Below are 70,532 nucleotides of genomic sequence, written 5' to 3' on the forward strand. Positions count from 1 at the left end.
TTATGCGAGTCATGCGTTGGAATGATAATGTGTTAACGAATGTATGCGATGACCATACGCCCTGCCACAAGTTTTCTTGCGCTCACGCCAAGTATAATGCGAACGCAAGTTTCTCTAATCCGAGGTCAAACACAGGGACTTGTAGCTATATGTTTACGGTGATGTGCATGCGGTAGTTTAAATAAAATAATGGAGGGGATGTTGCTAAAGTTAATCCTATTCCTACTCATATCTAACAGACAACGCAATGAGAATATGCATGAGAGGTAGAGATATGACAACACTTGATATGAAATAAATGTACAAGAGAATAGATAAAATGTCGAGATGTTTTCATTGCAACCCTTAAGAGTGGCTGCGAGGGCAACCCTAGTCAACGCAACACATATACAATAGTAAACCACCTCTCGGTGCGAATGCTACGGCTTCTAATCTAGAACGCATGCGATGTAATGTGCAGACCATCGACGCATGACTATCAATGCATATCTTAGGAACATGCATCGCATACCGCGTCCACGAGATTTTGGTTGTCGAGTAAAATTGACTTCTAATTTCCCGCCATCAATGACCATAGGTAACATGACCTTAATCTTGAGTGAGTTGGGAACTCCTGCTTTTGAGGGCGATCCTTTGATTTACATGGTTGCGAGTGGCCAGATTGCCGACTCAAACCTACCACTTTAAGGATTCGTCTAATATGGGAGCTGGAAATTCAGCTACATAAGATGGAATTCTTCTCATTGCCCACACATCTTCTCATGGCCCGAGAGGTGTCCACATATAGTAGTACTTTGTTGTATTGTTCATTAGAGAGATCAGTGGTACTTAAGGCGTTAGATGTAACTATAGGGGCAAAACAGTAAATTGGCCCAGCTGTACTTACGAGCATCTGTGAAGGGTTATCGTACTGTTGATTGGTTATATTCGATGGACACAGAAATATATCTGTGGTGAGAAGAGTGCAGTTGTCGATCTTTAGTGGAGTGCCTGGCAGTTAACAGATGGTGGATCTCATGGCTAAAGAGTTTAGTTAGTTATTCATGTACCGTTGGAGCTTTAAGCCACAGGTTTATAAGGTCCCCTTGGTAGCTCAATGGATTCAAGTTGAGAATCAGTTTTTTGGTCAATTTGAAGTGTTCAAATTGACAAGAGGGAGTTTGATTATATATGATATGATTAAACTGGTCGATTATATATGATATAGTTAACATGATATATGAGATACATTAATTAGAGGAAAAGGATATAAATATGATTTATATCTAATGGAGGAGAAAAGGACTATGGTTTCTATGTTGCATATGATGTGATATTAAAACTATAAGTTATAAATATAATATGATTAATTTATTTATAATTAAACAATTATGAGATAATTGTTGGTGGTTTTCTCTATAACCGTACGTGAAAGTGGGAGGTTACATTCAATTTTCATAACTAAAGGATAAAATGAAAATAGTATTCATTTTTGCAAATAGGTCGGACAATCGCTTCAAACTTGTACACTTCCCATTGTATAGTTAATGAGAGCCTACACGATAGCTTAAGTTTTCCTAAACGATCGTGTACACGTGCAGTCAACCTAAATGATTGTATACCTAAACAATCGTCTAAACAATTAAACCCGATTACCTAAACGATCGTGCACCTTTTTCTAAACAATCAAGCATTCGTCTATACGATAAGACACAAAATCTCTCCCACTTTCTTGGTCGTTGAATACGATCATGTTCCCTCCTTCCCTCTACCAAATTCAATAGAGCCCACACCTTTTGGATTCTCACTCCGAGAATACCAAGGTCACTGAGTGGTGGTGTCCTCTTTGCTGCTTGTTTGTGTAGAAGACCGTTCGGTGGTGAGCGAAAATGAGATTAGGTAGACAATTAACTTGGCGTTGCAGCGACAATGAGAGGTGCTGTTTCTTAACAAAACCGAAAGAAAGACAGAAGAAAGGTACTTCAAAGGTGAGTCTTTCGGTTCTTTGTATTTAAGTTTTCAAACCATGCCGTAATTTATTCTAAATTGCATAACTTGTATATTTGTGAATGCGGTATTTCTGTCACAATGAATTTGGAATGATCTTGCTTCCGCTCATAGGTACTCTTTGATAAGGGTTCCTTCCATTGGTATCAGAGTCAGGTTTCTGATATTCCAAATCCATTGTTGTATAGAATAGCATTTGCATTCTTGGTGGGTAAAGCATGTCTGCACTCTATTTAAATGTTAAATAATTTTGTGGATGTGGATTAATGAAGTTTTCATGGATGATGCCTCTGGTTATTTAATTCTTTTACATTCAAAGTTAATTGTAAGGGCCCCTGTGTTTTTGGGCATATTAACTTGCTATTGAGTCTGTAATTCAAAGAGTTTGAGTCACTTGAGTCGCTCGTGATGAGGCTTCAAGGCAAGGAGTTGTGCTGTACTTCAAGGATGAAGACGACCAAGCGTTGGTTACATCGTGTAAATGATGGGTTAAGTGATCGCTGAGTATATGATATTCGATAGCAAGGTTGACGCATAAGCATTAGACGATCGTGTAGCTTAGCAAGCTTCATTTCTTAGTTACTGACTATACGATCGTGGAGTAAATTGTTACTTAAGCGCTTGTTCTATAATCGTCTAAGATGGCAATTTTGCACGACTCTTTATCTGATCTCCTGTATAGGATAAGGTCACTTTAATCTCTTGTCCTAATCTGTTTTTTTTCCCTACGCGTTGGAGCGCATTAGGGCGGGACTCTAGGGCCGAAAATGAGGGGTTACACTTACGCGAAATTGTTAAAGGTTAATAGTTTTGGACCGAAAAATGGTGACTGTTAGGGTCAGTTACAAGAGTTTTGTTCTGCCTAATGGTTGAGAGTTCTCATCCCAGTGAAGGGGCATTTGATCACCCCACCAATGACGTTTGTCCTACCTTATTGGGACATCATTACAAAATAGAAGTCTTTTCACTTAGGGTACTTGGAAACTATTTTGCTAAAACTAAAATTGGTGGTTAAAATGTGGTATTGCATAGAATCATTAAGTTTGTTCTGTTTTTAGCAACATAATTATGGCTACAGCCACATTAACTCTATTAAACGCCGAAAAACTGACTGGCAAAAACTAGCTAATTGGAAACATATGATCACAACAATTTTAATCATCGATGATTTATAGTTCGTTCTTACGGAGGAGTGTCCTTCTATTCTAACTCAAAATGCCACTCGAAATGTTCAGGAGGCCTATGAGCGCTGGACACGGGCGAACAAGAAGGCCCGAGCTTATATCTTGGCTAGTTTTAGCGACGTTTTGGCCAAGAAGCATGAGCCTATGGTCTCAGCTCGTGAGATCATGGAGTCCCTGCGGGGAATGTTCGTGTTAGGATTGATGTCCTAATTCTCCTAGAGTCTCGTAGTATTTAAACTGCACACATTGTTATGAATAAAATAAGCATTATTTTATTTTACATTTACTCATATCCAATAAAAAAATCTCCATGGTTATTGTATGTAAACTTAAGCATGCATATGAGATATACAAGTAGATCATGCCTTAAGTGATAACCTAAAAGGGTCTGTAGTATAAGGATTAAGGAGGGATACCAGATCCTGGTGACATTATGGATATGACCTACTTTGTAGAGGTTTACAAGTGTTGTGAACTACTACAGATGGTAGAACCTGACCATTCATGTGGAGACATGCGAGCGGGGGTGTCCTATACAAAGAGTTTATATAAGACTGGACCACGAGATGACTAGTCTCTTTATGTAACGTCGTTGATACTTGAGACTTACATCTCACCTAAACGACCGTAGGTGACATGACCTCAATCCTGAGTGTTTTGGGAACTCCTGCCTTTGAGGGCGGTCCTTTGATTAGTATAGGTGAGAGTGGCTAGATTTCCAACTCAACATGCCTACCTTTTTGGGGCTTTGCTTGATTTGGGAGATGGAAACTGATAATGGGCAGAAATGCACGTTATTACAGTGCAAATTTATAAAATAATGAAGGATTGCGATGGTAAAAATATATGAAATTACGTCCAAAAGCGTTAAGTTTATAACATTGCGATCGCATGCATCCATCTCATTAAAAACAATTAACTTATGTATTTTGTGCAGAAAATGCGTTGGCGCAACGCGGAATTGCGATCCAAAGAAATTAACGTCCGAGCGCATTAAGAGATTGTGACCGCAAGGCTACTCGATCGTTTGCGCTTGCGAAAATCTGCTCAAGAAGGTGGCCGCATAAAGCCGATGCATCAAGGTGAAAGCATAATAAACCACGATGGGATAGAAAGCTGATGACGGTCGACTCCGAATTAAGTTGACAAGCCATTAACGACACTGTAGCAAGTACACTTAACTTTTTGGTGACAATTATTCGACACATTAGACAGAGAATTAATGCCATCCCATCAGTGCAATCATAAGAGAGAAAAAGCTTTTCACCTTGAAGCTCTATAAATACCGAAGGCCACCTTCATTAAAGGAGTTTGCCTAGTTTTAGAGAGTTCACCATATAGACGATAGTTAGCCTTGTTCTTAGTTTTCTTATACTTAGAAGGTGGAAGCGAGAGAAGGGAAAAGACGCCAGAAGATCGTCCTGGTTAACTCGAGAGAGTGCCAGGGAGCGTGGAAAATAAAGAGAGAGCCAACTCTTGCGAGAGCAAGAATATCTTTTGAGCAGAGTAGAGAAGAACAGTGTAAAAGCCTTAGGAAGCAGGAAATTGCTACCGGGCTCTTTATCCTTATTTCGCGTTTTCATTTTGTACTTCAATTTTATATATATAGAATGGAACTTGCATTTCTATATCTGTTCACTCTCTTTAAAATATGCATGAGTAGCTAAAAGCTACATCCTAGGAAGTGTTAGCTAAACCCTTCTCAACCCATTCGACAGTTTTAGCTACTCATGCGTATTTTAAAGAGAGTGAACAGATGTAGAAATGCAAGTTCCATTATATATATATATATAAAATCGAAGTACAGAATGACAATGCGAAATAAGGATAAAGAGCCTGGTAGCAATTTCTTGCTTCCCAAGGCTTTTACACCATTTTTCTCTACTCTGCTCAAAAGATATTCTTGCTCTCGCAAGAGTCGACCCTCTCTCTGTTTTCCACGCTCCCTGGCACTCTCTTGAAATGACTAGGACGATCTTCTGGCGTCTTTTCCCTTCTCTCGCTTTCGCCTTCTAAGTATAAGAAAACTAAGAACAAGGCTAACTATCGTCTATATGGTGAACTCTCTAAAATTGGGCGAACTCCTTCAATGAAGGTAGCCTTTAGTATTTATAGAGCTTCAGGGTGAAAATATTTTTCTCTCTTATGATTGCACTGATGGGATGGCATTAATTCTCTGTCTGATGTGTCGAATAATCGTCACCGAAAAGTTGAGTATACTTGCTACAGTGTCGTTAACTTCTTGTCAACTTTCTATCCCATCGCGGTTTATTATGTTTTCACCCTGATGCACGGGCTTTATGCGGCCACCTTCTTGAGCAAATTTTCGCAAGCGCAAACGCTCGCATAGCCTTGCGGTCACAATCTCTTAATGCGCTCGGACGTTAATTTCCTTGGATCGAAATTCCGCGTTGCGCCAATGCATTTTCTGCACAAAATACATAAGTTAACTTTTTTTAATACGATGGACGCATGCGATCGCAATGTTATAAACGTAACGCTTTTGGATGCAATTTCATATATTTTTACCATTGCAATCCTTCATTGTTTTATAACTTTGCGCTGTAATAACGTGCATTTCTACTTTTTATCAGGAACTTAGTTAAACAAGATGGAATTCACTCCTTCCCCGAAGCAGAGATAAGTAGATAGATTGCTCCCTTAAGGGCTGATTTCGGGTCTTGAACATAGTGGCCACAACTTCTCTTTGGAAGAGAGAACTCAATCATAGTAGGACTATGAATTATGTTCATTAGAGGGATCAGTGGTACTTAAGGAGTTAGATGTAACTATAGGGGCATAACGGTTAATTGGCCCAGCTGTACGTACGAGCGATCTGTGAAGGGTTATCCCACTGTTGATTGGTTGATATGGACAGAAAATATATCTGTAGTAAGGAGAGTATAGCTGTCGGTCTTTAGTGGAGGGCTTGACAGTTAACGAATGGTGGATCCCGTGATTAAAGAGTTTAGTTAGTTATTCATGTATCGTTGGAGCTTCAAGCTATAGGTCCATAAGGTCCCCTTGGTAGCTCAATGGATTCAAGTTGAGAATCAGTTCTTGGGGTTGATTTGAAATGTTCAAATTGACAAGAGGAAATTCGATTATGTATGATATGATTGGTGTGATGTATGAGTTACATCAATTGGAGGACTAATGTAAATGAGATTTACATTAAGTACCATAAAATAGAAAAAGAACTATGGTTTATATGTTTCATGAGATGAATATTAAAACTATAGGTTATAAATATAATATGGTAAGTTGGTTATCATATATATTTATAATAATATTAATTATTGGTTAATTATATCTTTTTCTCTAATAACCAATTGAGTGGGAGGTTATTGGTGGTTTTATGGTAACCGTGAGATAAAAAGAAAAAAGTTTTTCCTAAATTTAGAAGAGTTACTCAATTCCGAAAGTACTCACGGAATTGTTATCAAGTGAAATGGTTTCACTAAACAATAGCTCATAGAGAGACTAGACGATCGTGGAGTGTTACTATACAATAGTTCACTCAGGTGGTCGTAGCTAAACGATCGTAGGGCATTGTCTATATGATAGGCTGCCTTCTTCTACACGATTGATCATTCGTTTATGTGATAGACTCTTTTCATCTCCCACTTGCTCAATCGTCTACATGATTGTTATTCCTCCGGTCTCTTCCTATAACCAAGTCCACACAGAGCCCACACTTCTGGATTCTCACACCGAGAATATCAAGGTAACCATTGTGGTGGTGTCCTCACTCAACTCGATTGAGTTCAAGGTTTTGGAGGCCGTTCGTTGTGTGCTTGCATTGTTCGTGTGGTGGTTGTTGTTGATCGTGCTATGTTGCGGTCGTTTGTGTTTGAGTATTCATGTATTGCTGACTTGAACGCTTGGAGTTCATGATCGAGAGAGTTTGAAGAATGAGTCTTCAAAGGTATGTATACTTTATCCCTTGATCTCATGGTAAACCATGCTGTAATTTCGTATTGTGCATGACCTGTAAGTTTCTATTTCTTGACTGTAATTGTTAGTGTTCAATTTTGAATGGAATTTGGAATGATCATTCCACTGCGCATGGAAATCCTCATGTCTTATTTCCTTCAATTCGGACAATTGTCTAGACAGCTCAAGCACGAAGCTCTGAAATGCATCTCAACTCCAAAAGGGAGAAAGGCACCTCTGTTCGTGAACATGTGCTGAATATGATGGTCCACTTCAATGTGGCAGAGATGAATGGGTCACACATTGATGAAGGCAACCAGGTTAGCATCATCTTACATTCGTTGTCGGATAGCATCCTACACTTTGTTAGTAACACTATATTGAACAAAGTGGACTATACCCTTACAACTCTCCTCAATGAGTTGCAAACATTCCAATCCTTACTAAAAAGTAAAGAGAAGAAGGTTGGTGAGGAAAATGTTGTCTTGTCTTCAAAGACGTTCCATTGAGGTTCGACCTCAGGGACTAATTCTGCACTTTCTATTTCTATCACTACCAAGTGGAAGAAGAAGAAGGGTGGTAAGGGAAAGGGGAAGGCACCTGCTATCCCACAGCCTGTCACCCAGCAGAGAAGGCGACCAGTGCCCGTTGACAAAGGAAAATGTTTCCATTGCAACAAGGATGGGCGCTGGAAGAGGGATTGTCCTCGCTGGATCAAGGAGAAGAAGAAAGCTAAGGCCAAGGCAAAACAAGGTAAATATGATTTACTAGTTTTGGAAACCTGTTTAGTGGAGAATGATGATTTTGCCTGGATTATTGACTCTGGGGCCACTAATCATGTTTGTTCTTCTTCTCAGGGGGATTAGATCCTGGTGGTAGCTTGAGGCTGGAGAGAAGACGATGCGAGTAGGCATCAGGCATGTCGTCTCAACTATGGCAGTGGGAGGGCTCCAGTTGACTTTACAGAAGAAGTTTATCATTCTAATTGATGTTTATGTAGTTCTCGAGTTAAAGAAGAACTTAATTTCTAGAAAGTGTCTGATATAGTGTAATTATACTCTTAATTTTAATTTGAATAAAGTGTTTATTCATAAAGATGGAGTTGAAATCTGTTCAACAAATCTAGAAAATAACTTGTATGTGCTAAGGCCGTTAGCTACGAGTTCCCTCCATAACATAGAGATGTTCAAAACTTCAGTACTCAAAATAAACGACAAAAGGTTTCTCCAAAGGAAAATGTCCAACTTTGACACCTTCAATTAGGGCACATCAATCTCAATAGGATTGAGAGGTTGTGAAGAATGGACTTCTAAGCGAGTTAGAGGAAAATTCTTTACCGGTGTGCGAATCTTGCCTTGAGGGCAAGATGACTAAAAGATCTTTTACTGGAAAAGGTTATCGAGCAAAAGAGCCTCTAGAGTTAGTGCATTTTGACCTTTGTAGTCTGATGAATGTGTGAGCCCGGAGAGGCTATGAGTACCTCATCACTTTTACTGATGATTACTCTCGGTATAGATATGTTTATTTGATACAACGGAAGTCTGAAACCTTTGAAAAGTTCAGAGAGTTCAAGACTGAAGTTGAAAACGCATTGGATAGATGGATTAAAACACTTCGATCGGATCGGGGTGGAGAGTTTTTGGATTCGAGGTTTCAGAACATTTGATAGAACATGGAATCGTTTCCTAACTCTCAGCACTGGGTACACCCCAGTAGAATGGTGTAGCGGAGAGGAGAAACAGAACCTTGTTGGACGTGGTTCGGTCGATGATGAGTTACGCTTCCTTACCGGACTCGTTTTGGGGTTTTGCAGTGGAGACCGTAGTGTATATCCTCAATTGTGTTCCTTCCAGTGAGAACACCTTTGGAGTTGTGGAACGGGCGTAAAGCTAGTTTGCATCACTTTCGCATATGGGGTTGCCCAACACATGTGTTTGAGGCTAATCCAAAGAAATTGGAACCACGGTCAAGGTTGTGCCTCTTTATAGGCTACCTCAAAGGTATGGGTGTTAAAAAAAATCGATAACCCGACCAACCCGGACTACCCAACCCAAATCGTAAGGGTTGGATTGGGTTAGATTTTATTTTGGATTGGGTTGGGTTAAAAATTATTAAAAATTTAAAATCTGGGTTGGGTCTCGGGTTATTGTTACTCAATTTCAGGGTCGGGTTGACCCAACTCGACTCGAATATATATATATATTCTAAAAACAAAAATTGGTGGCGTTGTGCTAGTGTGTTGTCGGGCATATATATATATTTATTGAAAAAAAATAAAGATCCATCGCATCTGCCGTTCACCCGCTCGAATTCAAAACCCTCGCATCTGCCACACGCATCTTATTGTCCGACAAAGAAACTCTCAACGGCCAGCGCCGCTCCGCTCGTCCTGTTGTCTGACGAGACTCTGAACGAAAACTCCCCTCGTGCTCATCCCTCCAAACGAAAACCTCTTAGCCCCCTCGTTGATCCAGCCCACGCCTCACGCTCCTGGTCTGGCCTCCTCTTAGTCCCTTCGTAGATTTGTCCTCATGAGTCACGCCTGACGCTTCTGGCTTAGACGCAAACGTAAAATAATTTTTTTTTGGCTCAGACGCAAACATGAAATAAAAAATTTCTGGTTTCCGCTTGGTATGGAGTTTTTGCTTTTCATTTAGTTCTTCTCTTTTGGGTACTTTTGAAATAAAAAATTAACTTGTGCTGTGACAAAATTTGGAAAACTTTTGGCAATGTTAAACTTCTACTTTCTTAGACATTTGTATAGATTATTGTGTTGTGTTGTCCACAAAATGTTTAGAGTTTTGAATTCTAAATTATTAGAGGTTTCATTTGTTTTGCTGTCCAAGTTTTTTTTTATTGAGGTGTTATGGAGTTTATTGAATATGCTATTTCTAAGAGACTAACATTTCACACGTGTTAGCACTTTTTTTCAAACAAATCGAACAAATTGCTATTCCATTCAAATGTAGATTGATTAATAAATTAATTTTTGTTCAACTTCGCAGTATCTCGAGAACAATTAGGTTCTTCAAAGTCGTCACAACAGACATGGAATCAGACACGATTGAATCACCATTTTCAAACTTCATCGTGAATAAAATAATTTAATTTTTATTGTGCACATATACTGTTTATGTGTGATTAATGATTGATCTTTATACATGAGTTATTCTAAGTTAATTGAGAAGCTAGTGTTTATTTTTTTTTTTAATTGTATAGGTAGGTGTAATTAATTGCTTACTAGTTTCATTTATTTTATAGATGGAGAACAATAGTGGTAATGCAAGTGGAACTGGTAATAATGAAATGCCTCCTCCTCCTCCTCCTCCCTCTTCTAATGTTAGCGAAACTCCTAAAAATATACCACCCCTACCTCCCAAGTCCAATCGAAAGAGACTTGATAAACCAACTTCGTCTGTGTGGGATCATTTCACAAAAATGGAAGCGAGTGCTAATGATGGAGCTAGGTGTAAGTGTAACTATTGTGGTAAATATTACACATGTGATAGTAATACTTGTGGAACTATTACTTTATGTAAGCACTTAAGAAATCAATGTAAAAAGTACCCATATAAGAAGAAGAAAAAGGACAAACCACCCTAACTCTCGTACCTTCAAATGATGGAAAATGAGTCAATGCTAGTAATTTTGTGACGACATTGTTTAGCTGACAAGCATGTAGACTAACATGTGCTAAGATGATAATTATGAATGAGTTGTTATTCAAATTTGTTGAGACAGAGGGTTTTAGACACTTTTGTAGTGTTTCGTGTCCTAAGTTTGATGTTCCATCGAGAGACAATTGCTAGAGATGTATATCAACTTTATCTTGAGGACAAAAAAAAGTTGAAATCATTTCTAGTTAAAAGCTCTCAAAGAGTTTGTCTTACTACCGACACATGGACTTCGCTACAAAATGTGAACTACATTGGTCATCACTGCACATTTTATTGATTCTGAATGGGTTTTGCATAAGAAGATTTTACGTTTTTGTCGTGTTGCTAATCATAAGGAGGAGACTATTGGGAAGATGTTTGAGAGTTGTTTGTTAGAATGAGGGGATTGAAATTTTCTTTTCCATCACCATTGATAATGCAAGTTCTAATGATGTGGCTATTTCTTATGTTAAGAGAAGACTTAAAAGTTGGAAATCAATTGTTTTAGATGGAGAAATATTACACATGAGGTGTTGTGCCCACATTATTAATCTTATTGTAAATGATGGACTGAAAGATATGCATGATTTTATTGCCAATATTCGTAATGCTGTGAGATATGTTTGATCATCACCTAGGAGAATGGAAAACTTAAAGCTTGTGTGAAACAAGAAAAAATTCAGTGTAAGGCTCTTGTTTGTTTAGATGTGGCAACTAGGTGGAATTCTACTTATTTAATGCTTGAACATGCAATTAAATTTGAGAAAACTTTTAAAACTTTGGAGGAGGAGAAAGAGGACTCGGATTTTGTTGATTACTTCGAGGAAGATGACCGTGGAAATAAAAGATTGGGGCCCCTAAGTACATCTGATTGGCTGACTATAAGTGTATTTATTAAGTTTTTAAAAAGGTTTTATGAAACCACTACAACGATAAGTGGATCTTTATATGTGACTTCTAATGTTGGTTATAAGGAAATTAATAAAATTCAGTTTGCTTTAAACAAATGGAGTAATAATACCAACTTTGTTCTAAGTATGATGGCTATGAATATGAAGACAAAATTTGATAAGTATTGGAGTTTGCTTGAAAAAATGAATAAATTGATATTTGTGGATATAGTGATTGATCCTTGGTACAAGTTAAAGTACTTGAATTATTATCTCTCCAATATCTATGATAGTGATGTGGTTAAGGATATGGTTGAGAGTGTGAAATTATATTTATATCGTCTATATGACTTTTACAAATCACATAGCACTTCGCCACGAGGTAGTCATAGTACCAATGATTCTCAACAATCAAAGACTGTCACTATAAATGAAGATGATCATGGGGTGGACGACGAAATAGATGATCCGTGGATAAATTTTAAGAGATTGAGAGAAGAAGAAAGTTCATTGGAAGTGGAGAATGATTTGACTTCTTATTTGTCTGACAAGGTTATAGAAGATAAAGATGATTTTGAGATATTGTACTGGTGGAAAATGAATGGCTACAAATATCCCATCTGCGTTTAGTATAGGAGGGAGGATTCTTGATTCCTTTCGAAGTTCTTTGACTCCAAAAACAGTGGAGGCCTTGATATGTACACAAAATTGGATTCGTGGCTGCTCATTGTTACTAGATCTCCATCCACAACTTGAAGAGTTAGAGAATTTTGAAAATATTGAGACAGGTAATTAAATGAATTTTTTATTTTACATATCTAACCTATTTATTGTACATATCTAACATGTATTATGCTCAAATAATTAATATATTTAATTTTGCATGATTTGTTTTGTAGAGAGCCCATCATCCTCTATTGTTTTGAAATAAGGAAATGGATTTGGAGCATAATGATGATTTTAATGGTAAGTTTTACTACCATAAGATCAAATATTATTATTACTTATAAATGATCCTCTTGGTTTAATGCATTTGTAATTTTTTCAGGCATTAAGAAGTGAAAAGACCAAAGATGAAGAAAAAAACTCAGTCAAGTCATTCATCATGCCTCATGGTGCTTTTGAATGATTATTATTAAACTTGGAATTTTATGTAATAGGCCAATAGTTATAATTAAACTTGGACTTTTTGTTTCTATTTTGAATGATTTTGAATGTAGACTTTGAATATTTTGAGTAGAGACTTTGAACTTGAACATTTGAATTGAATTATTTGAGGAAGTTTCTTTTGAAGTTTATATTGAATTTATGGTGGTTGTATTTTAATGTAAATGCTAAAATTTCGCATAGATTACATTTTTTTATTGTTAAATTTTTATTAATTGATGTAATATATTTAGAATTAGTTCACTTTTGTAAATATGAATGTTTATTGACCCATAAAAATCAAATTGTTCAATAGAAAAGGAAGTAATGAAAAAAAAAAAACAATCAAAATTCAAAAAAAAAAAAAAAAAAAGAACCGGTGACCCAACCTAACTGATGCGTGGAAAATGGAGTAAATACATATGTGTTCATCGTTCATTCTTCATGCGTCGCTAGTCATCCGTTGGACTAAGGGATATGCAATATGCGTCTAAGAATCTATGAGATGACCATGCGTTCCTGCCACAAGTTTTCTTGCTCTCTCACCAAGTATAACGAGATCGCAAGTTTCTCGGGTGATTTGAGGTCGAACTCAGAGACTTGTAGCTAAATGTTATTAAGTAAAGTATTTGCGGCGAATAATAAAAGAATATTGAAGGTTATAGACTATGCGTTACTCCTACTCCTAACTAACAGATTAAGCAGTGGCAGTATGACTAAGAGAGATAGAGACACGACAACTGTTAACGCGTAATAAAATGCATGGGAAAATAGATAAAATGGCGGGGATGACTTCACCACATCACTAAGCTTGATTGCAAGAGTAACCCCAGCCAGCACAAGCTATGCGATTATGCTATACACATTTGATGAAGACGCATGCGATGTATATGAGCTGTCTCTTATACACATCTAGATGTGTATAAGAGACAGGCCTCGCACTAAGCAAAGAGGATTTTCTCACAACACTCGTGCAACGCACACCTCTCGGTGGTTTGCTACATGCTTCATATGTCTATGCCGCATGATTAAGTATGCGATACTCTAGCAATCTTACTTAGTCTTTTCAATGAAAGTAAAGGATGATAAGAAAATGAAGATGGAATCGAAGGAAATAGAGAAATGCATTGATCACAAAATTTATCAATCTCTTAAGCCAAAATGTAATACAATGCAGAGATAGAAGAGATATGGAGGGCCAGATGATCAATGTCTTGCTTCCATCAGATGTGTGTCAAGGCTGCCGGTGGTGCCATGGATGGGCGATGGAGTAGTCTCTCTCGAGATCTATCTCCGGTGAAGCTCCGGTCGTCACTCGGAATGGTAGAAGGAATGAAGAACTCTCAAGAATATCTTCTCACGCTTTCGTCTGGATCACAAGGATCTGCCCGAAGGCAGAAGCTCGGATGATTTCAAGTTATGCTCTAAGGCTTCTATTTATAGAGCTCGATTGCCGACAAAATTAATGGTCCTTCTCTGAAATTCTGCAGCTAATGGCGTGATGGACCTGCTCTGAATCTCTACTGCTAACGGCGTGGTAGGTTAAATGTCAACATCACCTTTTGATACTCCCAAGGTATGTGTTCATGCTTGGTTTCCGAAGTATCATCGCATTCCACCACCCTTGCATCCATCCCTCTATTATGGTTATTACTCTGTAGCCACAACCTTTATGTGATGAACACATGCCGTTATTGGCTACAACATCCATGCGTCAAACGTATGCGATTGCCTATGTGATGGAGAGATTCCCTGCATACGATCGATTCCTACATTAGCTACAAAAATAGACATTTGGACGCAAAATAACGCATAATAGTGGGTTAGCCGAGATTTTCAATGTTGATCGATGCAAGCTCATTTTCTCATGAATTCTTAGTATAATCATCGCATATTCTACTTAACAACCCTCATAATTCTAAATAAAAGGCCTATAATAACGTACATTTCTGCCCGTCATCACACCCCCAAACTTAGAATCATGCTTGTCCTCAAGCATGCTTTATACTTGGGAAATTCATAATTTGCCCTCTGGCTTTCCTTTGCGATGACCAACCTGTTCAGAATATAATTTACTCATACCTCTAACATTGGCAACAACGCTCTCCTCAACTTCGGCTACTTCTTCAAAGATCTTTTCTAGGCTTAAATTAGGTAAGCCTCTGCTAAAAAACTTTTTACTCATGCCCCGAAACTTTGCTTTTAGCTTTTAACAATGCGTTCATTCAAAACAATTCAAAGCTTTGCGATTTATTATTAGAATGTGGCATTGAACCTGGTTACGCTCTTCGTTTTGGCTTGCCTCCACGGGTGTCATGCGGATAGCCAACTTCGGTTGCGTGCCATATTCAACTTAACTCTTGCCTTGGCTTAGTTTGGGCTAGTGCCAGACAGAGGAGTTGCTCTTATGCATTGATCCTAGCCACTTACTTTCGTTTTGGCTTACCTGCATGGGTGTCATGCGAAGTATCCAACTACGGGTAAGTGCCTTTCACAACTTAACTATTATCAGCTTGAGTTTCCCCTTTGTACTGATAGTGGAGTTCTTATTACCGAACATTTTTTTTAAAAAAATTGCAATATAGTGAATGCATTTTCCGAGACCACTGCCACCCCCAAACTTAGAGATCAGCAGCGCTCTCGCCGATAAGCTAAAGACAAACTCATCAAGAATGCGGTAACAAATGTTTGAGAAGAGGTTTACACACAACAAAACTTAGACTGTCAAACTTTGAAGAAGCTATTAAAAGTGTGATGAGCCTTATGATGTTTAGTTAGCGGATGTAGTGAATTATAAGTACCATCATGGATGCTATATTATTAATGCAAAGGTAGGCAAGTGGGTAAAAAAGAATTTCAAAAGAATAATGCGTACAAGATAACAAGTAAAGAACCTTGGAGTAGAATAACACTTGCGGCCATGCTTTAGAATTCATGCTGTCAAAGCCATGCATTGAATGATGGAGAGGATTCTTTTGTTGTAACTGCGCACCGAGGAGAATTATTGCCGCACCTACAAGGAGCGAACGCACCACATCTAAGAAAGTAGCCGCATATCCAAAATAACAATAAAAATAAACTAAACTAGAAAAGCAGGGTAAAGATAGAGTAGAAGACATCCATGGAGAAATTGGAGTGAAGCCACCGTAAGGAGTCTTCCATGTAGAAGATTGCTCTCAACTACTTAGGTCAAGAGGCTCGCCCTGACCATTGAAACTTCCAGCAATTGTTGGGTGCATGTTGGCCATCACGTGCTTATAACTGCCTTCAACTCATGTGACTGATTATCTTTCTATCTCGGGGTCAATACTGGCTTTTGGTGCATCGCCTACACCTCAAATATTATTTGCAGCTTGATCGCACAAGAAACAATTCTCCCAAGGTAAAAAGGTTGCCTTCGAAAACACAAAACTTAACAAACTATTAGCTGCCAAGTCCCCGACAACAGTGCCAAAAACTTGATGTGTTGTAATTGTGATGAGATAATGGTATGAAATTTCGGTGATGAGTTATGCGTTGCACATACAAGTTTTCCTAGTAAAACCCAAGTATAAATCTCACTAGGTTTCCTGGTAAGTCCAGGGTCGAACACAGGGACTACTGAGATACTATGCGTTAGTAAATTTTGATTTCTTTATGGTGGCAAAACAAATAAGTTTGGTTGGTGTTTTGTTTAAGTATAAATTCTATGCGATGGAATTGAGTAAGGAGTTGATGATAGCGAAATTTACAATGAGTATGCGAGGAATGGGTTGAGAAAGGATTTAGCTAACACTTCCTAAGATTGCGTTCAAGTTATGCAATCATGCTACACACACACAACAGTATGTCATCTCTCAATGCAAATGCCATAGTTCCTATTTCTAGGATGCATGCGATGTATACGATAATGTCGATTGGACTTATGTCTAAGCCTCTATTCTTATCTATGCGATGATGAATGATACATACATACACAAGGTGACCGCATACTATCATATCCTATTTCTAGGGTGCATGCGATGCATAATAGAAAACAACACTTATATCTAAGTTTCTATCTCTTGCTTATGCGGTTCTAATCTGACTCTCTCAAGCCTAGATTCTAACCTGACTCTCTCAAATCTAGGTTCTTTCTTTAGACTACTCTCTCAAGTATCTCTAAAGGGTGAAGGATGCATACATATGACAAGATGATCACATAAAGTGAAGATCTTAGGTCATGCTAGCTACGTGCTTCTTAACCCATTCGAAAATTTAGCTACTCATGTGAAATGTGAAGAGATTGAGCAGATGTTGAGATGAGAATTCCATTTTCTTTAAATAAAGTGCAGAATACAAAACAACAATGGAAAGTAGGGATAAGAAGCTCGGTAGCAATGTCTTGCTCCTCGAGGCTTTTGCACTGTCTTTTTACTCTACTCTGTCCAGAAGAATATCCTTGCTTTCGCAAGTGTCGGCCTTCTCTCCTTTTACAGCACTTCTCGATAGTCTTTCGAGCTAACCAGGAGTGATCTCTCGGCGTTTTCTTCTCTTTGTTCGCCTCCGCCTTCTAAGTATAAGAACAACTACAAACTAACGACTATCTATTTGTATGATCTATCTTCTATGTATATGGCGAACTGTGTCGAACTCATTTAATGATGGTGGCCTTCGATATTTATAGAGCTTCAAGGTGAAGAAACTCTTCTCTCTAATGATTGCAATGATGGGAGGTCATTAAATTTTCTATCTGATGCGCCGATTAATGGTCACCGAAAAGTTGAATGTACTTGCTATAGTGTGTTGTTAACGGCTTGTCAACTAAATTCGGATTCGACCCTCATCAGCTTTCCATCCCATCATGATTTATTATGCTTTCACCTTGATGTGTTGTCTTTATGTGGCCACCTGTTTGAGCAAATTCTCGCGAGCGCATACGATAGCATGGCTTTGCGATCGCAATCTTTTAATGTGTGCGGTCGTCGAATTCCTTGGATCGCAATTTTCTTTGCACCAACACATTTCTCCTGCATAAAATAAGTAAATTAGCTACTTTTATGCGATGGGCGCATGCGATCGCAATATTCTTAGTTTAACACTTATGGACATGATTTTGTATATTTTTACCATCGCATTCTCACATTGTTTTACATTTTTGTGCTGTAATAACGTGCATTTCTGCCTGTTATCACCAACCCAACCCAGAAATTTTGGGTTGGGTTGGGTTAGGTTGACCCTTCAAAAATGAACCAATAGGGTTCATTATTAGCCAACCCAAATTTTTGGGTTGGTCCACAAAATTCTTCCAACCCGGACCATGTATACCTTTGCCTAAAGGTACATGAGGGGGTTACTTTTATGATCCTACGAAAAATAGAGTGTTTGTGTCTACGAATGTTATCTTCCTAGAGAAGGATCATATGAGGGAGCACAGTCCACGTAGTAAGATCGTGTTACGTGAGTTTTCCAACGAAACTATTGAAACTTCAACAAGAGTTGTTGAAGAGCCTGCTCCATCAGCAAGAGTTGTTGATGGTAGTTCATTGGTAGGTCAGTTCCACCTCAAGAGTTGAGAGAACCTCGACGTAGTGGGAGGGTTGCGAACCCACCTATTCGCTATATGGGTTTCACGAAAATCCTAGCTATGGTAGCCAATGGCAAGGTTGAGGATCCGTTGTCTTATCAGAAGGCAATGAAGGATATTGACCGGGATGAATGAGTCAAAACCATGGATATCGAGATGGAGTCGATGTACTTCAACTCAGTATGGGATATTGTAGATCAACCTGATGGAGTAAAACCTATAGGTTGCAAATGAATCTACAAGAGGAAACGGGGTGCTGGTGGGAAGGTGCAAACCTTCAAGGTTAAACTTATGGTAAAGGGTTATACCCATGTGGAGGGAGTCGACTATGAGGAGACTTTCTCACCTGTTGCCATGTTGAAGTCTATCTGTATCCTCCAGTCCATTACTACATTTCATTTTATGACTATGAAATATGGCAAATGGACGTCACGACTGCCTTTCTGAATGGTAATCTTGCAGAGACCATTTATATTGTGGAGCCCGAGGGATTCATAACCCAAGGTCAAGAGCAAAAAGTTTACAAACTGAATCGGTCCATTTATGGGCTAAAAGAGGCGTATCAATCTTGGAACATTCGGTTTGATACTGCGATCAACTATACGGCTTTGACCAAAACATTGATAAGCCTTGTGTCTACAAGAAAATCATCAACAGTTTAGTAGTTTTCCTTGTGTTGTATGTAGACGATATCTTACTTGTTGGTAATGATGTAGAACTGCTGACTACAGTTTAAAACTGGCTAGTGACCCAATTCCAAATGAAAGATTTGAGAGAGGCTCAGTTTGTTCTTTGTATTCAGATCTTTCAGGATCGAAAGAACAAAGTGCTAGCATTGTCTTAGGCATCGTACATTGACAAGATGTTGCTCAAGTACTCAATGTAGAACTCCGAAAGGGGCCTATTTCCTTTTAGGCATGGAGTTACTTTGTCTACGAAAATGTGTCCTAAGACACCTGAAGAGGTTGAGAAGATGAGACGGGTCCCCTATGCATCTGCCATTGGCACTTTAATGTATGCGATGCTCTGTACTAGACCAGACATCTGCTACGTTATGGGGAAGTCAGTAGGTATCAGTCTAATCTAAGACAGGGTCACTGGACCGCATTCAAGAATATCCTCAAGTGTCTTCGGAGAATAAGGGACTACATGCTCATGTATAGAACTACGAATTTGGTCCTTACTGAACACACGAACTCTGATTTTCAGACTGATAAGGATTCTCGAAAATCCACTTTAGGGTCAATGTTCACTCTTAATAGAGGAGCAGTAGTGTGGCGAAGAACTAAGCAGGGGTGCATCGCCAACTCCACGATGGAGGCCGAGTATGTAGTAGCTTGTGAAGCTGCTAAGGAGGCCGTTTGGCTCAGGATGTTCTTGACTGATCTGGAAGTTGTTTCAGACATGTCTAGGCCCATCACCCTCTATTGTGACAATAGTGGTGTTGTGGTGAACTGGAGGGAGCCTAGGAAGTCACAAGCGTGACAAACATATAGAGTGGAAGTATCATCTCATCCACAAGATAGCGCATTGAGGGGACATGATAGTCATGAAGATCGCTTCGGAGCACAACATTGCCGACTTGTAATAATTTTAATTTGAAGTGTTCAAATTGTAAATTAGGGTTTGAATTTGAATTGTTCAATTTTCAATTAGAGTTTGTATAATTATATTCGATATAATTAATGTTTTATTTATCAAAATTAAACGAAATTTGAGAGTTTATTATATTTAAATATTAATTTAAATGTTAATTATATGATTAGGATTCATGTATAAATTAGATGTTGAATTAATTTAATATTTGATATTAAATTATTATTTAATTAATTAAATTTGTTTAATTAATTAAAATTAAATTAATTTTCATTCAAAATTTAGAAATTGGTGTTTTGAATTTTTGAATTTAATTAATTTTGAATTAATTAGAATGAAAATTAATTTCTTAGTGGAGATTTCTAATTTTTGGAAATCTTGAGGTGTTGTCTTCTTAATACAACACCTAGACCATTTCAAAAGTAAAATTGATGTGCCTTTCAGCATGTAATCTGAGGGATTGCATGTATGAGATAGATAAAAACACCTCAATTTTGATTTGAAGTTGAGAATTTTTTGCTGAAAATAGAGAATCTGCTGCAAAAAAATTTTCCCTTTGTAAAACCCTCACAAGTTCCCTTCACAAATTCATTTTATTTTTTAGTTCCACCACTCAAATTCAAGGATTAGAATGGTAGAGAAGATCTCTTAGTGATTTATTGAAGAATTGAAGCTGAGAATTCGTGAGGAGCAGCTTGGAATTAGAGGAATTCTTCAAAGGTATGTTGTTTTGAAACCCTTTTCTGAAAAATTTGAATTTGCATGCTCTTAGAACTCAAATTAAATGTAATTAGAGTGCTTATTGATTATATTTGCTTCCGTTGCATGATTATTCATCCTATCATGATATCCATCGTGTACTTCATACTCAAAATCTTCATGTAAAATTAAACACAAAATTGCTTCCTTTTTTTTTTCTTTTTAGTATCATGTAATACTAAACACTACTTAATAAGAAAGTTTTGTTATTAAAAAAATTCATAGTTGGCCAATCATATATTCCACTACACCTACTAGTCTACAATCTCAAGCAACTAGTTAACAAAAAGTAAAGACATTAGAGAATACATTCGACACAAAGCACAAAAAAAAAACCTATTACAACCATCTCAAGCAACTAGTTCACAAAAAAATATTAGAGAATACATTCTTCATCTTAACAAATGCTACAATCTCAAAGTGGGTTTCCTAAGCACAAAGCACAAAAAATAAAAAATATCTATTAAAACCATCTCAAGTAACTAGTTCACAAAAAGATATAGAGAATACATTCTTCACCTCAACAAATTCTATAATCTTAAAGTGGGTTTCCTAAGCACAAAGCACAAAAAAAAAAAAAAAAGTTAAAACCATCTCAAGCAACTAGTTCACAAAAAGATATTAGAGAATACATTCTTCATCTTAACAAATTCTACAATCTAAAAGTGGGTTTCGTAAGCACGAAGAACAAAAAAAAAAAAAACTCAAATTTCTCTAATTACTAAAAATGTAACGACCAAACCCTTACATAATAAGGTTCGACCGTTACGACATCCATACTTAGATTTTTCTATCATGAGATGCGTTTTGGTAAAAAATTCAAAAGAACATATCTAAAATTTTATTAATTAAGTAGCAAAAATATACAAAAGTTTATTTTACAAAACACTAGGATTCTTAAACATTAGCGTAGTGGAACAAAATGCCTATATGCCAAAATAGTGAGTTTGATGATTGGCCCCTTGAGCGACGTCAAGGACATAAATTAGGGGGGACTCTTATCATCCTAGACAGAAGTGATTTTGACATAATACTAGGTATGGACTGGTTAGTAGCACACTATGCAAGTATAGATTGCCATAATAAAGAGGTCATATTCACCTTTCCAACAGGAACCAAATTTAAATTTAAGAGTTCTAATATACAATCAGCCCCAAGAATAATTTCAGCCTTAATGACTAGGCATTTGCTCAATCATGGGGCTTGGGCATATCTAGCAAGCATGGTGGATTTATGAAACCAAAAAGATGAAATTAAGGTCATTCTTGTAATAATAGAATTTGAAGATGTATTCCCAAAAGAGCTTCCAGGTTTACCACCTAGTCGAGAAATAGAATTCTGTATAGACCTAATTCCCTGAGTTGAACAAGTATCTAAAGCACCGTATAGAATGTCGCTTGCAGAGTTGAAAGAACTGAAAATACAATTAGAAGAATTGTTAGACAAGGGATTTATACACCCTAGCATGTCTCTATGGTGAGAACCTGTCTTATTTGTTTAGAAAAAGGATGCATCAATACGTTTATGTATAGATTATCGGGAGTTGAATAAGTTGACAATAAAGAATAAGTACCTACTCCCACGCATTGATGACCTATTTGACCAATGACAAAGAGCCTCAGTATTCTCTAAAATTGAATTATGGTCTAGATATCATCAAGTACAAATCAAGGAGTCTGATATTTCCAAGACTGCTTTTCGAACAAGATATGGGCATTATGAATTCGTTGTGATGCCTTTTGGATTAACTAATGCCCCAGCAGCCTTCATGGACTTGATGATTAGAATTTGTAAGGACTATCTTGATAACTTTGTGATTGTATTCATAGATGATATTCTGGTCTATTCCAAGTCTGAGACAGAACATGAAAAACATCTTAGGGACATCCTTTCCATATTGAGAAATAAAAAGTTATATGCCAAATTCTCCAAGTGCGAGTTTTGTGTGCGACAAGTTGCCTACTTAGGGCATATTGTAAAACAAGAAGGAATCTCAGTAGATCCCGCTAAGATTGAAATAGTTAGCGAGTGGCCTCGCCCAACAATGGTCAGTGAGGTTCGAAGCTTTCTTGGATTAGTAGGATATTGTAGACGATTTGTGAAGAATTTCTCAAGTATAGCATTACCCTTAACTAACCTCACCAAGAAGAATAATCTTTTTGTCTAGAACCAAGCACATGAACAAAGCTTCCAGGAACTAAAAGAAAGATTGACCACAACCCTTATTCTCACTATACCTGATGAATCAGGGGGTTTAACTGTATATAGTGACAACCCCTATTCTCACTATACCTGATGAATCAGGGAGTTTAACTGTATATAGTGACACATCGAAGAAGGGGCTTGGTTGTGTCTTGATGCAGCACGTATAGGTAATAGCATATGCTTCAGGACAACTTAAACCTTATGAACAAAACTATTCTGTTCATGACTTGGAGTTAGCCGTCGTAGTCTTTGGTTTAAAAATATGGAGATATTACTTATATGGGGAAAAGATCAAAATCTATACAAATCATTAAAGCCTTAAGTACTTCTTTACCTAAAAGGAGTTATATGAGGCAACAAAGGCTACTAGAATTGGTCAAAGACTACATCTGTGAGATCCTTTATCATCTAGGAAAAGCTAACATTGTGGCTGATGCTCTTAACTGAAAGTCAACTCACACGGCAGCTCCGAGTACCATCTCCAAACATATAATGTATGAACTGGAAAGAGCTAAGATCTCACTAATACCAGAAACCATCATAACTCGAATAGCACAGCTAACTGCAAGTCCTACTTTAAGACAAAGGATAATTGATGCACAACAAACAGATAAATATCTAAAAAAACAACTGTAGACAGAGAATGGAGAAAACAGTGAATTCTCTACAGCCCCAGACTCTGCATTTCTCTACCATGGACGTCTATGTGTACCAGATGATGAAGAAATCAAGAAAGAACTACTGAAGGAAGCCTACAAGTCATGCTTTTCAATACATCTTGGGGGTACCAATATGTATCAAGACTTGAAGGCACATTACTAGTGGCGTAACATGAAAAAGGAAATAGCTAACTATGTAAGTAAATGCTTGGTTTGTCAACAGGTGAAAGCTCTAAGGCAATGACCACAAAGACTCCTCCAGCCTCTGAATGTTCCAGAGTGGAAATTGGAGCATATTTCCATGGATTTCAATGGAAGACTCCCAAGAACTGTTAAAGGCCACAACATGATTTGTGTGATTGTGGATCGACTCACCAAGTCGGCCCATTTCTTACCCTACAAGACCACTCATACTATAGAAGCACTAGCTAAAATGTACTTAAAAGAGATCATCCAATTGCATGGGGTCCCAATATCAATTGTTTTAGACCGGGACCCTCGTTTTGTGTCCAAGTTTTGGAAGAGTTTGTAGAAAGCAATGGGCACCTAACTAAATTTCAGTACAACCTTTCATCCACAAACTGATGGCCAAACAGAACGAGTTAATCAAATCCTAGAAGACATGTTAAGGGCATGCGCTTTGGATTTTACTGGAGGATGGGATTCACAACTGCACCTTATAGAGTTTGCCTATAATAATAGTAATCAGGCGACAATTCGTATGGCTCCCTTTTAAGCTCTATATGGAAAGAAATGAAGATCCCCAGTACATTGGGATGAAGTAGGGGAATGCCGCTATTGGGACCTGAGTTGATGTAGCAAACAACGGAGGCAATTAAGTTAATTCGGGAAAGAATGCAAACAACTCAAAGCAGACAAAAGAGTTTTGCTGATAACTGTCGAACAGGGATGGAATTCAAAGTAGGAAATCATGTATTTCTAAAGGTAGCACAAATAAAAGGCATTACATGTTTTGGACGAAAAGGCAAACTTAGCCCCCGCTTTATTAGACCTTTTGAAATATTGGAGCGTGTTGGCCAAGTAGCTTATCGATTGACATTACCACCAACCCTCTCTACAATACATAATGTCTTTCATGTATCGATGCTTCAGAAATATGTGCCTAATCCATCACATGTAGTAAAATATGAACTCCTACAAATAAGTGAAAACTTGGAATATGAAGACTCTAATTTGCATCCTAGCAAGAGAGAAGAAGTCACTTCGTAATCGGGAAATAAGTTTAGTGAAGGTTATATGGAGAAATCAGCAAGTAGAAGAAGCTACCTGGGAATGAGAAGAAGAAATGATGACCAAATACCCTTATCTATTTAAGAACCAAGAAACTTTCGAGGGCGAAAGTTCTTAAGGGGGGAAGAATGTAATAGCTTAAGTTTGTATACAAAATTTATAGGAAATTAAATAATAAATGTTAATCAAGGTTCAAGATTAAATTTAGTTATTAGTAAACAAGTTCTAAATTTAGGCCACTAAATTTAGAATTTGGCTCATGAAACATTAAAAAACAAACACAATATTGATATGGAAATCAAACAAATTATTAAGCAAAGCAAAAATATCTAGGAAATAAAATAATGACAATATAATAAAGATTAGATGAAATGATAAAAACTATTAAAATATGAAGAAAGCTTTAAATGGTAATAGTGATATATATAAGAAGAAAAGAAGAAAAAAAAAGAGATAAATATAAGGAGAGGATGAAAAAGAAGAAGATGACATAAACTACTTACCAAAGGTACACTAATATTCCTTATGATTCAACAAGAATATGGCAAAAGTTCTCCATTATATTGTCATTATTTTATTTCCTAGATATTTTTGCTTACTTAATAATTTGTTTGATTTCCATATCAATATTATGTTTGTTTTTTAATGTTTCATGAGCCAAAATTTAAACTTAGTGGCTTAAACTTAGAATTTGTTTACTAATAACTAGATTTAATCTCGAACCTTAATTAACATTCATTATTTAATTTCCTATAATATTTGTATACAACTTGAGTTGTTAAAAAAAAAAAGAGAAGGCATTTCATACCTCAAAATCAAAGTAATGGAAGACCGGATTTGTAGGTTTCTAACCATAATAGATCTGGATATGCACGATTTGATTTTGAGGTCGTGCATAAAATGCACGTTTCTAACCACAAGATCAAAGTAATGGTTAAAAGACGCACAATAGAGTCAGATCTGCATGAGTGACGAACAAAGGCCAAACCACAGTACATATACAAATGTTGAACAAACCAGATCTGCATACGCAACGAACAGAGGCCAAACCACAGAACGAACCTTCACCCATAATTGACAAGTCATGACATGGAGGCCGAATCCATAGTAGACGATTACAAAACGAAGGCCAGATCGACAAACGGAGGTCAGATCTGCACATGGAGTTGGATAGACGAACACAATCGACGAACGAAGGTTGGATCTGCACGAAGAAAAGGAGGTCGAATTTGCACACGGAGTCAGATCGACGAATAAATGTCGGATCTACACACGGAGCCAGATCGACGAATGGAGGTGAGATTAGCACATGAGCCAAATCGACGAATGGAGGCCAAATCTGTAATGACCTGACGTTTCGTGTACTCTGACAAGAGTCGTTACTTATAATTAGACATTAACATCCAAAACATTTTGACCATTAAAGTTAAACTCATGAAAACGATAGTGACAACTTTCAAAATAATTCATAAAGTCAATAAACAATAAATGAAGAAATAAATAAAACATTTATTTGGGGCCCCTAAAAACTTTTACAAAGAAAACATACAAAACAAATTTTCTATTTGACATTAAATTCTAATTTCAAAACATTCAAATGACTTAAAAAAACATAGAGTGAGTAGAACTGATTTCTTTTGTTCCCATATGGCTTTGTCATGGGTCCCATTTATCACTCGTCAATCTATACTGTCATTACCTGCAAAACATAAAGGAAGAAATGATGAGTATGAAATACTCAGTAAGTGACCCGCTACTGGGCCCTCTAGGTAACCTATTAACTAGTCTATCTAGGCATCGATGTAAACCCATCATATAAGTCATAGTTATCTCGAAGGGTCACTTATCAGTCATAAATGTGATCCCGAAGGAACATGCATTAGTCATAGTATGTATCCCCAAGGTACATAAATCAGTTGTAAACGTGACCTGAAGGAACACACATCAGTCGTAGTGTGCATCCCGATAGTACACAAATCATTCGTAAATATGACCCGAAGGAACACACATTAGTTATAGTATGTATCTCAAAGGTACATAAAGTAGTCATAAACGTGAGCCCAAAGGAACACGCATCAGTCATAGTGTGTATCTCGAAGGTACACAAATCAGTCGGTGTGTCTCGAGGGAGCACACGTCGGTCGTAGGTGTGTATATCGAAGTTACGCAATCAATCATAATTGTGCACATATACAGTCATGATGTGGTTCTTGAGGAGCACACAATCAATCATAAGTGTACACCTGCCCAGATAAGGAAAGTTAACAAGAACCATATAAACCTAACATGCATCAGTCCACGTATAGCTCATTTGTTACAATCACAGTCGTCTATCTTAGGGGAAAAAGAAATTCCAGTACGCCCTCAGTCAATCTTACATAACATCACAGTCAAAACAGTCCAATCAATCCATATCATGAAGTTAACAGTCCAATCAATCTAAAATAAACAGCCTAATCACTATCATGTGGTAGGGATGACTAGTTTGAAAGCGAACCAATAGAAAGTCACTTACCTTAAATCAAAAGAAGCAATTCAATCCTCTTAACTTGAGAAACTTCCTGGTGTAAATCCTAAAAACACATTTTATAATAAGTTTTATCCCCCTAAAGCACAATACTCAAATTTTAGATTACTCTAAAGAACTATAACACTTACCCAAATTAATTTTCGATATAAAATTTCCTTAGAATCAACTTTAAATTTTATTGGACAGCTTACTTTCGATTAAAAAATTCCTCCGAACCAAAATCTCAAAAAATTAGTCTTTGATAACACTGGACAACACATTTTCGACTTTAAAACTCCATTCAAACCTAAAATAATGGGCAACCATTAAATCAACCAAAACTCAATGAGCATTCAAGGACCTTTAAGAAACTCAATCAATTTTTCTCTCTAATTGACCTTTCTTTGGAATAAAGTAAATGGTTGTATTTATAGTGGAAAAATAATCCTAATCCTAATGTAAACCTTGAGCCCTACTTTTCCTACTTAAATATGTTAATTAATGTGTTGAGCAGGTTTAAATATGATTTAATGTTATATTGTAGGGAAAAAGTTGAAGAATAAGAAGAATGAAGGAAGAAAATTCTAAGTGTGGATGTGAATGGCCTCAGGTAGCTTTGAGGTTGGCCTTAGCAAGGAGAAATTTGGCTAAGTGTAGGAGTCAAGTATAGCCTTACGATGAAGCTTGTGAAGCATGAGCGCATGAAGTGTAGGGTGTACGACAGCCAAGGTTGTGGAAGTTAAGTGAGGCTATGTTGAACATGTGGGTAGGCCATAAGGCTATGTGCTGGCGGAGTGCTTGCCATGTGCTAGCAAAGAGCATGCGATGATCCAGGCCTTGAGAGGTTAGGGAGCTAGTGGTTGTATGCAACAAGTAAATGTCTCGGGTGCTGAACATGATGAGGCGATGGCCTGATGATAGGTAAGTGTGGACATCAAATGATAGCCATACGTTTATCATGGGCATGCGCCAACCAAGCTCATCTTGAGGTTAGTAGGCGTTGAGGTGCATGACATGGTGCAAGGATGCATGCACAAGGGCCTTGAAGGCCTTAGGCATTGGGAGGTTGTGTGTGTGCATAGGTATGCACTGATAATGTTGGCGCAAGGCATGGGAAGCATGCATTGCTCGATGAGGTATGCGCTAAGGTTGGTGTGTAACGGCCAAATCCTTACATATTAATGTCCAACCGCTACGACATGCATACTTATATTTTTTTTTTTTATGTTTTATCTTCTTTTATATTTATCTTTTTTTTTATATATTTATCTTCTTCTCTCTCACTTTTTTTTAATGTTTAACTTCTTTTATATTTATCTTTTTTTTTTAAAAAAAATTGTCATTATTATTTTAAACCTTCTACATATTTTTTTCTTCTTCTTATTATTTTTTTCCATTTTCTTCAAAATGTTCTTATATTGTCATTATTTTATTTTCTAGATTTTTTTTCCTTACTTGGATATTTGCTTAATTTTAAAATCAATATTATGTTTGTTATTTATTTAATGATCAATAAGATTTATAGGCCAATTTTTAAACTTAGTGGCTTAAACTTAGAATTTGTTTACTAATAACTAGATTTAATCTTGAACCTTAATTAACATTCATTATTTAATTTCCTATAATGTTTGTATACAACTTGAGTTGTTACATTCTTCCCCCTTAAGAACTTTCGTCCTCGAAAGTTTCTTGATCCCTAAATAGACAAGGGTATTTGGTTCTTATTTCCTCTTTTCGTTCCCATGTTGCTTCTTTTACTCACTGATTCTTCCAAAGAACTTTTACTAAATTTATTTCTCGATTACGAAGTGACTTCTTTTCTCTTGCTAGGATGCAAACAGGAATCTCTTTGTATTCCAAGTTTTTACTTATTTGTAAGGGTTGATAGTTTACTACATGTGATGGGTCTGACACGTATTTTCGAAGCATCGATACATGAAAGACATTATGTATTGTAGAAAGGGTTGGTGGTAATGCCAATCGATAGGCTACTTGCCCAACCTGCTCCAGTATTTCAAAGGGTCCAAAACGTATAATGCCTTTCATTGGTTCTACCTTTAGAAATACGTGATCTCCTCTTTTAAATTCCAACCCTTTTCGATGGTTATCAGCATAACTCTTTTGTCTGCTTTGAGTTGTTTTCATTCTTTCACAAATTAACTTAATTGCCTCTGTTGTTTGTTGCACCAATTCAGGCCCTAGTCGTGTTCGTTCCCCTACTTCATCCAAGTTTATTGGGGACCTGCATTTCTTTCCATATAACGCTTCAAAAGAAGCCATACCAATTCTCGCCTGATAACTATTATTATAAGCGAACTCTATAAGGTGAAATTGTGAATCCTATGCTCCAGTAAAATCCAGAGCACATGCCCTCACATGTCTTCTAGGATTTGATTAACCCGTTATGTTTGGCCTTCAGTTTGTGGATGGAAGGCTATGCTAAAATGTAGTTGTGGCCTTCAGAGTGCCCATTTCCACTCTGGAACATTCAGAGGCTACAGAAGCCCTTATGGTCATTGCCTAAAAGCTTTCACTTGTTGACAAACCAAACATTTACTTACATAGTCGGTTATATCTTTTTTCATGTTACGCCAGCAATAATGTGCTTTCAAGTCTCGGTACATCTTGGTACTCTTAGGATGTATTGAAAAGCATGACTTGTGGGCTTCCTTCAGTAATTCTTTCTTGATTTCTTCATCATCTGGTACACATAGACGTCCATGGTAGAGAAATATAGAGTTTGGGGCTGTAGAGAATTCATTGTTTTCTCCATTCTCTTATCGCAATTGTTTATTTAGGTATTTGTATTTTTGTTGTGCATCAATTATCCTTTGCCTTAAAGTAGGACTTGCAGTTAGTTGTGTTATTCGAGTTGTCATGGTTTCTAGTATTAGTGAGACCTCAAATCTTTCCAGGTCTTCCATTATGTGTTTGGCGATGGTACTTAGAGCCACCGTGTGAGCTGACTTTTGGCTAAGAGCACCAACTACGATGTTAACTTTTCCTAAATGATAGAGGATCTTACAGTTCTAGTCTTTGACCAATTCTAGCCATCTTTGTTGCCTTATATTTAACTCCTTTTGGGTAAAGAAGTACTTAAGGCTTTTATGATCTTTATAGATTTGGATCTTTTCCCCATATAAGTAATGTCTCCATATCTTTAACACAAAGACTACGATGACTAACTCCAAGTCATGGACAGGATAGTTTTGTTCATAAGGTTTAAGTTGTCTTGAAGCATATGCTATTACTTTACCGTGTTGCATCAAGACACAACCAAGCCCCTTTTTAGATGTGTCACTGTAGATTGTTAAACCTCCTAATCTGTCAGGTATAGTAGGAATAGGGGTTGTAGTCAATCTTTCTTTTAGTTCCTGGAAGCTTTGTTCACATGCTTGGTTCCAGACAAAAGGATTATTCTTCTTGGTGAGGTTAGTTTAGGGTAATTCTATACTTGAGAAATTCTTTACAAATCGTCTATAATATCCTAATAATCCGAGAAAGCTTTGCACCTCATTGACCATTGTTGGGCGAGGCCACTTGTTAACTGTTTCAATCTTAGCAGGATCCACTGAGATTCCTTCTTGTCTTACAATATGCCCTAAATAGACAACTTGTCGCACCCAAAACTCACACTTGGAGAAATTTCCATACAATTTCTTTGTTCTCAATGTAGAAAGGACATCCCTAAGATGTTTTTCATGTTTTCTATCAGACTTGGAATAAACAAGGATATCATCAATGAACATGATTACAAAGTTATCAAAATAGTCCTTTAAAATTCTATTCATCAAATCCATGAAGCCTGTTGGGGCATTAGTTAATCCAAAGGGCAAAACAACGAACTCAGAATTCCCATATCTTGTTCGGAAAGCAGTCTTGGGAATATCAGACTCCTTGATTCGTAGTTGATGATATCCATATCGTAAGTCTATTTTGGAGAATACTGAGGCTCCTTGTAATTGGTCTAATAGGTCATTAATGTGTGGGAATGGGTACTTATTCTTTATTGTCAACTTATTCAACTCACGATAATCTATACATAAACGCATTGATCGGTCCTTTTTCTTAACAAATAAGACAGGTGCTCCACATGGAGACATACTAGGGTGTATAAATCCATTGTCTAACAAGTCTTGTAATTGTATTTTGAGTTTTCTTAACTCCGTAGGCGCCATTCTATATGGTGCTTTAGATAATGGCTTAGCTTCGAGAATTAGGTCTCTACAAAATTCTATTTCTCGACTAGGTGGTAAACCTGGAATGTCACACCCCCTCCCAGACTCCGTCTCTTACCTAAAAGAAGGCGTGAAGACAACAAATATAACTCTTTCATGACATCTATTGCCCATTCTTACTAGTTTCCTTTAAAACACTTAATATCACAACGGAAAACTTAATGGAATAAATGAAATCACAACTTTGTTTAGGAAACCAGTTCACAAGTTCTAGACTATATTTTAGAATCGTAGCCCCATCCCGACTACAAAATTTTATTCTAGTAATTATTCTATCTTGTGGCAGACCTCGACCACTTTTTGCAACTTGAACTCTTTTGCTACCTGCAAGGAAAATATGAAAATAAAACATGAGCTTTTAGAGCCCAGTGAGTGGAATCATAATTATAAGTTAACTTCAACTTATAACACCATAACGTGAGGTTACTACGCAAACCTCCATCTTGAATGAAGCTTTTCACAAACCTACCTATGCACACGGTAGATAGTTAACATTTCACATCTATAAACATTCATTAACTTATGTCGACATAGTTCTCCCTCTCATGGGCTCAGAAGCTAGGCTCGTCGGCCCTCTGACCATCCCATGCAAGGTTCTTCCCATAGGCTCAGGAACTAGATTTCTCGGTCCCCTGACCATCCTATGAGATCTCATCTTAGGTTCAAGAGCTAGGTTCGTTGACCCCCTAAATATCCCAACCCCATGCTTACCTCATGGTAACAAGCATTCATTCATAACAATAGCATATTAATTTAGAATATGCTAAAACACTAAAATAAGAAGCCACTCACAATAATTTGTTGGAATTGCTTTTCATTCTAAGTTCACCCGATTTCTCTTGATCTTCTATTGAATCCTATTTCAGATTCAACTTCAAGCTTAGATTACTCATCATTCCGGACCTTATCTCAAGACATTTTCTTCTACAAAAATATTTAAAAGTCTCTTACCTATCTTACCTTAAATTTTGGCCCTGAGATTCCCTCTCGAATGTTCAAAGTCTCAAGTTTACTATACTCCACCCGGCTATCTTCTCATTGGTGAACACCTCTCGTTTTTCCTTAAATTTTACAGCCTTAGAGTTAGAATTTCCCAATAGCAGCCTTCATACCAAAACTACATTCAATTTCAAAGCTTTTTGTTCAAGAATCGCCTGATTTGCAAGAGTAGTTTGGAATAACTTCTCATTTGAACTTGGCACAGTCGTCTGTCCGTACAATCTGTTCTACCCAACGCCATTGTTTTGATCACCGCTCAGATCAGTGTTGCTTTTCCTCCGTTCAATGCACGGATTTCTCTTATTTACTCTCAATTACTCCTTTTTAAGTGATCTCTCATAATAAATTTTTTTTTATGAATTGAAGTGAAGCCTTCTGCCCTATTTATAGGCATTTACCTTTCACCCTAACTTGACACCTCCACCTTGAAGCATGTCCAGGCGTTTTCTTTTGAATCTACCAATGCCCAACCTTGCCACCTCGTATTTCAAGTGTCACATTCCTCTTTTTTCAGCTTAACTTAATCAATTTGCATGTTTTCTTCTTCGCCCAAGTCAAACTTCATGATCTTTTGGCATTTCCCTTGATCGCCATATGCCCAGTTAACCTTTCCAGCCCATAGCTCTCAGATCCTTGTTGGGTAGTACATCGTATCATGCCTGACCATCGTATAGCATTTACGCCTCATCGTATAGCTTATCATTTAGCTAATCTCTCGTTGTCGCTTAACATTAAGCCCTCTCGTTGTTGCCAATCATCTAGTACCTGCGTCCCATCGCATAACAATTATGCCCCTTCATGAAGCTCATTCGTTTAGTGATTTCTCACTCTCAACAATCTCGCTGACACTCATCGTTCAGTGTAGGGCCTATCGCATAGCTTTTGCGCCCATTGTTTAGCTCCATCGTGTAGCGCTGACGTCTATTGTCTAACGCATCACGCGATCGTGTCTACGTCTATCATGCAACGTCCATCGTCTACCTCTTGTCTATCGTGTAGCGCTCACGCTTGTTGTGTAGCACCATCGTGTAGTTTATCACCTAGTGATAACGGGCAGAAATGCACATTATCATAGTACTAAGTTATTAAACAATGTTGGATTGCGTTGATGAAAAATGATAAATTGCGTCCATTAAGCATAAATCTATAATATTGCGGTCGCGTGCGTCAGCGCATTGGAACTATTGATTTTTGTATTTTTTGTGCAGAATATGCGTTAACGCATTGTAGAGATTGCGATCATAGGAATTCATCGGTCGAGCGTAACTTCACCGCAAGACTTTGCATTGATCGCGCTCGAAAATATTCACCCAAGAAGAATCATCGCAAGATGGTGGGCGCATCCGGACGAAAAGAAAATTAAGATCGATGGGACAGAAAGCTGACAGCAGTCGGATCCAAATTAAGTTGACAGCCGATAACGGTCACAAAGTACATCCAGCTTTATCGGTGATAATTATCCGGTGCATCAGTCAGGAATTAAAGCTGTCCCATCTATACAACCAGGAGAGAGAAACTGCCTTTCACCTTTGATACCCTATAAATACCAAGTGCATTCTTCAAAGAAGAGGTTAAGTAGTCGATTACTCCATCACCTTACATTCCCACACCTCTGTTCATAGTTTTCTTTTCCATTTCACGGTGGAGCTAGAGAAGAATGGTGACGCCAGAAATCGTCCAAGGCTGCTCAAGAGAGAACCTTGAGGCTTAAGAGCAGAGAGCGAGTTGACTCTCGTGAAAGCGAGAATATCTTTTGAGCACGAGTAGAACAGTGTAACACCTAGTGGCAAGAAATTGCTCCAGGCTCTTTACTATACTTGTATTGTTAGTCTGTACTTCATCTTTTATCTATTCAATAGAAGTTATATTTCTACATCTACTCACTCTCTTAATATGCATGAGAAGCTAAACTAGTTGAATGGGTTGAGAGGAACTAAGCTAACATGATCTAGGCAGTTCATTGCTTGCGATTGTCTTGTTTTATGCCGTGCGAAACATCCCTTTAGAGTTGCTCGAGAGAGAATCTAAAGAAAGAACCTAATGTCTTAAGATAACGAGGTTAGAATCTGACTTGAAAGAGATGGCGGAGCAGCCTAGGAATGAAGCACCAAACAATAACAATGTCATTGCAAATCCAATTCTATTGGCCAACGATCGCAATAGGCCTATTAGGGACTATGCATCGCCAAACTCACATGTTTATCTCTGGAAATCATGAAGGCATCGCCTTAGACAGTAAGTATATTTGAAATGAAATCGGTGATGCTGCGAATGATTCAGGCTGCAGGTCAATTCGGAGGAAGGCGTGGCGAAAATCCGCATACCCACCTCCAAAGTTTTATTGAAATCTGAAATACTTTTGTGTTCCCGAATATCTCTGCTGAGGAGGTTCGACTAACGCTGTTTCCATTTTTTCTCTGTGATCAGGCTAGGAAATGGGCTTATTCGCTCGAACCAGGAGAGATCACTTCTTGGGAGTAGGTGGCGGAGAAGTTTATGAAGAAGTATTTCCCACCTATAGAGAATGTGAGACGAAGAAAGCTTATCACTAATTTTGAACAAGCATGGACGAATCGCTCAGTGATGCCTGGACGAGGTTAAAAAGGTTGGTCCGAGATTGTCCGCATAATGGGCTGCCAGACTACCTTCAGATAGAAATTTTCTACCACGGTTTGAATCCTGCTTCGCAGACTGCTACCAATGCGGCAGCAGCTGGTGGTCTGCTTGATAAGACTTATGATAAGGCGAAGAATGTCCTAGATCGCATCTCCAAGAATCATGAAGACTGAAGGGAGAGCGATCAGAGATTAAGACTCAAAGATTCTAATGCAAATAACGGTGCTATTGTTTCATTACAGAACCAAATGACCGCAATGATGAATTTGATTCAAGAAATGACGATCAGTGGCTCAACACCGCAAGATGGGCAAATCAACGCAATAAGTCAAAACACTGTAAGGTGTGTGACTTGCGGTGATGGGCATGCGATGGAGGATTGTCCATAAAACCCACAGTCTTTATATTTTGTAAAGAACAACCCCTTTTCCAACACCTACAATCCCGGGTGGAAAAACCACCCAAACTTTGCTTGGAAGAATCCACAACAAACCTTTCAATCTGTGGCACAAAAAGAAGGGCCACCAGGGTTCTTTCAACACAGTAACGGTCAACATAGCAACCAAGCAAGTAGCTCACAACAACCACCGCAATCTTCTTCCCTAAAAGGCCTATTGAAGAAATATATAGAGAAAAATGAGACGGTGCTTCAAAGTCAGGCTACGTCCATCCGCAACCTTGAATTGCAAATTGACCAGATTGCAAATGAGCTCAAAAGTAGACCGCAGGGGGCGCCACCAAGTTCAACTGAGCTTCCACGCAACCCAGGGGGTTCAGGTAAGGAGCAATGTCAGGTTGTGACATTACGCAGTGGAAAGACTGTGGAGGGAGAAAAGAAGGAGCATAACAGATCAACCTCCATCACAGCTGAACGTGCAATTGCGGTAACGCAAGAAGAAGAAAAAGAAAATGAAGCAGTAGAACCTGAGGTTACGTCCACCTCAAAGTCAAATGAAATAGGAACTGTGAGAGTCCAGTTACCACCTTTCCCTCAGAGGCTAAAGAAGAAGAAAAAGGAAGAGGTACAGTATCAACGCTTTCTATCTATGTTAAAGCAATTACATGTTAACATTTCTTTTAGTGAAGCAATTGAGGAAATGTCTGCCTAAGCCAAGTTTCTGAAGGACATGGTAACTAAGAAAAGAGGCGTTGGAAAATTTGCCACGGTGGCATTAACTTAAAGTTCCAAATCTATTATCCCACTGAAGATGAGCGATTCTCGGAGCTTCACTATTCCTTGCTTCATAGAAGGACTCTATATTGGGCAAGCCCTATGTGACTTGGGGGCCAACATAAATTTGATGTCGCTGTCAATCTTTCGATAACTACATGTGGGGCAACTTGTGCCCACATCCGTAACTCTCCAACTGGCTGACAGATCTCTGGTTCATCTAGAGGGTCAGGTGAAGGATGTGCTGATCACGATTGATAAATTTATTTTTCCAGTTGACTTCATCATCCTGGATTATGAGGCCGATCAAGATGTGCCCATCATTTTAGGGTGACCTTTCCTATCAACAGGTCGTGCTCAAATTGATGTGCACAAGGGCGAGATCACTTTGAGGATAAACGGCAGAAGCTTAAATTTAATAAAATTCGTGCCATGAAATTTCCTATGAGGAAGACCTGCCAGATTCGGAAGATGACGTGAATTTGATTGAAGAAGAAAAGTCTGATGAAGAGTATAAAGAAGAGGATGCCAATGCATCCATAGCTGCTTGCAATGCGATCGTAGCAAAAACAAACAAAGAAGAAGAGCCAAAAGAAGAAACAAAAACAACGCAACCTTCCCTCGTGGAACCACCAATACTTGAACTAAAAACCCTACCAACACACCTGAAGTACGCATTTTTGGGGTTGAATGAGAAGCTGCTAGTGATAATTTCCTCCGTACTTAACGCAGATTAAGAGAATGCGTTGATGAGCATTCTCAAAAAGCATGTGCGAGCAATCAGCTGGATGCTCGCTGATATTAGTGGAATTAGCCCCGCGTACTGCATGCACCACATTCGTCTTGAGGATGACCATAAAGCAACCATTGAGAATCAACGCAGACTTAACCCTGCGATGAAAGGTTGTAAAAAAGGAGATTATCAAGTGGCTAGATGCGGGCATTGTCTATCCCATTGCAGATAGCACGTGGGTCAGCCCCGTGTAATGTGTGCCAAAGAAAGGCGGAATGACGGTAGTCCCCAGTGAGAACAATGAATTAATACTGCAGAGGACCATCACTGGATGGCGCATTTGTATGGACTACCGCAAATTGAATGCGGCCACAAAGAAGGATCACTTCCCTCTGCCATTCATCGATCAAATGCTAGATAGATTGACAGGGAATGATTTTTACTGTTTCTTGGATGGATACGCCGGGTACAACCAGATCATGATAGCTTCTGAAGACCAAGACAAGACCACATTCACCTGCCCATATGGGACATTCGCTTTCTGTCATATGTCGTTCGTCTTCTGCAATGCGCCAAGCACGTTCCAGAGGTGCATGATGGCAATCTTTTCAAATTTTCGAGGACTCAGTAGAAATATTTATGGATGACTTCTTCGTTTATAGGAACACTTATGAAGTCTGCCTGGTCAATTTGGAGAAAATTCTGAAAAGATGTGAAGAGACGAACCTGGTGTTTAATTGGGAAAAATGTCACTTCATGGTGACAGAAGGTATAGTGTTGGGACACAAGGTCTCTCGAGAAGGGTTGGAGGTGGACAAAGCAAAGATTGACGCAATTGAAAAGCTTCCACCTCCAACCAATGTAAAGGCAATATGAAGCTTCTTGGGGATGCTGGATTCTACCGATTCGTTAAAGACATTTCTAAGATAGCAAGACCATTGAGTGTGTTACTAGTGGCAGACAGAAAGTTTGAATTTGACAAAAATTGCCTCAATGCATTTCGAATTTTAAAGGATGCGCTGATTACCGCACCCATCTTAATTGCGCCGAATTGGACATTGCCATTCAAAATCATGTGCGATGCAAGCGGGTATGCGATGGGAGCTGAATTAGCGCAAAAGAAGAAAACAATTTTGCTCCCCATCGCATATGCGAGTAAAACCCTAAACCCTACCCAACTTAATTACACCACCACTGAAAAAAAGCTCATGGCTGTGATTTTTGTGTTGGAAAAATTCCAGGCATACTTGTTGGGAACCAAGGTACTCATTCATACTGATCACTTGGCAATCAAATATTTGATGACAAAGAAGGACGCAAAGCCGAGATTGATCAGATGGGTTCTCCTCCTTCAAGAATTTGATATCGAGATAATTGATCAAAAAGGGACAGAGAATCAAGTTGCATATCACTTGTCCAGACTCGAAAATCCTGAGGTTGACAGCAATGAATCTGAAGTGAGTGTCGTGTTCCCGGACGAGCAGCTGCTTCGCATAGAAGAACTGCCATGGTATGTGGACATCGTTAATTATTTGGTCTGTGAACAATTTCCTGAAGATTACACCTACCATCAACGGAAGAAGCTCAAGAATGAATGCAGACACTACTATTGGGATGAGCCGAATCTGTATATAAGAGGTTCAGACCGAATCATTCAATTATGCGTACCAGATGCTGCTCAACAATGCATATTGTCATAGTGCCACGATTCACCTTATAGAGGGCACTTTGGAGGACAACATACTGCAGCCAAAGTTTTGCAAAGTGGATTCGTTTGGCCTTCATTATTTAAGGATGATGCTGACTACACAATGAAATGTGATCGGTGCCAGTGCACTGGNCATTATTTAAGGATGATGCTGACTACACAATGAAATGTGATCGGTGCCAGTGCACTGGCAACATTTCATGGAAGAACGCAATGTTGATGAATAATATCTTGGAGCTGGAACTATTCGACGTATGGGGGATTGATTTCATGGGACGATTCCCTCCTTCAAACGGTAAACACTATATTTTATTAGTTGTTGACTATGTCTCCAAGTGGGTAGAGGTAATTGCATGAGCCGCAAGTGATACGACAGTAGTCTCCCAGTTCCTAAAGAAAAATATTTTCACGCATTTTGGCACTTCCCGTGCCATCATAAGCGATGAAAGATCACACTTTGTCAACCACAATATAAAGGATCACACTTATCACATAATTATCGCATGCGTTCTAGCCTTAGAAGTCGTGGCATTCATGCCGAGAGGTAGTTTACTATTGTATGCATGTTGCATGATCACAAGGCATGAACGCAACCTAGGGAGTGTTAACCAAAACCCTTCTCAACCCGTTCATTGCATATTCATCGTATTTTCTGTTGCCAACTCTTTTCGTACTCTTCTGTATTTATTATTATTTTCATTAACGCAACAACAAACCAACCACCTTTATTTATTTTACTGATTACTACAAAGTTTTCATAAGAAAATTATCAACACAAACTATTTTCACAAGTCCCTGTGATCGACCCTGAACTTACCAGGAAACTTAGAGGAATTTACACTTGGATTCCGCTGGAGAAACTTGAGTGCACAACGTAATTCCATCAACGCATATCATCCATTTTCCACATTTAATAAAACATGCATCACCAGTGCCCGCGTCTAACGCATCGTCCAACGTCTATGCTCATCGTTCAACGCTATCGTATAGTGCTATCGTCTGGCTTCTACGCTTATCTTCTAGCGATTAAACTAATTGTATAGTTGTCATCGCCTATCGTGTAGCTTCATCGTCTAGCGCATCACTTCACATCATTTAGCACCGCCTGCAGCTACACGATCGTCTAGCGCATTACTCAGCGCTCGCACATAGTTATCCGATCGTCCACTCAATGCCTTACGCTCATTATCTCGCTTTCTCCGCTCTCGCTCACACAGCCTCAACCATGAGCAACTCTTGGCAATGCCTTTTGCCAATGCTTCAACCAACCTGCGTCCAAACCTCACCATCTCTACGCATGGTAGCCCTTGGCTTCAAAGCTTAACTCTTTTTAACCTCTACAACTTAGCCTATCTCATCCATTAATATTTCCTAACATCAAATGCATGGTTCTTTTTTGACTTCATACTTAGCCAAATTTCTACTAGTTGAGGCTTGTATCAAAGCTAATCAAGGAAAAATCTATTCAATACTTAGAATTTTCCTTCCCTTCAACATACGATTACACTCATACTTAGTTAATTCCCTTAATTACCTGTTGAAATAGAGAAATTGAAATCTGGGTTTCACATTTACCTCCCACTTAAGAAAATTTCATCCCCGAAATTTGATCATTACTGTAAACATTACTTTATTACTTATTTCAATATATCTACAAGCTTTATTTTATTTAAGTAGAGCTTATTTACAGGCATCCCTTTTCCACTACTATTCTAATACCAAAAGTGCTTCCACACTTGATTCCCTCTTAAACCACTGGCAGAACTATTTGTTGGGCATTCTTTACAGTGATGCCCTGGTTGCTCACACTTTAGGCACAACCCTTCTCTTCCCTTTTGATCCTTTAGATGACTTCCATGACATCTACGGTAGGGAAAATCCTTACTAGGGTCAAGTGTTGTTTCTGGCTGAGGAAACGGAAAAACTCTAGTCATTGCTTCCCTTTTTGCCCTGTTTGTCTGCATATATAACATCTATCCATTCCCTTCAAGCATTCCTCTGCGGCTAGATCCCATCTAGCTAGCAATTATTTCAACAAACAAACACAGATTGTCAAAATATACTTTATCTATCATAATGTAAATAAAACATATTTACAAGAAAGTAGTTTTAATTAAAATCTATAAACAGAAATAGTGTGCATCTCCCTATACTTTTGGGGCTTTTCCTTTCCTTTTGTCCTCTTTTCTCGTCTGAGGGAAGTTCCATTTGTAATGACCAGATTCTCTGCAATGGTAGCACACATTCGTTCCTCCATAGCAGCGCCCAAAGTGATACCTCCTAAAGTTCGAACACCATGGCCTTTGGGTACTCGCTATGGATTCTTTGGAAATGTGAACCTCTTCCTTTATAGGTTCCATCTTTGTCTTTTGCTTCCCGAAATTGGTCTTACTTATTTTCTTATTAAAAACCCCCAAGGAGAACTTCTAACTTCTTTCTCTCCTTTCCTCGAGTTTTGTTTCTGTTGACCCTTCTAGACTAGCCTCCACCCATAGCGTCATTTCCACTAACTTTCGAAATTCTCATCTATCGACACTGGCAGTTACGTGTGTTATATCTCGGCTTGCAGCCCCCCTTCGAATCTTCTGCATCTTTCATCTTCGCCTTGAATTATGCTGGTGGCATATTTGCTAAGTTCTATATACTTCTGTTCATACTCGGCTACCATTAATGAGCCTTGCATGAGATCCATAAATTTATTTTGCTTTGCATCGCGAAATGTTTGGGGATAGAATTGTTCATGGAAGGCGTTATCAAATTCCTCCCAAGTAATTTCCTCCCTTACTCTTCTATTACTCTCAAATATCCACCACCAATCCTCAGCTCTTTGTTGAAATAGAAAGGTGGCTAGTGCTACCTTCCTATCTTTAGGGCATCGCATTACCCTGAAACTTTTTTCCACTGTCACGAACAAAGATTTTGCATCTATTGGGTTCGTTGTTCCCTCAAAGGTTGGGGCTCCTAATGTCTTCAACCATTCAATGCAAAAATGCTTCTCGAAGTCTACTAACACCACTCATAGACTTTCTGCCAAATACCGAGCAAACTTCCCTAGCAATTACTCATCACCTCTTGCTTCTGCTTACTGATAACTTGACCCACCTTGGTCTCCTCCATTTCTTTTGAGGTAGCATCTTGAGTCTCTACAATTTGCTTGTGCAGTCTACCACGAAGCATGATTACTATAATATATCACACATTAGACATATTATAGTATCACCATGCTTCAACCTAATTTATGATGGAACACGAGACATACACAGCGAAATAAGAATTTAATTACACTCTAATTGCTTTTAATTTATAGGAAAAAAGCATGCAATTGAAGGAAAAAACAATAAATTAGAAAATTACCTTTAAAGCTCCCGAAAACCGCTTTTCCTCACTAAATCTCGACCCGAACTCTTCTGAACAACCACTAGAGTTGACCTACTATCCTCTGGACTCAGAACCGGGTTGTGGGACCCGATGGATGAAGAACCCGAGAGAGAGAAAGAGATGGAAAAAGAAATGGATTTTCTTTTGGTTTGGGTTTTTTTTTTTTTTTTTTTTGAACTTCACTCAAAGAAAATAGTTTTTTTTAGCCCAAATTTTGAAAACTATTTTGGCAAAAATGGCAAAAAGTTTTTTCTCCCAAATTGAAAGCCCATATTTATAGAAAAAGGCCATGCAAAAATTGCATGAAATCAATTCATAAAAACCTAACACCTAGAATCCACTATCTAAGTGGGCTTTAATGTCTCCACTATAAGTCAACACCTAGTCCACTATTTTGTTGGTGGAATTATCCAACAAAAGTTTGGATTTTTCCACTAACTTTAGTCAAAGGGCAAAATAGTCATTTTTGTCAATGTCAAACTTTGACAAAAAAGTCAACATTTTTGACTTTTTATGATTTTTTTCGTATTGACTAATTTTGACCTCCGAGCATAAATCCGTTTTCTCGAATTCAAATCACATTTGAATATAAGATTGGTTCAAAGTTGACTTTTTCAAAGTCAAGAGTCAACTCTTTCACTTTTTACATCTTTGACCATTTCCATTATTTCCGATTTGTCGAATATGAACGTATTCATATTCTTGATATTTAAATATTAAAGTTTGTATCTCTAAACTGAAAACCCGACCACTAGATCACATATACTTGTCGGTTTCTCTCTCTTCACCTAATTTGAACAATTCTAATTCGAACAAGTCTCCCACTGCTTCGGCAGAGACAACCTCTCCTGTTCCAACCTTCAGGGGGATCTCGCCTTCTTCAAGCTTTTTCTAGGAATTAGTTTCCTAAAAAGAGAGACAAATATGATTAGTGGCTCCTGAATCCAATATCCAGGTTGAGGTATCATACTCCATTAAACATGTTTCAGTAACTAGTAAATCATATTTACCTTGTGCTTCTTTCGAGGTAGGGGCCTGAGAACATTCCCCAGTTAAGACAAATCTCAGGTCATCTATTACTAGTATTGAATTCAGATTTATTTTCCATGTTGAGTAGTTGTCACAGTTAAGTTTTGCATAAGCTAATAGTTGAACTAAAGAGCTAGTCATGCAGAAAAGAAAAATATATCCTTTTTAGTAAAAGCATCTTTTAAATCCAATCAAGTTTAGCAAAAAAAAAAAAAAAAAACTAACTGATTATGTACCCTTCATTATTTTATTTTGCAACGATATTTCAATGGTTTAGAATAACCTCCACCGAGGGGTGATCGACTATTCCTTCATTGAACCAAGACTATCTTGACTAGATACTATCAGCAGAATAACTCTTATTCTTATAGTAACTCAATTATCGCTACTTTGGTCAAGAATTTACTAACACTTAGTAATTCTTGTAAGTGTGACCCTCCATTTTCAGACCTCAAAGATCGGAATCATTATGCTCCCGAAGTTGGAAAGACAAGAATGAAAATGGACCTGAGAGACCCTATCAATTTCTAGAGTTCGCGGAGTTCCAAATCCTATAATATAGGCCTCCGATTGGTAAGGTTGCTCCATGGCAGACATTAAGGTGCATTATAGAAATCTCACGGTGCGACCTAAAGGAAGAGATCGTAGGATGTGTTGACACACTTCCTTCTCCCACTTACTATGAACAACTTCCCCTATTCACCTTGGTATTGACTCATGCAAACACTCCGAATGGAGTCCACTCCTAGGGCGGCCCAAAGCCAAGCATGAATCTCACGGTGTGAACTCTTAGGGACATTAAAGCTAAAAGTACATTACTTCTCTTCAGCTGAAGTGTTCTAGACGGTTAGGGTGTAAAATACTTAGCGATACATTTCGGCTAACTAAACATATCCTAAGTCTAAGTGATTCATCCGAGTATAACTTTTATACTGGATTTTTAACCTACGATGTCTAGGCGATAAACAAATTTTATTACCTCACACCACTCACGCATGCTCATAAAACCAATTTAACCTAACTCAGACGCTAGCTCGATCTCCAGGTAGTAGGTGTTCCATGAACTGTCAACCTAAAAACCTTTTACCTTAGTCATCTTATCTGACTTTTTGCCAAGATCTTGTCGGGTGAGTTTTTTGTAACTTCGGTTTTACAAGATATCGACCTATTTTCTATGAAAATTGGGATTTCTTGATGGTTAACCCTAAGTGAGCATGCATCTTATCTTTGTTATAGATTTTAGAAGTCTAGGTTATTTTATAACAATTATAAAATAAATTATAACAATTATAACCCTAGAGCATTCATCTATAACATGCTTCCTTCAATCAAACATGCTTTAATATAACACTTATATTAAAACTAAGCATGCATAGTATATATTTTATAACACTTTATAAGATATAACAAATTGCATTCACATGCTTTTTCCTATGGTGGGTTTTAAAAACTATAATGGGCATACTATATGCACACATAATCAAACAACAATTATACATCACATGATAATAGTTAAACAACATTAAAGTATTGGGTTAATTAAAGCATGCTTTGATACCCATGATGAATAGGAGGACATACGCAGCGGAATAAGGATTCTAATTACACTCTAATTTGCTTTTAATTTAAAGGAAAAAAAACATGCAATTTGAAGGAAAAAAACAATTAAATTAGAAAATTACCTTAAAGCTCCCGAAGACCACTTTTTCCTCATAATCTGACCAGAACTCTTCTGACCACCACTAGAGTTTGACCTACTAATCCTCTGAACTCCAGAACGGGTTGTTGGTTGAACCGATGGATGGACCAGGTGAGAGGAGAAGATGGAAAAAAGAAATTGGATTTCTTTGGTTTGGGTTTTTTTTTTTTTATTTATTTTTTTTTTTGTTCACTTAAAAGAAAATAGTTTTTTTTAGCAATTTTGATTTTTTTGCAAATGGCAAAGTTTTTCTCCAAATTTGAAAGGCCTAATATTTATAGAAAAAGGTCAATGCAAAAAATTGCATGAAATCAATTCATAAAAACCCAACACCTAGAATCCACGATCTAAGTGGGCTTAATGTCACCACATTAAACCAACACCTAGCCCACTATTTTGTTAGTAGAATTATCCAACAAGTTTGGATTTTCCCACTAACTTTAGTCAAAGGGAAAATAGTCATTTTGTCAATGTCGAACTCTTACCAAAAAGTCAATATTTTGACTTTTTATGATTTTTTTCGTTGTTGATAATTTTGACCTCCCCGAGCATGAATACACATTCATTTTTCTCGAAATTCAAATCACGTTTGAAATATAAGGTTGGTCAAAGTTTGACTTTTCAAAGTCAAAAGTCAACTCTTTCACTTTTTACATCTTTGACCATTTTCATTATTTTTCGAAGCTTCCGAATATGAACATATTCATATTCTTGAATATTTAAAATCACATTTAAATATTAAAGATGTATCTCTAAACTGAAAACCTGACCAACTATATCACATATACTTGTCGGTTCTCTCTTTTCACCTAATTCGAACAATTCGAATTATTATATCATACTATTCTAAGTTTATTCCATATGAACTAGTAGGGGAAACTAATGGACCTATAGATCATGGGCTCCAACGATCAGAGATTAGCTAGCTAAATCTTTAGACGGAGCTAATCAACATTCGTTAAACTAATGGGTCATTTCACTATAGTCCTCGTAGTTGCACTCCCGTCACTATAGATATATTTTTCCATTTGATATAACCATGATTAGTAAGCTAATCCTTCACAGGTTGTTCGTAGTCTCGGCTGGGTCATAAAAATCGTTTTACCCCCGAGACTACATCTTATTCCTTAAGTTCCATTGATTCTCTAATGAACAATTGATTTAAGGTCCAACCTATAAATCGAATCCCTCTCGGGCCAAGGAGAGGATGGGGTCCCTTGTTCAAGACCTGGATACAGTACTAAAGGGAACAACCTATCTACTATACCTACAACGGGTAGGAGTGAATTTCGTCTTGCACCCTATGTTCCCAACTATCTACCTGATCGTACTCCTGAAATGAGAGGCTTATTGGGCCAGCGATAATGAGCTGCCCTAACCTATGTAGATCTAAGGATAATTTCGAGTGAACATGAGTTCATAGTTAGCTCAGGATTAAGAATAAGTTACCTAGGTCATCAATTAACGAAATAGTTAGGTCATCAATTAACGAAATAGTCAGTTTTATACATAAAACGGCATTTAGAACGTAAAAAGTAACTATTTCATGGTTCAGTCTTATGCAAACTCTTTACATATGATGCCCCACTTTCATGTCTTCACATGAACGATTTAGGATCACATCGTTTGTACTAACTACAAAGTGGGATGCATCCATAGTGTCCCTAAAACAAGGCGCCCAACCTTATTCATATACTATAGACCATTTTAGCTATATATTTGAACTTGATCCACATTTATGTCACTACATACATTAAATAGCCTCAGGACCTAAGTTTATTGGATTCAAGATTACAATTTCAATAACAATTTTATCGGAAAAAAAAAACAAAATATGTTTATTAATTTACAAACTACGAGTTTTATGACATAAAATCCAACAATTTACCCTTTCCCGAAATCTTATGCTCTGATACCAACTGTCACACCCCCTCCCAGACTCCATCTCTTACTTAAAAGAAGGCGTGAAGACAACAAATATCACTCTTTCATTACACCTATTGCCCATTCTTACTAGTTTCCTTTCAAACACTTAATATCGCAGTGGAAAACTTAATGGAATAAATGAAATCACAACTTTGTTTAGGAAACCAGTTTACAAGTTTTAAACTCTATTTTACAATCGTATCCCCATCCCAACAACAAACTTTTATTCTAGTAATTATTTTATCTTGTGGCAGACCTCGACCACTTGTTGCAACCTGGACTCTTCTACTACCTGCAAGGAAAACATGAAAATAAAACATGAGCTTTTGGAGTCCAGTGAGTGGACTCATAATTATAAGTCTACTTCAACTTATAACACCATAAAATGAGGTTACTACACAAACCTCCATCTTGAATGAAGCTTTTCACAAACCTACCTACACACATGGTAGATAGTTAACATTTCACATCTATAAACATTCACTAACTTGTGTGCACATAGTTCTCCCTCTCATGGGCTCAGAAGCCATGCCCGTCGGCCCTCTGACCATCTCATGCAAGGTTCCTCCCACAAGCTCAGGAACTAGATTTCTCGGTCCCCTGACCATTCTGTGAGATGTTATTTTGGGCTCAAGAGCTAGGTTCGTTGACCCTCTGACTATCCTAACCCTATGCTTACCTCATGGTAACAAGTATTCATTCATAACAATCACACATTAATTCAGAATATGCTAAAAGACCAAAATAAGAAACCACTCACAGTGATCTGTTGGAATTGCTTTTCCTTCCCAGTTCACCTAGTTTCCCTTGATCTCTTGTTAAATCCTATTTCGGATTCAACTTCAAGCTTAGATTACTCATCATTCCAGACTTTATCTCAAGACATTTCCTTCTACAAAAATGTATAAAAATGTATTAACTATATTACCTTAAAGTCTGGCCTTGAGATTTCCTCTCGAAAGTTTGGAGTCTCAAGTTTACTCTACTCGGCCCGACCGTCTTCTCATTGGTGAACACCTCTCGGTCTTTCTTAAATTTGACAGCCTTAGATTTAGAATTTCCTCATAGCAGCCCTTACACCAAAATTACATTCAACTTTAAAGCTTTTGGTCCAAGAATCACCTGATTTTCACGAGTAGTTTGGAATAACTTCTTGTTTGAACTTGGCACAGTCGTCTGTCCATACAATCTGCTTCGCCCAACGCCACTGTTTTGATCACCGCTCAGATCAGCATTGCTTTTCCTCCGTTCAACACATGAATTTCTCTTATTTACTTTCAATTAGTCTTTTTTAAATGATCTCTCAGAATAGAAATGTTTTTGTGAATTGAAGTGAAGCCTATTGCCCTATTTATAGGCGTTTACCCTTCACCTTAACTTGACACCTCCACCTTGAAGCATGTCCAATCATTTTCTTTTCAATCTGCCAACGCCCAACCTTGCCACCTCCTGTTTGAAGTGTCACCTTCCTTTTTTTCCAACTTAACTTAACCAATTTGCATGTTTTCTCCTTTGTCCAGTTCAAACTACATGATCTTCAGGCATTTCCTTTGATCATCATATGTCCGGTTAATCTTTCCAGCCCACAACTCTCAGATCCTTGTGGGGTAGTACATCGTATCATGCCTCACCATTGTATAGCATTTATGCCTCATCGTATAGCTTATCGTTTAGCTAATCTCTCATTGTCGCTTAACATTCAGCCCTATCACTGTTGCCAATCGTCTAGTGCCTGCGTCCCATCACATAACCTTTATGCCCTATCGTGTAGCTCAATCGTTTAATGATCTCTCGCTCTCAACGATCTTGCTGACACTCATCGTTCAGCGCATGGCCTATGACATAGCTTCTACGCCCATCGTGTAGCGCCGATCTCTTATACACATCTAGATGTGTATAAGAGACAGCCCATCGTGTAGCGCTGACGCCTATCGTCTAATGTATCACTCCCCTCGTCTAACACGTCTGCTTATTGTGTAATGTCATCGACTATCATCTGCATCTAATGCGCAACGCCCATCTTTTAGCGCTTTGTCTATCGTGTAGTACCATCGTGTAGTCTATCGCCCAACGCCTGCGTCTAATGCATCATCTAGTGTCTGTGCTCATCGTTCAACACTATCGTATAGTGCTGTCGTCTAGCGCTATCATTTGGCTTCTACGCTTATCATCTAGTTCTTACACTGATCGTATAGTGTCATCGCCTATCGTGTAGCTCCATCGTCTAGCGCATCACTTCACATCGTTTAGTGTCGTCTGCAGCTACATGATCGTCTAGTGCATCATTCAGTGCCGCACATAGCTATATAATCATCCACTCAGCACCTTACGCTCATTATCTCGCTCTCTCTGCTCTCGCTCACGCAACCTCAACACTTGAGCAACTCTTGCCAATGCCTCTTGCCAATGCTTCGGCCAACCTGCGTCCAAACCTCACCATCTCTACGCTTGGTTGCCCTTGGCTTTAAAGCATAACTCTTTTTAACCTCTACAACTTAGCCTATCTCATCCATTAATATTTCCTAATATCAAATGCCTCGTTCCTTTTTGACTCCATACTTAGCCAAATTTCTACTAGTTGATGCCTGCCTCAAAGCTACTCAAGGAAAAATCTATTCAATACTTAGAATTTTCCTTCCCTTCAACATAGTATCTCATCCCTTAATTACTTGCTTAAGTAGAGAAATTGAAATCTGGGTTTCACATGGAAGCTCTTATGGGAATACATCTTCAAACTCTCTTATCATGTGAATATCCTTAATATCATCTTTTGGGGTTCGTGAGTCCATCACGCTTGCTAGATATGCCCAAGCCCCATGGTTGAGCAAATGCTTAATTTTTAAGGCTGAAATTATTCTTGAGACTAATTGTGTATTAGAGCTTTTAAATTTAAATTTTATTCGTATTGGAAAGGTAAATATAACCTCCTTATTATGGCAATCTATGCTTGCATAGTTTGCTACTAACCAGTCAATAACTAGTATTATGTTAAAATCACTTATGTCTAGGATGATAAGAGTCACCCCTAGTTTATGTCCTGATACTGACAAATCGTAGTTTTTCACCGTTGAGCTGGCCAACATAGATATTCCGACAAGAGTAACTATGAATAGAATGTAGCTGATAACGGGCAGAAATGCACGTTATTACAGTGCAAAGATATAAAACAATGAAGGATTGTGGCGGTAAAAATATATAAAATCGCGTCCAAAAGCATTAAGTTTAGAACATTGCGATCGCATGTGTCCATTGCATTAAAGCAACTAACTTATGTATTTTGTGTAGGAAAATGCATTGGCGCAAGGCGGAATTGCGATCCAAGGAAATTAGCGTCCATGCACATAAGAGATTGCGACCACAAGGCTATGCGATCATATGTGTTTGCGAAGTCCTGCTCAAGAAGGTGGTTGCATAGAGCCGGCGCATCAAGGTGAAAGCTTAATAAATCACGATGGGACAGAAAGCTGATGACGGTCGAATCTGAATTGTGTTGACAAGCCGTTAATGACACACTGTAGTAAGTACACTCAACTTTTCGGTGACAATTAATCGGCGTATCAGACAGAGAATTAATGACATCTCATCAATGCAATCATTTGAGAGAAAAGCTCTTCACCCTGAAGCTCTATAAATACCGAAGGCCACCTTCGTTAAAGGAGTTTGATTCCGTTATTCAGAATTTAGAGTCCTTCCTCACCATATACTTAGATAGCCTTAGTCTGTAATTTTATATACTTAGAAGGCGGAGGTGAGCGAAGGGAGAATACGCTGAAAGATCGTCCTAGTGAGCTCGAGAGAGTACCGGGGAGCATGGAAAACAGAGAGAGTGCCGACTCTTGTAAGAGCAAGATTATTCTTTAAGCAGAGTAGAGAAAAACAGTGTAAAAGCCTTGGGAAGCAAGAAAATGCTACCAGGCTCTTTATCTTTATTTCCCATTGTCATTCTATATTTTAGAGAAAAACAGTGTAAAAGCCTTGGGAAGCAAGAAAATGCTACCAGGCTCTTTATCTTTATTTCCCATTGTCATTCTATATTTTGATTTCATTTATAGAATGGAACTTTCATTTCTACATCTGTTCACTCTCTATACATTACGCATGAGTAACTAAACTTTCGAATGGGTTGAGAAACACTTAGCTAACATGATCTAAGATCTTCATTATATGCGATCATCTTGTCTTATGTTGCGTCCATCACCCCTTTAGAGCTACTCGAGAGAGAGTCTAGAGAAAGAACCTAAGACTTGAGAGAGCTAGGTTAGAATCTAAACTTGAGAAAGAAAGATTAGATCTGCATAAGCAAGAGATAGAGACTTAGAGATAAGCTCTGTTTGCCAACATACATCGCATGCACCCTAGAAATAGGTTATGGTAGTATGCGGTCGCCATGTGTATGTGTGTGTGATTCATCATCACATAGGCAAGAACAGAGGCTTAGACATAAGTCTTATAGACATCATTGCATACATCGCATGCATTCTGAAGCTAGGAGCTATAGCATTTGCATTGAGAGATGACTTGCTGTTGTATGTATGTAGCATGATCGCATAACATGAACACAATCTTAGGAAGTGTTGGTGAAAACCCTTCTCAACCCGTTCCCCCGCATACTCATTATATCCTTCGTATTATTAACTCTTTCCTCAATTCTACCTTATAGAATTTATACATTAAACAAACATACCAACCAACGCATTGTTTTATTTGTCATCGCAAAGTCATCAGAAATCACCGTCGCATACTGTTTTCATAGTCCCTGTGTTTGACCCTGGGCTTACTAGGTAACTTAGTAGGGTTTATAATTGGATCTTGCTAAGAAAACTTGCATGCACAACGCATATTCCATCATCGCATTTTACACCATTATTTCATCGCATTAACCACGCATCAGTAGCCTAAGGACATTGATGTTAGTTGAGCATGTTTTGCAAATGTTATAGAGATGAATGAATGACTAGAGCCTGAATCAAATAAAGGGAAGGCATAATACCCGAGGATGGGTATATACATGTAACAACTGCATCTTGGTTCTCTACCTCTTGATGTGTAACAACAAACACCTGCCCTTTCTGCTGTTGGGTAACCTTATTACTGATAGGCTGGGTGGTCTAGGCAGTTGATACTTGGGTGACGAGCTTTGGGCAAGCCTTTGCATAGTGACTCGTCTGGCCACAGTTAAAACACTCTCCTAAGTTCCGAAGACATTGGCCCTGATGATGTTTTCCACAATTTCCGCACTTAGGATATGTGAATGTTTGGCTTTTTTTATTGTGATTGTACGCCCTGAGTGCCTTGGGAATTTTTAGCTTGCCATTGTGAACGTTGGAAGCTCTGTTGGTTGAATTTCCTGTTTTGATTTGGCATGAATCCTCATTCAGAAGTTGAGGTTTTGGCAGCAAGATCTACTTCCATGTGTAAGGCCAACTCGAGGGCAAGTGCATACCCTTTGTGTCAGAAAGCAGTAACCGTGCCCCGAATGCTTTCTCTTAATCCCTAAATAAACCTTTCCACCTTTTTCTCTTTAGTGTCCACTAGTCGAAGAACAAAGTGAGACAAGCGATCAAATTTCCGTTCATACTCCGCCACTGACATGTTCTCTTGACGAAGATTAAGAAATTCCACTTTCTTTTGATATCTCATTGTCAAAGGGAAATACTTGTTGTAAAAAACCTTACTAAATTGCTGCTATGAGATCGAACCTTTGATTGTTCTTTGTGTGGATTTCCACGAGGACTTTGCATCACCTCTTAACATGAAGATGGCACAATTCACTTTCTATTCTTTTGGGAAGTTCATGTGGCGGAAAATGGTTTCTATTTCTGTTATCCAATTCTCTACTATAGTCGGATCCACAGATGATCCATCAAATGTTGAAGGATTGAACTTCCTGAATTCTCGAATGATTTTCGAGTCATTGGTATCATTGGTTATTGGTGTAGTGATGAGGTTGTGCTTGCATTACTCATATTTTGTATTAGTATTTGTAGTGCTTCTGGTGTAAGTAATACGTAAGGTGTTTGTCCATTTCCTTAATTTTTAACCCCAGTGGATTCACTTCGAAGTCTGCCTCGTCTTGTTAGAGCTCGTTGTGGTGGCATCTGGTGTACACATTCTTTCATAATAAGGAAGCAATCTAATCCTACATTTTTTTTATTATCTTTTATTATTTTATTTTATTTTTTAACTCATACTTATGTTTACTAAATTATTCACTAAGTTACATGTCTGAAAATTCCACGTACCAGCATATTTGGCATAATTGTGGGCATCAGTTAACAAGCCAAACCATCAAATACAATGACTCTTCTAATGCAGTAAAGCCTACTTGGCTCAAATGCTCTGATACCAAACTGTAACGACCAGATCCTTACATATTAAGGTTTGACTGCTACGACATGCATACTTAGTTTTCTGTCATGAGATGCATTTTGGTTTTAAAAAAAATGTCAAAAGAACATGTTTAAAATTCTATTAATTAAGTAGAAAAACTATACAAAAGGTTTATTTTACAAAACACCAGGATCCATAAAACATTATTGTAGTGGAACAAAATGCATATATGACCAAAATAGTGTGTCTAATGGTTGGCTTCTTGAGTGACATCTGATCATGCCACCTACACTATGTCCTTACCTACAAAGTCTGTAGAATAGGATGAGTACATAATATACCCAGTAAGTAGTTCTCACTTAAGGTAGTGATCAAATGCACAGTCACATGCAACATGTCATGAAAACATATGATTGGGACTCGAAACATCTTATAATAACATGAGGTGGTCGGTTATGCTTCCAATGTAAGTTCCTCTACCCTGGTAGGAAGATGAGGACTTAAGCAAAAACCAACCCATCTGACGATTAGCAAGTCATGTAGTCAGTAGGGCCAGAGTCGCATCCAACAATCAACCATTAGCATAAACGTAAGATTGGACTAGAAGGGTGCAACCATACATACCCTGCTAGTCCCTAGCATAACATAACGTAATATTAGGCCTAAAGGGATGCAACCATACATGCGCTGCAAGCCTTGAAAGCATAACCTATACCTAATTAAAATTTGATCTTAACATAATCGTGAACAAACATAATGCATGGGATCCCTTTAGAGAAACATGTTTTAAACATGTAATGCAACATAACAATAAGAACATAATAAAGCAATGTAACAAAGATACACTACAATAAACACTTAAAAAGAATGTGAGATATAAACTACTTACCTTGACTGCAATCCTAATTATTCCTTATGGTTTGGTCGTTGAAATGCTCTTGTATTCTTTTTTTTTTTTTTTTTTTTTTTGTCAACAAAGTGCGCCATAAAGTTTTAATCGACCTCTCTCTCTCTCTATATATATAATATCTTCTTTTATATATATCTTTTTTTTTAATGTTTATCTTCTTCTTTCTTTCTTTTTTTTTATGTTTATCTTCTTGAGTTGTGGGACTCAAAACAATCTGAATCAAGGGTAGAAGGAGAAAAGCTCACTGTAGCAACCTTGTTGAAGAACCCTTTCTTCAACCCAATTTCTCTAAAATTCTCTATAGATTGCATACCCGATTTTCACTCCAATATTTTCATTATATTGCAGATCAACATGCAGAAAGAGTTGCATGAGTTGCAGCTCATGCTTGGAGGAGACAAGGCAAAGTTATTGCTTCTTGTGTGAGCTACTTAGTGATGGATAATGGAAAAACCTCTTTTTCCATTCTATGTTGTTTGTTTGTTTTTCCTTTTTCAATTTATCTCAAAAAATAAATTTTTTTATTTTATTAAATCTATTTTGATTTAAAATGAAAAATTTAATTAATTTCATAAATTAATTAATAAATAAAACTTAATTAATTTAATATCAAATATTAAATAATTTTAACACATATCCATCTTTATATATTTAAATCATATTAAGTATATAAAATCTCCTATTTCGTTTAATTCTAAAATTAAACATATAATTTATATCTCATATAATTAACTAATTTCCTTAATTCTAATTTGAACGTTTCAAATTAACTTATCACACTATTCTAGAGCTAGTGCGTTACGAGCTAGTAAAGGGATCTTGCGGACTTACAGATCATGGGCTCCAACGATTCGAGATTAATTGGCTAAACTCATTAGATCAAATTAATCCTCATTCGTTAACTAATGGGTCACTCCACTAAAGCCCTAGTTGCACTCCCCTCACTGTAGATATATTATGTCCACATGATTTAACATAATCAGCAAGTTAACTTTCACAGGTTGTTCGTAATAACGACTGGGTCAAATATCTTTTTTATCCCCGAGATTACATCTTTTCTCGTCCCTACCGATCCTTTAACAAACAATTGGTTTGTGATCCAATCACTAAACCAAACTCTCTAGCATAGTAAGAGGGTGAGCCCCTTGTTCAAGACCTGGATTCAGTACTTGAGAGAACAACCTTTCTCCTATCCCTAAATCGGGTAGGTGTGAACTTCGTCTTGCACCCTATGTCCCAGCTATCATTTGGTCTTACCCCTGAAATGGGAGTCTTATTGAGCCAGCGCTGTTGAACAAATCCTCAACTATGCAGATCTAAGGGCAATCTCGAATAAATAGGAGTTCATAGTTAGCTCAGGATTAAGATCGAGTTACCTAGGTCATCTAGGTGAAATAGTCAGTCTTAAATAGTAAACAACATTATAAAGTAAGAATGACTATTTTCTTGGTCCTGATCTTATGCAAACTCTTGCATAGGACGCCCCACTCTCATGCATAACATGTACGAATTAGGATCACATCGTATGTAGCACTTTACAACTCTTTGTAACAACTATAGAGTAGACCACATCCAATGGTGTTACCAGAATAAGGTACCCAACCTTATTCATGTACCATAGATCATTTTAACTATTTACTCGAACCTGATCCACTCTTATGTCTCCACATAAAGTTTAAGTACTCATACAATAGTCATGGGTCTTAGTTTATTGGATTTAGTCTTTCATAAAAATTTATGAAATAAATAACAAGTATATTGATAATAGAAAATGTTTATCATTTTACAACTGCATGTTTTTAGGACATAAACCCAACAGATACCCAGCTTGCATTTCATGTTGTCAATTCTTTGGTGTATGGCTTGGAGTACATAAAGGAAGATTGTGACGGTCTTCCATACTGAGCCCTTATGAAGTTTGTAATCATATTCTTCAGTTGTTGAACTGATAGGGTGGCAACAGAGGTAGATTGTTGCAGCTAGTTTCCTGCAAGATAGTCTTTCCTTTGCCATTGGCTTTTATAGCTAGAGATTGATTCAACTCAACAGTTTCTCAAGCCTGTATTTGATCTCTTAAAGCAGCGATATCATGATCTCGCTATTCTACAGCTTTCATTCGGAGATTTATCTTCCTTTCCATCTTCGCTATGGTCGACTCGGCCGTCACGTCTGCCATCATAACAAACACTACTTCAAAGTGTGATTCTTTCTTTGATTGATCAGAAGCAGGAGCAAAAGTTTCAACAAAAAGACTTTCTCTGATGAAGATCACACCTTAGAAGATTCTGTCAGTTGTTCCCATATTTTTTTTTTTTTTGTGAGGAAAAAACCTTGTTCTTTTACTTGCACGGTCTCTTTTGAATGGTTGCAAGTGACAAGTCTCGTGTAAGCGTCACTTGCAATGGTAGCTTTGGATGCAGCTTTGTTTAGTGTCATTTGCCGATTTGTTGACTTAGATGATGACAAAGAGATGAGAGGTAGAGATGTCCCACTGGGCATGCCAATTTTTTCGCACGAGGTTTTCGGAGAAACTTAATTCATGGAATTTGAAATTTTTTATTTGTATTGATTTCAATATAGCAAATACAATCTTTAATACAATAATTCTTTGATGCATTCAAAACAAACTTTAATATTTCAATTGGTTGATCTTCTAGGATGATCGGCTTTTGGGCTTGTTGACCTTCTTAGATGATCAGCTTTTCGGTTTGTTGATCTTCTTAGATGATCATCTTTTGGGCTTTTTGATCTTCTTGAATGATCGAACTTTGGGCTTGTTAATCTTCTTGGATGATCGACCTTTAGGCTTTTGATCTTCTTGGATGATCGACCTTTGGGCTTGTTGATCTACTTGGATGATCAACCTTTGAGCTTGATGATCGTTATTAAACCCCCAATAATTTACACTTATAAGAGGAGGGGTAAAGAAGGAAATGCACTCAAGAATTCTGTTGTAACCGAATTGGCAGAGGGTGAATTGGTTATGAGGGAAAGAGTGGAGCATGGAAAAGGGTAGAGGAGGGGACCTCATCGTCCTTTAAAAACACCAGTCTGAGAATGGGAAGGGCACGTTTGTCTGGAAGATAAATAAGAGCTAGAGAGCTTCTATGGAGAGATTTCCCCAGCCCTCTCAAATTGTGTTGGGATTTTGATGTTGCTCTGTTTTTCGTTGTTTGTTCATCTTTATGCTTGAATATACTTTTCTCTTATGAGTATCTGTTTATTGGCTCTTGTATTACTTGAGTTTGAGTATTAATATCAAATAGATACTCCTATTTCCATCACTTGTCTTGTATTCTTGTGAGTTTGCTGTGTGCAAGATCGAGGGTCTTAACAAATTGGTATCAGAGCCCAAACAATCTTGGGTCGGACTAGAGCACTCAGAAGTTGCTGGAAGAGAGGTCAGAGCGAAGAGGAGATAAAAGGGCTGAAGGAATTACTGCTAGGCATGTGCAAGAATATTGAGAAGTTGACAGAGGAAGTTAGGAAGAACAACTCTTCAAAGAAGAAGGAGGAAGTAGCGGTTTCAGAAGGAAATAACCATATGGCCAAGGGAAAGGCGGATGAATCTGAGTCCTCCCAATCAGTGGGGACTAACAACAACGATAAAGGTAAGTACCAGCACCTGGAAATTCCCCTGTTCACCGGAGAATACCCGGAATCGTTGGTGTATCGCACGGAACAATACTTCTAGATTCATGAACTCTCTGATGTGGAAAAGGTAAAGGTGGTTGTGGTAAGTTTTGCGCATGATGAAGTAGATTGGTTCAGATGGAGTAACAATCAAAGGGCCATTATAATGTAGGAAGAACTAAAGAAAAGGCTATTTGAACATTACAGGGCCATCAGAGAAGGATGCTTGGGCATACAACTGTTGAAGATCAGGCAGGAAGAATCCTATACTGAGTATGTGAAGAAGTTCGTGACCTACTCTGCACCCTTACCAGAGTTATCAGAGGATGTGCTGAAATATGCGTTCATGAATGGCCTCAAACTGGCTTTACAAACGAAGGTGATTAGCAGGAACCTGTGCACGTTGGATGAGTGTATGCAAGAAGCCCAGCTGGTGAACGACCGAAACTCTCAAAATTGCCCTGACAAATTTGAGGGTACATGGGCCCAACAAGAAGGAGGCCCTGTTCACTGATTTCGTGATTCGAGCTTAGGAGTGTATTATATAAAATCATTTGGAAAAATAAGTATGTATGAATGATCCGTTGATGTGTTGATGCATTAGTAACGTGTTGATGCATTAGAGATGTGCAATAGGACGCATGACACTTCTTTATTGATGTTCAAGTTTTCCTAAATCAAATCCAAGTATAAATCCAACTTAGGTTCCTGGTAAGTCCAGGGTCGAACTCAGGGATTCAGATTAAAGCTAACGCATATCTTGCGTTGTAATTTTTATAGGGATATCCTAAGTGTATAGAGAAATGAGTTATTTACACTAAGGTGCTGTGTGTGTGCGCAAGAAGATACAAAAGGGTCGAGTAGAGAATTATGGGTCGTGTGGAAATGGCGTTTGATGCAAGTGATATGCGTCGATCTAAGTTGGATGTACATGAACAAGAATATGATGCGAATGAAATGACTTGTTTATCTCCGTTTATGTGTTAGACTCTATTCGACACTTCTTAATGGAATATCATACAATACCTATCTCTAGGATGTATGCGTCAAACACATGATGCAATAAAACAACAGTGAGTCAATCTCTAGATGTACTAGGCGTTCTAACTTGATGCTGGCTTACTTGTTCTCTCGAATAGTTTAAGCTAAAGATACTTTTACCAATTGATTTAGTTGGCTTAAGCATTCGAAATGGAATTTTGCATGAAGTATAGATGGATCAAAGAAATAAACAACGACTAAGTATGATAGATCAAATATGTGAATTTATAAAGAAACTGATTATCTTTACAAAATCAATACTTAATCAAATGAAAAGATGAAAGCGATAAGTAAGATGAAATGGAAGGAGTGTCACACCCCGCTCCAGATTACCCTCTTAACCTCGATGGAATGGTGACTGCAGCAGTTACCAACCCTTTTGCTGGCACTTACTACCTATCTAACCTGTTAAATTTTTCTCAAACCCTAAATACATACATATCATCGATATACAGACATATTAACTCAGAACTTAACACATTTACATTACAGGGTTTCGCAGCATTGCCCATACATGAATATTACAATTTAGTGAGCCCCTAGAATACTAGTCACTAGACAGACACATGTGTACTAACTAATACAGGTCTTCAATTACGCTTCCTTCAACCTATTTCTTTGAGTGGCAGAGCAGCAGCAGAAAAGTCTTTTGGGAACTGACCGCAACCTGAAAAGGAAAACATTTGAAAACGTGAGCTAGAAGCCCTTTGAGTGACTTAATAAAAACATAAATCTCATGCTTAAACTGAAAGCTTGAAAACATAATACTGGAATTAAAATACACCAAGAAAATGTGTACATAAAACCTTTAAAACCATTGTAACTGAAACCTGAATCTTAGTTGAGAATGAACATTCATTGCTCTAATTCCCAATGCCAAGCCATGGCCAGATGAGACCTCTACTTCGACCTGTTCATACTGAACTATGGCTAGGGGAGATCCCTACGTCGATCTCTTTAAATGTACCGGAGGGCATCTCAGGCAACTTCCTTTGAACATAAACATTGATAACTACTCTTAAACACCATTAAACATCATTATTCCTTAGTTGAGAACGAGCATACATCACTCTAGCTCCCAACGTTTGTTACCGGCCAAGAGACCCATACTTCGGCCTCCTTTTGCTGATATATAGCCTAGGAGACCCATACTTCGGCCTCCCTTTACTGGTATATGGCATAGGAGACCCATACTTCGATCTCTCATTAACAACTACCTAAGTGCACATGGAGTTTCTATGTACCGTCAATACCTTAGGTACATTTATGTTATCGGCCAAGAGACCCATACTTCGGCCTCTCTTTGCTGGTTTATGACCTAGGAGACCCATACTTTGGACTCTCATTTAGAACTACCTACGTGCACATGGAGTTTTCTATGTATCGTCAACACCTTAGGTACATTTATTCAGATACTTCCTTACCTTCAATATCCGGCTCACTTAAGCTATCAAGTTCTCGAAGAGCATTAAAAGAATATGTCACACCCCATTCTAGATTCCCACTTAACCTAGATGGAATGGTGACTGCAGAGTTACCAACCCTTTTGCTGGCACTTACTGCCTATCTAACCTGTTAAATTTTTGCTCAAACCCTGAATACATACACATCATCAATATACCAACATATTAACTCAGAACTTAACACATTTACATTACAGGGTTTCGCAGCATTGTTCATACATGAATATTACAATTTGGTGAGCCCCATCTAGAATACTAGTCACTAGACAGACACATGTGTACTAACTAATACAAGTCTTCAATTACGCTTCCTTCAACCTGATTCTTTGAGTGGCAGAGCAGCAGCAGAAAAGTCTTTTGGGAATTGACCACTACATGAAAGGGAAACATTTGAAAATGTGAGTTAGAAGCCCAGTGAGTGACTTAATAAAAACATAAATCTCATGCTTAAACTGAAAGCTCGAAAACATAATACTGGAATAAAAATTATGCCCAGCAAACGTGGACATAAAACCTTTAAAACCATTGTATCTAAAACCTGAATCTTAATTGAGACCCCTACTTCGATCTCTTCATACTGAATTATGGCTAGGAGAGACCCCTACGTCAATCTCTTTAAATATACCGATGGGCATCTCAAGCAACTTCCTCTAAACATAAACATTGATAACTACTCTTAAACACCATTAAACATCATTATTCCCTAGTTGTGAACGAGCATACGTCGCTCTAATTCCCAACGTCTGTTACCGGTCAAGAGACCCATACTTCGGCCTTTCTTTTCTAGTATATGGCCTAGGAGACCTATACCTCGGCCTCTCATTCAGAACTACCTACGACACGTGGAGTTTTATGTGTACCATCAACACCTTAGGTAAATTTATTCAGATACCTTTCTTACCTTTAGTATCTGACTCACTTATGCTATCAAGTTCTCGAAGAGCATTAAAAGAATAGTTCTCAAATATAGCATAGAAAACTCTTTAGGATACCTTCCCTACCTTCAATATCCCTTCCTCGTTATGTTTAGGAATACCAACGCATGTACTTTGTCAACCTTAGGTATTTAAAACATAGTACATCAAGCTTCATTCAACCTTAGCTTTAACCCTAACACATGCTTCATACTTTGTAAAATAAGTTGGCTTACTCATACAATAGTAACATCATGCGTTGATAAACATTCATAAGCATTAACAATTCCAAACTATCCTTCTAGCCTAGGAGAAGATATGACTGCCTTTATCCTTAGTTGAGAGTGAACTACTAGATCTAACCCTCAATGTCAACCTTAGTCGGGGAAAACCCTTTTGCTCAATCCCTCGACGTCGTACTACCTACGTGCACGTGGTTATAACTGAGTACCGTCATACCTTAGGTACTTGACTAGGATACCTTCTCATTGTCCTTCAGTATCCGTCATATAACTAGTGATAAACATTTAGTTGAACACTAAGGCTTAGTGCTCAAATCATCATACTAGTTCATCCATCATACTAGTTCATCATAAAAATGGAGTTACTTAAACGTACTGAAAGTATTTGAACAAGATAACATATTTAAATCATGTCAATTTCCATGGAAAACATGCTTTACTTAGCATGAGAAATAGCTTCAAATATATGTTGCTTGGCATTTCATATAAACACTTAGCATGAAAAATAACTTCAAGGAAATCATGGTTTCTAAATCATTAAAACATTAAATCATCATATAGTCACTCATAGCTTGTTGGCCTCTTAACGGGTTATACGCCTCTCCTAGCTCTTCTTGGCTTGAAAGGACATAATTCCCGGTTAAACTACTTAGAATTCTTAGCAAGATACCTCAAATAGTTTATTTACTAATGGAACTTTCATCATCAAAGACAACTTTACTAGCGAGATACTCATCATAAGTGAATTCATTCTCATGACCGAGATCCTCATGAGCAAGATCCTCCTCATAAGCGAGATCAAGCTTTTCTTGGCAAACTTTCACCCTAGCGATACTCACCTTACCAGCGAGATTCAATCCAATTTCTAGCAAGATTTCCTTCTAGATCGAGATCCTCATCAAAAAATTAGCGAGATTTCCTTCATAAGTGAGATCCTCATTCTCCATATCTCGCTATAACTCTCCACGGTGAGTTGTTTGCTTGTTCTTCCCCAAGCAGTTGTCTGCTTATGCACACATTCTCTGTTACAACTTCAAAAATTCATAACTCAAAATACAGACCTCTTTCTACAAACATGTTTATAATTTAGTTAACTTTCTTACCCTAAAAGCTCAGCTAAAAAGTCCTTATAGTTTTTCCTAGAGCTTCCAATCTTTACCTCGGGCCCTGATTAATCCGAGATTCTGTCTCCTCTGCAAATTCCTCACTTTTGTTCTTCTTCTTTTGTAAACTTTCTCTGGCAACCTACCTCAAAAACTAGATTCTCCCAACTTTCAAATGGCACTGATTTCACTAAATTTGCTCATGTAGATTTTCGAAACCAAACTTTCGAAGTTCCTCTACCTTTTAATCTTCCTACTGCCTCCCGAGTTCAAGGGTTAACCACCACGTCACCCCATATTTAGTGCCTCCAGCCCAAGCTAATAAATGGGCTTCCTTATTTAATATATTTTCCTTTTCCTTTCTCAACAACTCCTATAAATAACATGGATTTTCACTTATTAGACATTTAGTGTATCATTCCTTTTATCTAAACATGCTTGTTTAAGAAATTTAGAATTTGGGGTTTACACTTAGCTACACAAGAGCTTATTTCTTCTTGCTTCCATCCTCTATTCTTCTTAAAACATGGTTTCATTTAACTCATTAGAAGACATCACATTACTTACTCTTACTTAAAGTAATTAGGGTTGGGGTTTTACAAATTCTTTCCCCCTAAAAGAAATTTCGTCCTCGAAATTTGCTCGAATCTACGTATAACTTAGACTTTGAAAACATCCTTTGGTCGTAAACTTTACAACCTTCTTCTTTTCTTTCTTCTTCCCCCTTTTACTACGCTTTTGCTGCGCTACTCTGATATTAACTTTGTTCATATTAAATAATACTAGTATGTATGAACAACTTGGTCATCATAGTTCACTGTATTTGTCATACCTTTGAATTACTTGCTAGCTGTGAAATCAATATTTGTGTCAACGAGACCTCTCGACCTAACCGAGAGCACTTTTCCTAGGATGTCCTTTCTATCCATACTTGGGAGAATACATTCTTTGTACTATAACATTTCCCAAACTATGGCTTACCATACTATATACATAAGGTTTTCTTAACTGTACCAGTCCCTAGCTCAGTTACAATTTAAACTTCGAGCTATTACCTGGAACGTCAGCAGATCTGGACCTTTTCCTTTTTGTCTTCTGTTGACCATTTTGTTCCTTATTTTTATATTCAATGTACCCCTGGTACATTTCGAGCTCACTGTTGCTCATCTTTTCCCTCCTCTTAGGAGTAATCTGACTAGGACTTCCTCTAGATTACATCTTTTCCTCTGAATTCATTAGAATAGACTTCACGTTTGCCAGCAACCTCTGAGCAAACTTGCTATACATTCTATTTCTAGTGAAAAGTCTATGTTTACCTGCATGGCTCCCGACTTCCACTCAGGTATCGATAGTGGATTGAGTAATTCTATCGGCCTCTGCCCTTTAGGTTTCACTTGTTGACAAATCAAACATCACATAGTACTTTTCTTATTTTGCTAGACTATGCCTTAGTCTATTAGTCTAGAGTGGCCGTTTTGCTCACTCCTTATCATTCTTTACTGCATTACTACTTAACCGGGAAGGAACTCCTCTTGTTCTCTTCCTACAATCATAACTTGCCTTCTTAGTTGAGAGAGAATCTTTATTCAATCCCTCAACATCAATCCATAGTTAGTGTGGAGTGATCTTGACAATACCAATAACAACTTTTCTTTCATTCATGTGATTCTAGTTTAAGTACCATCATACCTTAGGTACTACTGCTCATATACCTTTTCTGTGTACTTCAGTATCGAGCTGCTCGGATACCTTCTCCATGTCCTTCAGTATCGAGCTATTCAATTTCTAAGATTGAGTTTCAGTACCTTCTCCGTGTACTTCAGTACTGAGCTACTCATACTCAACTTGCATATTCTTACCTCTCAATGACTTAGTTACCCAAAAACATTCTATACTAACGCATCCTCATGGTCATTAAAAAACATAACATAAATATAACATTAATGTGAGGTGCATTGTTTGGTAACTATTTGAGAATAGTTGTCATAAATAGCTTTCAGTAAGCATGCATTGCTAAACATTCATAAGCTTTACCAATTTACTTAAAACATTTAAAGCATTTAGAGTCACTCACTTCTGCTGCTGGAACCATATGACCATGAAATACAACCTGGTCTAACCAGAAATCACATTTGCTAAACGTGGCATACAACTACTTCTCTCGCAGTGTCTGCAAAACTATCCTCCAATGGTTCCGTGATCTTCCTTACTGCTTGAATACACCAATATGTCATCAAGGTGACACACTGGATTTGTTGTAAGCCTTATTTATTAATTCCTGTGACTAAACTTTCAACTTCTTAAGTTCTTCTGGCACCATGCTTAATGGTACCTGAAAAATAGGTGTTGTATTTGGAATTAAATCGATAGTAAGCTCAACTTCCTTGTCAGATTGTAAATCTGATAACTTTTTAGGGAAAAAATCCAGAAACTCTTGTACAATTGGTACATCCTTAGGTTTCATCTTCTCGTCCTATGAAATCGTCATATGGCTAAATAGGCTTCCCATCTTTTACTTAGCAGCTTTCTAGCCTTCACTGCTGATATTAGGCTTCCTGAAAGTATTCCTTTGCTTTCCACAAATATTTTCTCTTGCCTACCAAATCTCTCGAACATTATCCATCCTTAAAACAATTCATATTGTTGTAACATTTATTCGGAAAATCCATGCTTTAGAATGACATCAATTCCAGGAAATCTAATGGAATCACTTCATAACTATAATTATCAACAACTACCCCAGAGCCTGTAAAACTCTTATACTATTACAACCTCTCCAAGCATAATAATAACTACTTAGGTACATGCTCTCTACAATCTTCCCTACAAGCAGTGTAACATGCTAGATAACAATTAAGGTATAACACCATTGGCATATATACTGATACATAAAGTTACTTTATCATTCACAACATTAGGTAACTTCTCTGCCTCCTGGTAGGACACTTCGTAAAAACTCACCCTGCTGCTGAGATCGTCCTGCTTCCTTTCTCATTTTCCTTCTCTTGAATCCCTTCCTCGACTTCTGAGCCACTAGGCTTATCTATCGTCTATAAAGTCATTCTGTGTTCTATCTGAACTCCTCGACCTAGCTGGGCATTCCTTCTTGAAATGTCTTGTCTGTCTGTACTGGAAACATACGTCCCTTTATAACATGTCCTTCGATGATCCTTACCACAATTCGTGCATAAGGGTTTCTTACCCGTATCAGCTACCAGCTCGGTATGATGTCAAAAACTTGATCTATCATCCATACTAATCACAAGTCTTGGCTTCTTCCTTCCTACCCTATGCTGGCTTGTAGCTCTCTATCCTTTATCAATACCTATTAGGTCATTCTCAATACCGTACTTCCTTTCCGAATCTGCCAGAATTGATTTGACACTTTCTGTCAACCCCTTGGCGATCCTGTTAAATATTTTGTCCTCTAACTGAGGATCTCTTCCTGTTTGCGAAATCCTCGACTCCCCGTCGAAAGTCATTTCCTGATTTACCGGGTCTTTACCTTTCTGTGCCCTAAAATCCAGATTCCCTCGAGTATCGGAACTTCTAAAGGTAGGGTCAGGGTTCCCATTGTCTGTCTGCCTACTCTGTTGCCACTTTTACTTGACATCTTCCTCTTACTTAGGTAGTACACATGCTAAGGACTCAAGACTCAGACTTTTATATATAAACTTTTCTCCTCTCTTCCCAAAATATTTTGCTCTGATACCAACTTGTCACAGCCCACTCCAGATTACCTTTTTAACCTGGATGGAATGGTGACTGCAGCAGTTACCAACCCTTTTGCTGGAACTTACTGCCTATCTAACCTGTTAAATTTTTGCTCAAACCCTGAATACATACACATCATCAATATACCAAAATATTAACTTAGAACTTAACACATTTACATTATAGGGTTTCGCAGCATTGTTCATACATGAATATTACAATTTAGTGAGCCCCATCTAGAATACTAGTCACTAGACAGACACATGTGTACTAACTAATACAGGTCTTCAATTACGCTTCCTTCAACCTGATTCTTTGAGTGGCAGAGCAGCAGTAGAAAAGTCTTTTAGAAACTGATCGTTATCTGAAAGGGAAACATTTGAAAACGTGAGTTAGAAGCCCAGTGAGTGACTTAATAAAAACATAAATCTCATGCTTAAACTGAAAGCTCGAAAACATAATACTGGAACTAAAATATGCCCAGCAAACGTGGACATAAAACCTTTAAAACCATTGTATCTAAAACCTGAATCTTAATTGAGACCCCTACTTCGATCTTTTCATACTGAATTATGGCTAGGAGAGACCCCTACGTCGATCTCTTTAAATATACCGATGGGCATCTCAAGCAACTTCCTCTAAACATAAACATTGATAACTACTCTTAAACACCATTAAACATCAAGTTGAGAACGAGCATACGTCGCTCTAATTCCCAACATCTGTTACCTGCCAAGAGACCCATACTTCGACCTCTCTTTGCTGGTATATGGCCTAGGAGACCCATACCTCGGCCTCTCATTCAGAGCTACCTATGGCACATGGAGTTTTCTGTGTACCGTCAACACCTTAGGTACTTTTATTTAGATACCTTCCTTATCTTCAGTATCCTGCTCACTTAAGCTATCAAGTTCTCGAAGAGCATTAAAAGAATAGTTCTCAAATATAGCATATAATACTCTTTAGGATACCTTTCCTACCTTCAGTATCCCTTCCTCGTTATGTTTAGGAATACCAACGCATGTACTTTGTCAACTTTAGGTATTTAAAACATAGTACATCAAGCTTCATTCAACCTTAGCTTTAACCCTAACGCATGTTTCATACTTTGTAAAATAAGTTGGCTTAAATCATGTTGAACTAGCTTGTAAAAACTATTAGCATGTGTTAGATATGAAAAACATACTTGGAAAACTCTTACATTAGTAACCTCATGCATTGATAAACATTCATAAACATTAGAAATTCTAAACTATCCTTCTAGCCTAGGAGAAGATATGACTGCCTTTATCCTTAGTTGAGAGTGAACTACTAGATCTAACCCTCAATATCAACCTTAGTCGGGGAGAACCCTTTTGCTCAATCCCTTGATGTCATATTGCTCAATGTCATATTACATGTTTAGAATTGATTAAAGTTCTTACCTTAAAATTTCAGCCTTAAATGCCTTAGAGTTTAGCCAAGAGCTTCCAATCTTCACCTCGGGCCCTGATTAATCCGAGATTCTGCCTCCTCTGCAAATTCCTCACTTTTGTTCTTCTTCTCCTACAATCTTTCTCCAGCAAGCCAACCTCGAAAACTAAATTCTCTCAACTTTCAAATGGCACCAATTTCACTAAATTTTCTCATGTAGATTGCTGAAACCAAACTTTCAAATTTCCTCTGCCTTTTAATCTTCCTGCCGCCTCCCGAGTTCAAGGATTAACTGCCACATCACCCCATATTTAGTGCTTCCAGCCCAAGCCAATAAATGGGCTTCCTTATTTAATATATTTTCCTTTTCCTTTCTCTACAACTCCTATAAATAACATGGATTTTCACTTATTAGACATTTAATGTATCATTTCTTTGGCTAAACATACTTGTCTAGGAAATTTAGAATTCGGGGTTTACACTTAGCTACACAAGAGCTTATTTCTTCTTGCTTCTATCCTCTATCCCTCCTAAAACATGGCTTCATTTAACTCATTAGAAGACATCACATTACTTAATCTTACTCAAAGTAATTAGGGTTCGGGTTTTACAAGGAGTCAAGTCGCAGAGTACAATCTCTTGTCCTCTTTGGCTCAATTCTTCTTGTGTACAACCACTTGTGGAAGAATTGGAAAAAGTGTCTCTCTCGAGCTCGGCTTCCTCCGCTCCTTGATCGGTGATGGTGGTGGTTCTCTTCCCTCTTGTTCTTCTCGGCACCACAGCACAACTCTAAAGATCTAAAACTAAGACTAAGCTAAAATTGAGACTAAAAACTGAGAGTTGAGAACTTGGAACTAAGGAACTTCCAAACTCTAGTGGGATTTCTTCTATTTATAGGTGTTGGTCTTCCAACTTGATGATGGGTAGCATTAAATTCCATACCCTGGTCAGCCGCCTGACACTCAGATGCTTTTCAGACGCCGCCCGCTGCAGGTGCCCATGCTTGCAAGTGGTGATTTGACACAAACAGCCTGAATCAATGAATCTTCCTTGCGTTGAATCCCTCCGACGCATGCCCATGCATTAGACTTTGCCTACGACACTTTTCTTAATCATGCGTTAGCCTTTTGTTGAGATCCTGCAATATCATGCTTTAGTGCCGCAGTATTTTAGCAATAAACATTCTTTTACATGAGTTTGATAGTGTTTTGAGTAATTCCATGCATTTCTTCTAAAAATGATGAGATTTTATGATTAAAGACCCTAATTGTTCCAACTTTTGAGCCACAATAACTTGTATTTCTACAAGTTATCACACTCCCAAATTTAAACAATGTTTGTCTTCAAGCATTCCATAAATAATTCTTTGTTATCTTCCTTGTCTTTAGTGTGCAGTGTTCACCTTTCATCATATTCACTTATAAGCATGAGACTGAAGTTTGGAAAATATAACGTATGTTGATTCTTTTCAAAAGGAATAAAGTTTTATTTCAGGTGCAGCAAGCTTTTCGTCAATAATTCCTTTCGTTTCTCAAAACATTCTCATTTTTTCTAAACCAGCAATGCATTAGATGCTTTTTTAAAATAGATGTCGGTTAAAAAGAAAAAGTATAAATTTTTTATTACCCATGCGTTGTTCCAGGTGTCCCACTTTCGTTTTGGCTTGCCCCCACGGGTGTCATGCGAGCATCCCAACGGGTGAGAGCCCTTCACAACTAAACTCATATTTAGCATTCATGTGTTTCAAGATACAGCTTCTTTAAACTAGATAGAGGAGTTTTGGGACGCATTGGTCTAGGAGACTTAACTTCGTTTTGGCTTGCCCCCACGGGTGTCATGCGAGCATCCAACTACGGCTAAGTGCCTGTTCCAACTTTTTAACTCATGCCACTTTAAGGTTTTTCTTTTAGAGTAATGATAGAGAAGTTGCGTTTAACATCTTTCTATTTTGTTTCCTTTCTTTTTGATGTAATCGATTAATGTGTCTTAACTCGGATTTCCCTCATCCCCAAATTTGGAGATCAGTTAAATCCTCATTGCTAAAAGAGAAACAAGATTTCGAAAAGGATTTAAGAGTTTCGAAAGGAGTTTTGATTTAAAGCTTGCATGCATTAGAAAGAAAACATGTAGTCTTTCTAGAAAAGTTCAGGCTTTGTTGGTTATCCTAACACCTACTCTGTACTTATAAATTTCATATTGTTAATATCATTGAGGTAAAGCAACGCACAAGACTAGAAAAATAGCCAAAGAACAAAAAAAAAAAGTATGCTAAGGACAAACGCAAGGATAAAAAAATGATAGAAATTTCATTCATTTTCATTGGATAACTAATGGAATAAACGAACAAAGCAAACAAATACAAAAGATTAACAAATAAAACAAAGTACAAAGTAAACAACACCCCGAATCTTATTGTGCTAGCGTGTCATCCCTGCATTCTTCTGCAGGGTCTTCATCCATAAATCGCAGAGGGTTCCTAAGGTGAGCAGGTAGCGGTGGTAGGGAAAACATTCCGACCAAGACCTGATTAATATACTGAGTTGTTTAGATAAACTGGTCTTGCATTCTTCTTGTTTGTTGCCGCAAGTAATCCCTTAGAACCCTATTTTGTTGTTGAAGACTTTCAATGGATGCAGCCAGTGGTCTAAGTTGATCACTAATGAAAGTTTTCAACTCGTCAATATCAGTGCGTTATTGTGGCGGTGCTGGCTCTTCAGTTCTTTCAACTGGGTCTTCAATATTTCCTGCTTCACTTGATGTGAAACCCGAATCTCCATTTTCCTACTTAAATAAGTGATTAAAGGGTTAATTAGGAGAAAGTTAAATCCTATGTTATGTAAATAATCTAATAATTTTACAATTGTCATAATAACTGTAATAATTGTCACCTTCTGTGGATCAACAATTAGTAAGAGTGAATGTAAACTATAATGGTTAGGTATTATAGTTA

The 70,532-nt window shown here is 37.8% G+C and overlaps 1 protein-coding gene across 1 annotated transcript; it reads right to left on the reverse strand.

The window, feature by feature from the left end:
• Positions 1 to 41,338: 41,338 nt before the first annotated feature.
• LOC120077283 lies at positions 41,339 to 41,964 on the reverse strand. Its single transcript, XM_039031173.1, has 2 exons — positions 41,857 to 41,964; positions 41,339 to 41,755 (listed from the first exon to the last, which is right to left on the reverse strand). Exons 1-2 carry the CDS (start codon positions 41,962 to 41,964, stop codon positions 41,339 to 41,341), a joined length of 525 nt encoding a protein of 174 aa, XP_038887101.1.
• Between the last annotated feature and the right edge of the window lie 28,568 nt (positions 41,965 to 70,532).

Source organism: Benincasa hispida, chromosome 5, assembly GCF_009727055.1.
Source record: "Benincasa hispida cultivar B227 chromosome 5, ASM972705v1, whole genome shotgun sequence".
Taxonomy (NCBI): Eukaryota; Viridiplantae; Streptophyta; class Magnoliopsida; order Cucurbitales; family Cucurbitaceae; genus Benincasa; species Benincasa hispida.

Bases quoted from the DNA above. Each gene is read 5' to 3' on its own strand.
- LOC120077283 (XM_039031173.1), bottom strand. From the start codon at position 41,964: ATGCTTCGTGGTAGACTGCACAAGCAAATTGTAGAGACTCAAGATGCT. The intron at 41,756-41,856 runs GTGATGAGTAAT...GAATGGTTGAAG, and splicing joins TCAGTAAGCAGAAGCAAGAG to ACATTAGGAGCCCCAACCTT.